This window comes from Triticum aestivum, chromosome 7A (assembly GCF_018294505.1).
Source record: "Triticum aestivum cultivar Chinese Spring chromosome 7A, IWGSC CS RefSeq v2.1, whole genome shotgun sequence".
NCBI lineage: Eukaryota > Viridiplantae > Streptophyta > Magnoliopsida > Poales > Poaceae > Triticum > Triticum aestivum.
Window position 1 is genome coordinate 138,053,756 of NC_057812.1, and position 71,373 is coordinate 138,125,128.

General features: G+C 45.5%; 4 protein-coding genes and 1 long non-coding RNA gene across 8 annotated transcripts in view; 3 read left to right on the plus strand and 2 right to left on the minus strand.

The window, feature by feature from the left end:
- Positions 1 to 13,420: 13,420 nt before the first annotated feature.
- LOC123152592 (uncharacterized) lies at positions 13,421 to 16,326 on the minus strand. 3 transcript variants are annotated; one of them, XM_044572098.1, is made up of 8 exons: positions 16,187 to 16,326; positions 15,834 to 15,999; positions 15,552 to 15,749; positions 15,284 to 15,465; positions 15,040 to 15,180; positions 14,868 to 14,941; positions 14,719 to 14,783; positions 13,421 to 13,815 (listed from the first exon to the last, which is right to left on the minus strand). In XM_044572098.1, exons 2-8 carry the CDS (start codon positions 15,879 to 15,881, stop codon positions 13,507 to 13,509), a joined length of 1,017 nt encoding a protein of 338 aa, XP_044428033.1. In that variant the 5' UTR covers positions 15,882 to 15,999; positions 16,187 to 16,326; the 3' UTR covers positions 13,421 to 13,506. The 3 variants fall into 3 exon arrangements, with proteins under 3 accessions (XP_044428033.1, XP_044428034.1, XP_044428032.1); XM_044572099.1 differs by lacking the exon at positions 16,187 to 16,326 and having other exon boundaries at positions 15,552 to 15,702; positions 15,834 to 16,105; XM_044572097.1 differs by lacking the exon at positions 16,187 to 16,326 and having other exon boundaries at positions 15,834 to 16,105.
- A 16,330-nt stretch (positions 16,327 to 32,656) lies between these two features.
- Positions 32,657 to 35,254, plus strand: LOC123150545 (uncharacterized). The gene is made up of 2 exons (XR_006475186.1): positions 32,657 to 34,484; positions 34,846 to 35,254. It is a non-coding gene; the product is annotated as an uncharacterized lncRNA (long non-coding RNA).
- Positions 35,255 to 38,482: 3,228 nt separating this feature from the next.
- LOC123152605 (B3 domain-containing protein Os06g0194400) lies at positions 38,483 to 43,180 on the plus strand. Its single transcript, XM_044572108.1, has 7 exons — positions 38,483 to 38,723; positions 38,813 to 38,923; positions 39,014 to 39,048; positions 39,133 to 39,310; positions 39,409 to 39,615; positions 40,115 to 40,200; positions 42,889 to 43,180. The coding sequence occupies exons 1-6, from the start codon at positions 38,592 to 38,594 to the stop codon at positions 40,151 to 40,153; spliced, it is 702 nt and encodes a 233-aa protein (XP_044428043.1). The 5' UTR covers positions 38,483 to 38,591; the 3' UTR covers positions 40,154 to 40,200; positions 42,889 to 43,180.
- A 5,039-nt stretch (positions 43,181 to 48,219) lies between these two features.
- Positions 48,220 to 49,668, plus strand: LOC123154763 (transcription factor MYB93). Its single transcript, XM_044573403.1, has 3 exons — positions 48,220 to 48,433; positions 48,517 to 48,646; positions 48,723 to 49,668. Exons 1-3 carry the CDS (start codon positions 48,301 to 48,303, stop codon positions 49,432 to 49,434), a joined length of 975 nt encoding a protein of 324 aa, XP_044429338.1. The 5' UTR covers positions 48,220 to 48,300; the 3' UTR covers positions 49,435 to 49,668.
- A 20,836-nt stretch (positions 49,669 to 70,504) lies between these two features.
- The window catches only part of LOC123149987 (oxidation resistance protein 1), a 4,436-nt gene continuing 3,567 nt past the window's right edge, over positions 70,505 to 71,373 (minus strand). Inside the window, exons 6-8 of one of the 2 annotated variants that reach the window (XR_006474897.1) lie at positions 71,276 to 71,353; positions 70,980 to 71,064; positions 70,505 to 70,888 (exon numbers count right to left, since the gene is read on the minus strand). Coding sequence is in view for 1 of the 2 variants with exons in the window: in XM_044569777.1 (XP_044425712.1) it covers positions 70,805 to 70,888; positions 70,980 to 71,064; positions 71,266 to 71,353 (257 nt within the window). In the remaining variant the exon portion in view is untranslated. Of the gene's footprint in view, positions 70,889 to 70,979; positions 71,065 to 71,265; positions 71,354 to 71,373 lie in introns of both variants that reach the window. The other variant, XM_044569777.1, reaches the window with a different exon arrangement.

The window sequence follows — 71,373 nt, forward strand, 5'->3', positions numbered from 1 at the left end:
GAGTACTCACGGTTGCTTTCTCCCCCCCTTTTTCCCCCTTTCCTTTCTTTCTGGTTGTCGCAACCAGATGATGGAGTCCAGGAGCCAGATGCCACCTACGACGACGACTCCTACTACGCTGGAGGTGCCTATTACTACGTGCAGCCCACTGACGACGACCAGGAGTAGTTTAGGAGGATCCCAGGCAGGAGGCCTGCGCCTCTTTCGATTTGTATTCCAGTTTGTGCTAGCCTTCTTAAGGCAAACTTGTTTAACTTATGTCTGTACTCAGATATTGTTGCTTCTGCTGACTCGTCTATGATCGAGCACTTGTATTCGATCCCTCGAGGCCCCTGGCTTGTATTATGATGCTTGTATGACTTATTTATGTTTTAGAGTTGTGTTGTGATATCTTCCCGTGAGTCCCTGATCTTGATCGTACACATTTGCGTGCATGATTAGTGTACGATTGAATCGGGGGCGTCACAAGTTGGTATCAGAGCCGACTGCCTGTAGGAATCCCCCTTTCCAACTCCTTGGCCGAAGTTGAGTCTAGTCATTGAAAAACTTTTTACTAACATGGCTGTGTGGCTTACGGGCCCACGTCGCCATTGGGTGGTATTAGGATCTTTTACTCCTCGACTTTTACTCTGGGGCTCTGAACTCTCTCCTACTCGGGTTAAACGAATTTACTAACTCTGACATTAGGATCCCGTTACCACGTTCACCCCAAAGTTGGATAAGCCATAGTTATTCTGTAGGATAGCATTTTGAATAGTGCCCATATTGTCATTTGACTCCATTGAAACATCTTTGTTTTCAGATGGAACCCACGAGGCAGGTCGTGCGCCACACTGCGGCCATTGGTGCCTCAGGATCACCTGCTGTGCTAGCTGATATGATGACCTATCTGGGTTATCGCTGGCACCCTGAGTACACCGTCTACGAGGAGTACCAGGACTTTAACCAGGAGCAGTACCGTGCCATCGTCCACCTCTACTCTCGGGAGTATGAGTCCACTACCGTGCTGCACACCGCTCATGGTGTTGGAGTGACCATCGAGATGGCAGTCCACGATGCTGCTCATGCTGCTCTAACACGTCTTCGTGGAGAGTATCAGGCATTGGACACTTCCCCTTTCAGGCACATTCCTATCGCATCTGACGTTGGTGCGGAGGGATACTACACTGCCGCCTACTCCACCGTCACCCGAGAGCCCTTCCACCATCAGCGCCTGGTTCTGCATGCTGATGGGCTGGACCGAGCTAACAGAGCTCTTCGCCACGAGTTGTACACCACTCGTCAGCACCTTTACAGGGCTCTGACGCTGTTGCACCCCTTTGTCCGGTCTGGACAGCTGCCGCGTTCTGCGATCTACCCAGCCAGGACCGTGATGCCCCACGGTGTCGGATGGCCAGAGGTGGGAGGCTACTCTCCCGCACTTGGTCCTCTTCTGCCACCTGAGCGTCGGGTTCTACACCAGAGTATCCGCGGCCCCCAGGCCACTGACGTGGAGGACTATCCGTTGCCTCACTACCAGCTGTCAGGTTACAGCTACCTTCACAGTACCTCCTGGGACTGATGTAGTCTTGCTCATTAGTATTAGATGCATTCGCGAGCCTGCGTGCCGCCTATAATGACTTAGTCTATGTACTGAACTCTGTGTACTGAACTCTATGTCCGACCCCTTTTGTAAGTTATGCCGACTATCTATGTGGTATCTGTCGTGCTCCTTTCATTATGCATGTTTCATCATGAATGACTCTTGTCTATGCAAATTTCTCAATACTGAACTACCCCTGTTATATATTAACAGGATGGTTAGACCAGCTGGTCGTGGTCGTGGCGGCAACGCCCCACCACCGCCTGAGTACATGGCTGGTATGGTCCAACAGCTCGAGATGAATCGCCAGTTCATGGAGAATGTGATGGCTCAGTTCCCTCGTCCCAATATGAACGAGCAGCCAGCCCACGTAACTCTGCAAGATTTCATGCGCCTCAACCCAACCGTGTACCGCAGCTCAACTCAGCCGCTGGATGCTGATGACTGGCTCCGAGACATCACCTATGAGATGGAGTCTGCTGAAGTAGCCCCTGCCCGCTATGTCACCTTTGCTTCCTTCTTTCTGAAGGGACCCGCAGCTCAATGGTGGGACAGCCACAGGCGTACTCTGCCAGTTGGGACAATCATCACCTGGCCAGACTTTCAAGCTGCCTTCCGTGCCCGCTTCATTCCTCAGGGGATCATGGACAGGAAGAAGCGTGAGTTCCGCAACCTCACCCAGGGCAACAAAACTGTGGAAGCTTATCAGCGGGAGTTTCTGGACTTATCCCGCTATGCTGAAGAAGACATTGCAACTGATGCTCGCAGACAGGAGAAGTTCCGTGAAGGCCTTCAAGCTGACATCAAGCTCGCACTTCTAGTGCATGACTTTGCCGATTTCGCCACCTTGGTGAACAAGGCCATCAATGTCGAGACTGGTCTGCAGGAACACCAGAGCTCTCAGAGGCGCAACCGTGACACGGGCTCATCTTCGGGCCCGCCCTCGCAGAAGCGTAAGATATGGATCCCGAACAGCATGTACCGTCCAAATGCACCTGCCCCAAGGCAGTCTTATGCTGCACCTCGTCTGCCGGCTGCTCCAACTAGGCAGCCAAGGCTTCCAGCTCCACCACCCCGAGCTCTTGCTCCCACTCCCAATAATGGTCTGTGCTTCAGGTGTGGTCAGCCAGGACACCGTGCTAGGGAATGCAACCAGAACCAGAATCAACTGGCCCTTCCAGCAGCTGGTCGTGGTAACAACCAGCCCCGCAACAACAATGCCAAGTCTTATGGCCGTGTTCATGCCAACCACGTTGATCTGAACGAAGCTCAAGACCAGCCTGCTACTGTGATGGGTACACTCCTCGTAAATTCAGTACCAGCATCTGTTTTATTTGATACAGGAGCATCGCATTCATTCATGTCAGAAGATTTTGCATTCATGCATGGCATTAAAAGTGAAGACATGAACGCTTCTCTATTAGTGCACACCCCTGCGGGCCAATGTCGGACCTCCATGATTTGCAACAACGTCCCCGTTGAAATCGAAGGACTAGAATTCCTTGTCTCCCCCATCGTATTGAAGTCCTGTAGCATTGATCTCATTCTGGGAATGAATTGGTTAAAGGCGCATACTGCTTCTATCGTTTGCGCCACCAAGACCGTCCATCTGCTACACCCTTCTGATGAAATAATAAGCTACAATGCTCGTCTGGTTCAGAATGCCGAGGCAAGGCTCTATGCATTGAATGCATTGAACGCTGCACCACTCGAGGGCATTGAAAACATTCCCGTCGTGCGTGAATTCCTAGACGTCTTTCCTGAAGAACTCCCAGGGATTCCCCCTGCTAGAGCTGTCGAATTCGTCATCGACTTGAAACCTGGCACCACTCCTATAGCCAAGCGACCCTACAAGATGCCGCCGCATGAACTCCTTGAGCTTAAGGAGGAAATCGACAAGTCTCTTCGCAGTGGTTTCATTCGCCCAAGTTGCTCTCCTTGGGGAGCACCTTCTCTCTTTGTCAAGAAGAAAGATGGGACAAACCGATTAGTCCAAGACTACCGTCCTATAAACCAAGCTACCATTCAGAATAAGTATCCTCTTCCTCGGATCAATGATCTGTATGATCAACTGGCTGGTTCGTCAGTGTTCTCCAAACTCGACTTGAGGTTGGGTTACCACCAGATCCGTGTTCGTGAAGAGGATATCCCAAAGACTGCCTTTGTGACTCGATATGGTTCATACGAGTACACCGTCATGTCTTTCGGCTTAACCAATGCTCCAGCCACCTTCTCTCGCCTGATGAACTATATATTCATGGATTACCTCGACAAGTTTGTCGTGGTTTATCTGGATGATATTCTGGTATTTTCCAAGAACGAAGAGGAACATGCTGAACATCTCCGTCTTGTGCTAGAAAAGCTACGAGAGCATCAACTTTATGCCAAGTTCTCCAAATGTGAATTCTGGCTCCCCGAAGTAACCTATCTTGGGCATGTCATCTCTAAGGATGGTATTGCCGTCAACCCTGAACGAGTCCAGGCTATTCTTGATTGGACTCCTCCGAAGAACGTTAAGCAAGTCAGAAGTTTTCTCGGTCTCGCCAGCTATTGCCGTCGATTCGTCGAGAACTTCTCCAAGATCGCCAGACCTCTGACTAACCTGCTTCATAAGGGCGTCAAGTTTCTGTGGACAGATAAGTGTCAGGAAAGCTTCCAGGCACTCAAAGACAAGTTGACTTCTGCCCCAGTACTAGCTCCACCTGATACTAAGAAGGACTTCGTCATTTACTGCGACGCTTCCCGTCAAGGATTAGGCTGTGTCCTAATGCAGGAGCGCAAAGTGATTGCCTATGCCTCTCGACAATTGCGCCCTCACGAAGAGAACTACCCAGTTCACGACCTCGAGCTTGCTGCTGTTATCCATTCACTGAAACAGTGGCGACATTACCTTCTCGGTAATCGTTGCGAGATCTTCACCGACCACCAAAGTCTGAAGTATCTATTTACTCAGCCAGACCTGAACCTCCGTCAGCAGAGATGGATGGAGATTGTTGCAGACTTTGACTTGGGTATTTCCTATATACCAGGCAAGGCTAATGTAATGGCTGATGCCTTGAGCCGCAAGTCTTACTGCAACCACCTCCAGATTCACAAAGTTCAGCCCTCACTTGTTGAAGAATTCAGAAAGCTGAACCTCCATATTGTTCCTCCGGGTGCACTCGCTCCCCCTCCTGAGGAGTCTCGCAAGATGAATCTCCGTGTTGTTTCCAAGGGTTCCCTCTATACCCTGGCTGTCGAACCCGATCTCGTGAGCTCCATCAAGACATTACAGGGATATGACTCTGAAGCCCACAAGATTAAGCGCGACCTCAAAGAAGGAAAGCCATCATTCTTCACTATTGCTGATGATGGCGCCTTGTACTTCAAAGGCCGCCTAGTGGTGCCATGTAAGAAGGAAAACCTGAATATGACTCAGGAGGTTATGAAAGAAGCTCATGATACGCCTCTATGTATCCATCCTGGTAGTACAAAGATGTACCAAGACATCCGCCAGAGATTCTGGTGGTCTAACATGAAGCAAGACATTGCTCGTTATGTTGCTGAATGTGACATTTGCCGTCGTATCAAAGCAGAACATCAAAGGCCTGCTGGAACTCTGCAACCTATCTCTATTCCTGAATGGAAATGGGACCATGTCGAGATGGACTTCGTCACTGGATTTCCCAAATCGCAGAAAGGTAATGATGCTATTCTTGTCGTCATTGACCGACTTTCTAAAGTTGCACATTTTCTGGCGGTCAAAGAAACGATCACTGCTAGTCAGCTTGCAACTCTCTATATGTCCAGAATTGTTTCACTTCACGGTATTCCACTGGTTATCAGTTCGGACCGTGGCAGCTTATTCACTTCAAGATTCTGGGCAAGTTTCCAAGAAGCTATGGGAACTCATCTGTCATTCAGTACTGCGTTTCATCCGCAGTCGCAAGGGCAAGTTGAACGTGTCAACCAAATTCTCGAAGACATGCTTCGAGCTTGTGTTATTTCCTTCGGCAAGAAATGGGAGGAATCTCTCCCGTATGCTGAGTTCTCTTATAATAATAGCTATCAAGCTAGTCTGAAGATGGCCCCCTTTGAAGTGTTATATGGACGAAAGTGCCGAACCCCTCTGAACTGGTCAGAAACTGGGGAACGTCCACTCTTCGGTCCGGATATTATCCAACATGCTGAAGAACAAGTCCGCATTATTCGCGAGCATCTCAAGACTGCTCAGTCACGTCAGAAGAGTCAGTATGACCGTCATCATAAAGACATGGTCTATCAACCTGGCGAAAAGGCCTATCTTCGAGTTACACCAATGAAGGGTGCTCACCGCTTCGGGATCAAGGGCAAGCTAGCTCCTCGCTATATTGGCCCATTCACTATTCTGGAAAGGCGTGGAAAAGTGGCATATCAACTGGAGCTTCCGTCGAACCTTTCTCAGGTTCACGATGTATTCCACGTGTCACAGCTCCGTCGCTGCTTCAAGGACCCAATCCGAGCAGTGGATCATGAAGTGCTCGAATTGCAACAGGACCTCTCCTATAAAGAGCATCCGGTCCGCATTCTCGACCAAGCTGAACGCCGCACACGCCAGAAGGCGATCAAGTTCCTCAAAGTTCAGTGGTCGCACCATTCTGAAGATGAAGCCACTTGGGAACGAGAGGATCGCCTGCGTGATGAATACCCCGCACTGTTTCCTTCTACCTCCTAAATCTCGGGACGAGATTTCTTGTAGTGGAGGAGAATTGTGACGCCCGGATAATCATGCTACAGTAATCTCACGTTAATGGTGCCACATCACCTCTGTCACTGTAGTTAATCTTGGGTTAATTCGAAACCGCTTCAAAATTCAAATTCAAATTAATGTCAACAATAAAAGTTTTCAAAAATTGAAACAAAAATGTTCGGACAATGCCAAATATGGCATAGGCAATTATGGTGTAGATGACACAAATTTATAAATTGCTTAAATGCCCAAATTAAATAAAACAGAACATAAAAAAGAAAGGAAAAGAAAGGGAAAAAGAAGAAACCCCCCTTCCCCCCTGGGCCGAAAGGCCCAGCTAGCCACCGCCCCTGCCACCTGGCCCACCCGGCCGAACCGGCCCGCCTCCCCCTGCCGCCTCCTTTCCCTGTTCCCCCGACCCGGGTCGGAACAGGGGTGCGTCCCCGCCGCACCCTCTCGCCGGCGACGACGGGGGATAAGATCGCCAGCACCCCCCCCCGCCTCCTCGATCCCGCCTCCCACTCGCCCCCACGCTCGCCCTCGGCCCCCGCGCCTCTCCCTCTCCCCTCCAGATCCATCTCCCCCTCGTTCCCCACCGCAACCGAGCGCCGCCATGGCCTCGCCGCCGTGAATCGCGCGGCCACAGTCGCCGCCTCGCCGCGCCTGCGTGTCCGTCGACGCCTCCATCGTCTTCCTCGTCCACCGGAGGCCTCAGCTGGAGCGGGGGAGCCCCGAATCGCCGGATCCCCTTCGTCCACATCTCCGGCTGCCGCGTTCTTCACCAACTCCGGCGACACCCCTCTGCTGCTACTAAGCCACCAAGGGCCACCGTGCGTGCCGCTAGGTGAGCTGCCTCCCCCCCGCTGCCCTCTAGCTCCCCTAGCTCACGCTCTAGCTAGCTCGGTGTCGCGCCCGAGAGCTCACCGCCGCCGGTCGCTTCGCCGCCGTGGCCATGGCCTCTGTCGTGCTCGCCTGAGCACGGCATCGTACTCCTGATGCTCACAGGAGCCCAACGCGCACGCGCACACTCCCTCCCGTGCCTCCTAGTGTGTTTCCCGTCGGGGGCCCGACCGCGCTGCCGCCAAAGCTCGTCGCCGGCCGTGTTTCCGGCAACCATTTGGTCCAGCGCCACCGCCAAACGACGCGGAATGCCTATGCGGTTCGAACGCAAGTTGTTGCGCGCGGTTTGGTGCTTCCTAGCGCGATCCCGATGATGTCCCGAACGACGCCGCCGCCTCTGCTCGTCGCCGGTGCCGATTCCGGCCAAGTCCGGCCATACCACCACCCCCACTCGACGCGGCATCGAGTGGCCGTTCGATTAGACCAAGCTGCGCGCCGAACGACGCCGTGTAGCGAAATCCCGACGAGGCCCGGGTGCCCCCGCCGCGTTCTGACGTCGTCAGCGGCTAAACGCCGGCCGTCGCCTACGTGGTTGGCCTGGGGCCAACCCAGCGCCACTGCCAGTGGGCCCTGCGGGTCCTAGTTGACTGGGTTGACCCAGTCAACTGCTGACGTGGCAGCTACTGCCACTGACGTGCGGGCCCCATGTCTTAAAACAAATAAAAACAATTAGATAAACTGCTAATTAATTAAATAAATTAATTAAAACCTAATCTCTCACTGACTACTAGGCCCTACCTGCTAATTAACCTATTTAGTTAGTTTTAAAAACTCTGTTAGTACCCTGTCAATGACATGTGGGTCCCACTGGACCCACCTGTCTGGTTTGACTGGTCAACCGACCAGTTGACATGCTGACATCACTATGATGTCATGCTGACGTCATCATTTACTATTCTGGATAATGTTGGATTTAAATAATTAATTAAATTCCTGAAAATGAGTTAAATCTTTAGAAAATCATATCTTTTAATCCGTAACTCGGATGAAAATACTTTCTACATGAAAGTTGCTCAGATCAACGAGACGAATCCGGATACGCAGTCCGTTCATCCGCCACACACCCCTAACCTATCGAACCCGCAACTTTCCCCCTCCGGCTCCTTTGCCCGAAAACACGAAACACCGGGGATATTTTCCCGGATGTTTCCCCCCTTAACCGGCATCACCTCATACCACGTTAGGGCCCACCTAGCATCGATACTTGTCATGTCATGCATCGTTATGCACTTGCTTGCTATGTATTTACTGTTTCTTCCCCCCTCTTCTCTTCGGTAGACTATGAGACCGACGCCGCTGCTGCTGCCCCGTATGACTACGGAGTTGACGACCACTCTCTCTTGCCAGAGCAACCAGGCAAGCCCCCCCCCTTGATCACCAGATATTGCCTACTCTTCTCTATACTGCTTGCATTAGAGTAGTGTAGCATGTTACTGCTTTCCGTTAATCCTATTCTGATGCATAGCCTGACATTGTTGCTACAGTCATTGATACCTTACCCGCAATCCTAAATGCTTAGTATAGGATGCTAGTTTATCATCATTGGCCCTACATTCTTGTCAGTCTGCCTCGCTATACTATTGGGCCGTGATCACTCGGGAGGTGATCACGGGTATATACTATACATACATACATACTATACAGATGGTGACTAAAGTCGGGTCAGCTCGAAGAGTACCCGCGAGTGATTCACGGATTGGGGGCTGAAAGGACCTTTGTCCCGACGGCCCTCTGTGTGGATCTTTGTGGCGGAGCGACAGGGCAGGTTGAGACCACCTAGGAGACAGGTGGGCCTGGCCCTGTTCGGCGTTCGCGGATATTTAAAACGCTTAACGAGATCTTGGTATTTGATCTGAGTTGGCTACGAGCCTATACGCACTAACCATCTACGTGGGAGTAGTTATGGGTATCCCGACGTCGTGGTATCAGCCGAAGCACTTCAGACGTCAGCGACGGAGCGGCGCGCGCCGGATTGGACTGGAACGCCTGCTAGGCTAGGTCTGCTTCCGGCCGCCCTCGCAACGTGCAGGTGTGCTATGGGCGATGGGCCCAGACCCCTGTGCGCTTAGGTTTAGACCGGCGTGCTGGCCTCTCTGTTTTGCCTAGGTGGGGCTGCGACGTGTTGATCTTCCGAGGCCGGGCATGACCCAGGAAAGTGTGTCCGGCCAAATGGGATCAAGCGTGTTGGGTAAGTTGGTGCACCCCTGCAGGGAAGTTAATCTATTCGAATAGCCGTGATCTTCGGTAACAGGACGACTTGGAGTTGTACCTTGACCTTATGACAACTAGAACCGGATACTTAATAAAACACACCCTTCCAAGTTCCACAGACAACCCGGTGATCGCTTTTCCACAGGGCGACGAGGAGAGGATCGCCGGGTAGGATTATGCTATGCGATGCTCTGGAGATGCTACTTGGAGATGCTACTTGGAGGACTTCAATCTACTCTCTCCTACATGCTGCAAGACGGAGGCTGCCAGAAGCGTAGTCTTCGACAGGATTAGCTATCCCCCTCTTATTCTGGCATTCTGCAGTTCAGTCCACTGATATGGCCTCCTTACACATATACCCATGCATATGTAGTGTAGTTCCTTGCTTGCGAGTACTTTGGATGAGTACTCACGGTTGCTTTCTCCCCCCTTTTCCCCCTTTCCTTTCTTTCTGGTTGTCGCAACCAGATGCTGGAGTCCAGGAGCCAGACGCCACCTACGACGACGACTCCTACTACGCTGGAGGTGCCTACTACTACGTGCAGCCCGCTGACGACGACCAGGAGTAGTTTAGGAGGATCCCAGGCAGGAGGCCTGCGCCTCTTTCGATTTGTATTCCAGTTTGTGCTAGCCTTCTTAAGGCAAACTTGTTTAACTTATGTCTGTACTCAGATATTGTTGCTTTCGCTGACTCGTCTATGATCGAGCACTTGTATTCGAGCCCTCGAGGCCCCTGGCTTGTATTATGATGCTTGTATGACTTATTTATGTTTTAGAGTTGTGTTGTGATATCTTCCCGTGAGTCCCTGATCTTGATCGTACACGTTTGCGTGCATGATTAGTGTACGATTGAATCGGGGGCGTCACATTTTGTTATCTAATAAATTAATTACTAATAGTAATAATTTTAAATAACATTTGCTCTTTCGGGGAGTATTTCATTAGGTGTTTTTCTTTTGGTAAATTGCATGATTGCTAGAGCTACATATGGAATAATAGTGTTGTTTATGGATTGCCTAATTGAGCAGTTCGGCTTTAGGCTTTAAAGCACTACAATTATTAGATTATACCCCGCGCATTGTTGTGGGCATTTGTTGCAATATATTTCAATGAGATTTGAGTATGTGAAATATAAATATTTATGTTAATAACATGAACCAAAATATATATGACTTATTATATTTGATTATGTATAACTATAAAATATTTATTTGAATATAAGTATACAAATAGAATGAAAACAATTTTCTCATGCATCGTTGCATGTGGTGGTGGGTCTTATTCCATGTATGATTGCATTAATCTCATCCATAATTGTATGGTGAAGTGATATGCTTGCTTATTGAGAAATAAATTAGTGAGGATCACTCTCTTAGGTATATAAAGTATATTTGACTAACAACTAAATTCAGAGCTTATAAGAGTAGTCCTAAGGCTCCCAATGCAATGACATCACATCATAAATATTGTCTAAAACATGTCAATTTGTGCAAAAAAAATGCAAACGGTGCTCGAGCTGCAGGGAGCTTGTTTTCAAAATACAAATCTCAACAACACCATTTTTTTATTTTTTAACACATATACACATGTATACTACGTATGTGCAATATTTCATAACATCATGTTTTCACACGTGGCGTACAAAAAAGGCAAATACATATTTAGGCTGACCTTCTTTGTTGTTGGCCAGATTTTTTTGTACAGCCTACAAATCACAATTTCTAACGAATTTTCACAGGTTCATGTGAAACACATATAAGTTTCCATGAAAAAATCATATTTTTTCAAACTTTTAAATGGGTTTTTTGACGTTTTGAAAACAATGGCCTCCCTGGTGCTCGAGCACCAAAAGACCGCACTCTTCAAGTACTGACCCTTCATGGGGGTGTTGCTCTTGGATCCAAAAAAGGGGAACATTTGGATCTCGCGGTTCTTGAACTCCTCATTTGACTCCTCCATCGACCTGACCATGCACCAAATACATCCAACATGTTATGTGAAATGTATGCATCTAAAAATTTAGGTTCAGAATCCCTGCCAGGTCATGTCAAATCAGTTTTTCTCATTCGTGGTTTATTGACGGTCATCAATTTTTTTTAAATGGTCCCATAGGATCTCGATTCATTAAAAAAGAAGCGAGTTGCCCTGTTAATTTGTGGAAACCAAACAAAAACCATCACAACACGCCCTCAACGACAGGGCACCCCGGTCAACCTGACTACCACACAAATACACACACACCGTCGAGGTGGCTTCTGGTGCCATCGTCATCACTCCTCCGGAGGCCCGGGACTCCGAATCCACCATCGACGAAAACCAACGTAACCCTCACCGCAAAACAGGCGCCAAGATCCATGGTGGCGTAAGACAAACGGTTTGACCACCTAGGTCGGCAACCAGTCAGCTCCGACTCTGACATCGATCATTGTAGGAGAAAATTGTTGAGCCTGTGTAGAGCAAGTACTGGAATCAATCATCCATCTCATGTTATTGTCGCCAAGAAGGTTCCTCCTCGACAACTCCTACTTCAAAGGCAAAGTGAGGTACGATGGCCCCTCGTCGGATGAAACCGACTACCAAAACCCAGCCGCAACCAAACTCCGCTCGAAGCCGCCATTGTCGAAGAACAAGAGACCACGCCACACTGATCCATGGTCCAGGGGCGGAGCCTCTTGGGGACCATACCGGGCCACGGCCCGGTCTTCCCAAGCAGAAACATAATTGTGTAGCCCACTAAAATCAATAAATGATGGCCCATGTGAGATAAATTCCTTATTGGGCCCGTCCTAGAACTTTGGGCTTAGAGCATCTCCAACAGGCGTGTGGTTGCGTGGCGTGCTAATTTTTTTCATCGTCGAAATAGCGTTTTAGCACACGTAGGAGGGTGTTTGATTTACAAGGCGCTGCAAAATTTAGTGCGCTGCTATAGCGCTTCAGCAGGCATTGCAAAATCCCGCGCGCGACCGGTCGGTGCTTGAAAAAAATGAAACAACACATACAAAAAAAAATATGAAACAACACCAAATTCATAGCATAATTCAAACCCCACACCACAAGCTAGTTCATACGATGCAAATAAAACTAGATAAAACGATGCAAATAAAACTAGATAAAACTACTCATCCTCCTCGGTGGTGTAGTCCGACGACGTAAACGCGTCGACCCACCGAGGATCTTACTCGTTCCAGATCGACGCGGGTCCCAGTTTGCACTGGGCTTCCGCCAGTTCCTTTCGTGCACGCTTGTCCGCCAGACGCGCGGCTCGCTCCGCCCCCCTCTGCGCAGAACTCGTTATCGGCAACGACATCCTGCGGGAAGCGCTCGCGCCACACCGCCGGCGTGCTCATCCGTCTCGGCAATGAGGAGGCGGCGCTCCCGCCTCCGCTGCACGCGGCAATCCTCCTTAGTGATTAGTCGCGAGGGAGGCGCGAGTTACTGCGCCTGCTCGCGCGTCTGCACGTCGGAGAAGTTCATCTACGCCTGTGACGCTGGAAGAGGCGGGGGAGAAGGCGCAGCGGTGGCGGGGCGCTGGAAGAGGCGGGGGAGAAGGCGCGGCGGCGGCGGGGCACCGAAAGAGGCTAGGAAAAAGGCGCGGTGAGAGGGGAAGGGCAGCGGTTGGCGGGCGCCCGCGCGTGGCTTTTAACCAATGCGCTGGACGACGCGCACTAAAACTACCGCGTGCGATGCCGCTTTTTCCCGCACGCGCCTTTTTTTTCGCGCGCCTGCTGAAGCACGCCAAACGGCCTCTCACGCACCAAATTGGTGGTTTATCCAGCGCGCGGCTTACTCCGCCCACCTGTTGGAGATGCTCTTAGTAGTTGGTCCCTCCTAGTTTGGCTGTCACGCTCTGCCACTTCCATGGTCGCCGCCATAGCATCCCCGCAACAAGCAGCGACAGGTCCTGCAAACCGAGACCACTCCAAGACGATGCCCCAAGGAAGGACAACCCCTTCAATAGTGCCACAGTCTTCAGAAATGTTACCACGTATAATGTTAGTTTATTTCTCTCTGCATCTTGCTGAGAATCTTCAGAAGTAAGGTTATCACGAAGACTGTACACAAGCAAACAAAACTTCAGAGCCGATACCTTCTCATTGATGTCAGCTTACAGATCATTCTCTCTTCTGCTCAAATTCAACAGATACACAACAACACAAAGGGCACAAAGAACAGTCACGAGCACCACTAATAATGCCTTCAACAGTGCTACAATTTCCTTGCCTGATTGTACTAATGCCTTCATTGATCCTTCTTCAATCACAGTAGTCTTTTCCAGCATGTGTTTTTCTTCTCCACCTGCATTTGGTCCATCAGGCCTGGTTGCCTCTGCTTCTTCATATGGAGGAGAAACCCCTTGGAGCAGCTCGTACTCGACATAACCCTCGTCCTGTTTCCAAACTCGGCAACCATCTCCCTAACCACAAGCAAATAAATAAAATCATCAAAGTATCAAGCAACTGAACAAGCACCACAAGAATGCAGAATACTAGCGTTGGCTTCCCGTCAGTATTACTATAGCAAGTCGAAAAAAATATGACGTTCTGAAGCATCTAGTAATATTTCTCAAACTTTGACCACTAAGACTTTTTAAGCTATGTGGATGTGTTAGATATAAATTGTACACGAACATTTTTCACTACATAATTTACATACATTTTTATGCAAAAAATATTTTCATAAGTTGCTGATTGAATATCGTGCAAAATCTAAAAATCAACCATTTTAAAACAAAAAAATACTACCCATTTTCATATGCAAGGCTACTTTGTTTTTCGTGTCAAACTTTGACTTATAATTCTGGTCAACAAAATATGGTTTATATGTCATCAAAAATATATTATCAAAAGTTCTTTGAAATGTGTATCCAATGGCATACTTTTTATGACATATGACTCACATTTTGTTGGTAAAATTAATGATCAAAGTCAGACATAAAAATACGAAGTGGCCTTGTATTAGTAGATAGAGGGAGTAATTAATTAGACGATCATTTGATTTTCTCTAAGTGCAAAATACAGATTGACCTGACCCACCAATTGCTAGCATCAAGCTCAACTAACAAAGGTATTCCTAATTCACGACTTCTATATTTGCTTCAAATATTACCAATGAGTAGTTAATCATACGCATACGGACAAAATCGAGCGAACGCCTCATGTTTGCCATCCAGCTATAATCGAAACAATTTGCAAGAGATACTAGTCGTATTAGAAAATAAATGAGCAGGAGTTAATTAATTCTAATGATAAGTTTGCTATGACTTGGATTTTGCACTATGCCCATTTCAAAATATTAAGAAATTTGTAATTTGACAAACCTTGTTAGCTGCATATCCACTAACAATAATTGGGTCAGATGTCTGTGAAATGGGCACTTCACTGCCTGAACCAACAAACAGTTTGTGTTAGTAGGGATTTCCGTACAAGGGACATAAGTAGTCAGTGCATTCTTCTTTCATGTTTCTACCTTGGGTATCTCCAATGCTCTTAGTGTTGCTGTTGTCCTTGTTCTCCTGATCATGTTCATCAATATTTACAACCCTACCAGTGTTTTTTTTTCAGAGCGCACAACAATAAATTACACTTCTGACCAACGATATAAATGCAACAGGAAAATGAATCAACTGTTGAGACCATACCATGATATCGGAGCAGCAGGAGCGGCAGTTGTGGTTATTGTGGGAGTATTAAGAACGGCAGCTCCATCATCGGTCATATGAATATGAAAACCCATCTCATCTGCATTTCCACTTTCCTTACCTTGCTCATATGGCATCAGACTGTTAACAACATATAGAGCGAAATTACACGTCTGGCACAACAAATATAAATGTAACAAGAAAAAACAAGATAATATTTATTATTCAGAATTTCATATCATACTTTGGAAGCATTTTTGTAACGGGAGTATAAGGATGGTCGATCGGATAAATCTTGGCAGCAATGAGAGAAAGCCTTTTCCATAAACGCGGCCTTATGTCATCACAAACGTGAAGCCTTGAAAAGCAGTCCCAGTGGTTCCCATTAAGCAACTCGCGTAGAATATTAGCCTCCTTTTGCATCCCCTTCAAACCATCATCATTATACAATTGTAGCCAATAATTCAAATTAGGTAAACCGGAACTTTTCTAGTGGAGGCATCAAGGCATACCAACATGAAAGCAGCAAGGCAGTCAGAAGAAGGCCCTTTGTAGGTGCTCAGGATATGAAATACAGCGTGTCGGATATAATTGCTAATGTTGAGATTGTCGTCTTCCAATACCTCCATAATGAAACCATCCCCCTCCACATCGTTCTTGGTTCTACATGCCCACAACTCACACATGAATTCGGCCTCCTCCGCGATACACTTTAAGTTAATAAATAAAAAATAGAAATTAGGTAATAAGAAACACCACATCTTTGATCTGATTTCTAAGATGCAGACACGTACCATAAGACCAGCAGCTGCAGCAGAAGAATCAAGATCTGACTCGATCATAAAGCGTGTGTACTCCTTGATCTCGTCGCTGTTGACAACAATAATCTAGCCGGCAATTTGACTTGTCGTGATGCGAGATGGATGAGTCGACAAGGGATGAATCGTCAACGAGCCAAGACTGGAGAAGCACAAAAGACAAGGTGTCAAGATTAGAAAAAGATTGTTAGCAATAATCTTGAGTTAGTAGTATTTTATGTCAAGTAGTAGTCTGATTAAGGTGGCCGCTTGTGTTTTGGTTAACTAGGATTAGTTGCACGTGGGTTAGTAGCATGCATGGACTTGTACGTGAGGACTTGGGTCCTTACCCGTCTGGTGTTAGGAAAGAGTAGGGGTACTGGTATGTCACGTCTAGTAGTCCGTCTAGGTTATTAGTAGGAGTCCCATTAAAATTGGGTCAGGTGTTCAGGCGTCGGTATGTATATATATACACAGACGTGTGCGTGAGTTTTGTATCGTGTGCAAGAAAACAGAAAATAAAAAGAGGAGAAACAAAGGGTACGACAAGAGCCCTTGGCTATAAAAGTTTTGCACGTGAACCCGCCCATAGAATCGATCACATCAAATCACAATGAACACGCACGCGCAAAAATTTTATAGCCAAGGGCTCTTGTCGTGCCCTTTGTTTCTCCTCTTTTTATTTTCTGTTTTCTTGCACACGATACAAAACTCACGCACACGTCTGTGTATATATACACATACCGACGCCTGAACACCTGACCCAATTCTAATGGGACTCCTACTAATAACCTAGACGGACTACTAGACGTGACATACCAGTACTCCTACTCTTTCCTAACACCACACGGGTAAGGACCCAAGTCCTCACGTACAAGTCCATGCATGCTACTAACCCACGTGCAACTAATCCTAGTTAACCAAAACACAAGCGGACATCTTAATCAGACTACTACTTGACATAAAGTACTACTAACTCAAGATTATTGCTAACAATCTCTCCCTAATCTTGACACCTTGTTTTCTGTGCTTCTCCAGTCTTGGCTCGTTGACGATTCATCCCTTGTCGACTCATCCATCTCGCACCACGACAAGTCAAATTGCCGGCTAGATTATTGTTGTCAACATTCTCTCCCCAATCTTGACTTGGCGAATTTGCGGACCACTTCAAATATGTCTTGGACTACCCAGCCTCACTAGTAACCTGTGGAATACACCATCCGGTGGACTACACCATCCACCCTAGCGAGATACATGCCGGCTCCTTGTGGATCACACCATCTCGTGCACTACACCATGCACTCCAGCCTCATGTAGAGACATGGCCTCATTGAAGAGACTCACCTTCACTGGTTTACCGTCCCTACATAGTTGAACTTGATCCTCTCGTCGAGACACATAGACGACCTGGATGCCCTTCATCTTCAACGCCTCCTCACAGAGACAAGCACTTGGACATGACGACGACGACCGACTGACCAACCGACCGTGCTAACCCGCACGACTCCTTGACTTTAACTCCCGGATGACGATCTTGACGACTTTCCAGCACCGCATCACCGCACCACCGCTCCCGTCAACGATCTCCATCCGTCGCCTTGCCGACGACAGCCTGCCGTCTCCCTCCTTGTCGCTCCATCGAACGACGGTCGCATAATCCTCCTCATTGCTGCAACACCCAGCGACAACATCGCCCGCCCCTCCTCGTCGCTGAACCACCCAGCGACTATATCGCCCGCCCCGAGGCGCTAGTAGGGGTTGCCTCCCCGGGGCAAGCGCGGCTTCGCCTTGAACCTTGCTCTGATACCAATTGTTGGAACTCGCCCACAGAATCGATCACATCAAATCACAATGAACACGCACGCGCAAAACTTTTATAGCCAAGGGCTCTTGTCGTGCCCTTTGTTTCTCCTCTTTTTATTTTCTGTTTTCTTGCACACGTTACAAAACTCACGCACACGTCTGTGTATATATACACATACCGACGCCTGAACACCTGACCCAATTCTAATGGGACTCCTACTAATAACCTAGACGGACTACTAGACGTGACATACCAGTACTCCTACTCTTTCCTAACACCACACGGGTAAGGACCCAAGTCCTCATGTACAAGTCCATGCATGCTACTAACCCACGTGCAACTAATCCTAGTTAACCAAAACACAAGCGGCCACCTTAATCAGACTACTACTTGACATAAAATACTACTAACTCAAGATTATTGCTAACAGTCGCTGAGTCTATAATGGTCAGCAATGAAACCTTCTGCGCAACTACTCAACTTCTCCTCCATTTCGAGACACTTGATACCATCATTTCGATAAGATGTAAATGTCAGTTGATCAGCAAAGCAATCAATCAGTAACTTCAGTTCAGTTTGGTGTATGTAGGAGGAAACTTACCCTAGTGGCTGAGGCGTGTAGGCTGGGAATAGCAGGAGCATTTCGTTGGAAAAACTCATTTAGGTAATCCAAATAGTCTTCCAAGAGAACATAACCAGAATCCCAGGGCAACGGCCTGTCCCAACTCCATGCGGTCTCCATAAGATCTTAATAGGAAGAACGACTCGTCAACTAAGATCAAATCCACTAATAATAGGACTTAGATGTGCTTTAGCAAAACTGTTTAAAATAACACGAAAAATAGAACATATGGGTTCCTCGTACCTCTGTAGTGGATGATATCCAATGGCGGAACATCCTTGACATGTTCGAATTCCCTCGTGGTTTCCATTTGCTCAAGAGACATCATCATGTGTTTACGGTTGGTCTTCGCCAACCAGCACCAGGACCGCTCATTGGATGAGTGCATATGTCCCCTTGTAGGGTTTTCGAGATTCAAGGGGGTGGGTTTGTGGGGATGGGATGGGGTGGGGGTGTGTGGCGCGGGAAACTACGGACGGCGAGGGGAGGAAGAGGTCGAGGACGCGAGGGAGGTACCGTCTGTATTTGTAGAGTTTTAACCAAAAACTACCACAATTGACAGAAACGTGACGAAAAACTACCACTCTATGATTTTGTGCCAAAAACTACCAAATTTGTCCTAAACCGTGACCAAAAACTACCAAGTCGCGAAATCGCTCGCTTCGGCCGCGCTAACCCCGAATCTGACCGGTTGGGCCCGCGATTCAGTAGCCACGCTGGCCAACGGACATCCGCCGTGCGGTGACGGCCGTTAACGCCCCGTCCGCTGTCCGAACGGCGGCTGTCGGTGGGCCAATAAGTGAGAGCGAGCTCAGCCACTCGCTCATTCTCTTCCTCGTCGCTCGCTCTCACTCGTCCTCATCCTCTCCCTCTCCCTGGTGCTCTGAGCTAGGTCAGCCTATCACCGTCGTCGCCGCAGCCATTGCTGCCGGTAGAAGTTGAGGATGCCACCCTAGAATGACGAGGAGAGCTCGGACGAGGACATCAACATGGTTTCAATGGATCCTCAGCTCTTTGTAAGTGCATAATGGTGGAACGGAGTTAGGGTTAGGGTTAGTTCATCCAAATTGGAGATTCCAAGTTGGTTTTGGTTTGATTTGAACTTTCTTTTGTAGGAAACCCCTGACAGTGTGGTGGAACCATCTTTCTGTGGTTCTTACACTGAATCTGAGCCGACGTGCATGATGCATCATCAGAGGCCGAAGAAGATGGTGGCTTTTGAAGGTGCTTTGACTGGAAGGCGATTCCTGGGTTGTCCTGTGCAGCAGGTATTAAATCTTGCACGCTAACTTGTTTTGCTGGTGGAGATGTGTGATGTGTTTTGCCGCTGGAGATGTGTGGTGCAGCATGTGGTGCAGAGATGTGTGATGTGCAGATATGTGTGCTGTAGTTTAGAACTGAAACTTGAAAGTGCCATACATATGGAAAGCTATATGTGAAAGTAGATCTTTAGTTAACTGAATTCAATACATGACTGAACTTGAGAACACCTACATGCAGAGATCTTTAGTGTATTGTGAACTGAATGTATTTGTTAGGTGTTAACTGAATATAACTGTTAACTGAAAAAGAACAGAGTTAAATGAATTTATATCTATTGCTAAATATAGCTGTTAACTGAATATAGTCAGGTGTTGTGTGCTTACTATGAAAGAATTATGTTTGCATAATTCAGAGAGCATATTGATTTAAACAACAGTTAAATGAAATGACTTTATGACTTTAGTTATCTGTAGTAAGTTTGTTACTAAGTGCTTTGTGCTTAATTATAAATAATTGCTTCTGTATGATGTAGGTGTGAACTGTGGGATTGTGGAGTGGGTGGATGGTCCTTGGCCAGAGATTCTACAAAGGTGCCTAACAAGGATTTGGGACATGTACCATGAGCAGAACTTGGGGAGGGTGAAGGACAAACAAGCCCATGAGAAAGAGGTGGCCAAGCTATAGAAGGAAATTGATTTCCTGTCAAACAACTATAGCCAGTTGGTGGAAGATGTATCCAAGATTTTTGACTATCAAGATGGCAAGATGTCTCATGACATGGACTATACCAGTCAGGCAATCAATGATCTAAATGCAAAGAAGAAACAACTTGAGGATCAAGCAAATATTGAGATAAGTATGGAAAATATGAAGCTTGCCAAGGAGCAAAGGTGCATTCTTCAAAGCCAAGCAGATATCATTCAGAACATGAGGAAGGCCATGAAGGAAGTGGAGGGGGATAGGGACCTACTTAAGCAAGAGAAGAAGAAGTTGGAGTATCTGATTGCTGATCTGGTCAATGCTGGGCATGCCAGCAAAGATAAGCTGGAGAGGATCAAGGCAATTATGAATGAGTGAAGTGCTTGGTGTGTGGGTTAAGTAATTAGTAGGCCTATATATATAGCTGGCCTTGGAATGTCATGCATGTTAGGTGTATATTTTGGGAAAGTTTCATGTGCTTTCAGAATGGTATGAGGGAGGGAGGTACTCTTATGGTTTAAGAACTAGTTGGTTTTATCTATGATGTAATGACTTTTATGTTAAGACCTACTATGCTAAGTGAGTACTCATGCTAAGTTAATTAAGTAAGAATGTTTTATCTATGATGAGTCTGTTTTACTCTGCATATATCATGTGTGGATAACTGATAGTAGTAACATAGTTGGAAGTAGAAAGCAGCAAGTAACATATATAGCAAGTAGCTTAGATAGTCTGACAAATAACTTAACATATGTAGCAAGTAGAAAGTAGCAACTAACATATATAGATAGTCTGACATAGATAGATAGTACTGTCATTCATAGTCTGACATAGATAGCAACTAGTAGTAGATAGTGCCTGACATAGATAGCAAGTAGATAGTGCTGACGAAACTGAACCTAGGAACTTACTGAACTTACGAAAGTTCAAGACTGACGAAACTGAATTTTTTTGCACTGAACTAACTGAAGGCAGCACTTCACTCCTCCTTCTTCAGCATCTTCAGGCACTGGGAGCGGCGCACCGCTGTCACGGCCGCCCTCTTCTTCTTGCCCGGCGCCGGCTCCACCACATCTTCCTCCCCGCCATCTTGTTCTTGCTTCACGATGATGCCGTCTGGGAGATCGACGACCTTCGGCAGCGCATCCACTTGGATTGGGAGGTTCCTGTCCCCCTCCACGGCGTCAAGGACTGGAGCCAGCAGCTGCACTTCAGGCTCGTCGTCGGAGAGGACGACGACCTCATCCACCTCGTCGTCAGAGTCGTCAGAGGACTGGTCCTCATCATCGTCACTGGACTCGTCGTCAGAAGCGTCAGAGTCATCATAGGGCCCAAGGACCCATGGATTGCGCCTCTCCTAGTAGGTGTTGTTGATTGGGGCTAGGAGAGCGAGGACGGCGTCGGTGACGTGGTCTGCGGTGGCCGGCGGCGTGGTGGATGAGCAGTACATCCACCATCGGGCGCGCTGCCTGGGGTCGGAGGAGCGTTGCACCTCGCGCATCGCCCACAACAAAGGGACGGCGGCGGGATGGTGCGGCCGGTAGGGAAGGTGCGCTGCTTTTCAGCAGTTGTCATCACCTTCACGAGGCCGCGGGCGTGATTCCTCATCATCGCCATAATGGGGAACCAGTGTGCAATCTCCTTGTACTGCGCGTGCATCTCCTGGTTGTTCCTGGCGAGAGCTTCGATGGCCAGCTGCCAGTCCATGGCGACGGCGGTGGCGGTGGTTGTCGGTGGCGATTTCGACAGGAAAGAGGGGGAAGTGGAGTGGGCGGTGCGAGCAGCGAGTGGGCGAGTGAGCAGAGAGCGTGGTGGGTGGACACGTATTAAAGGCGTAGAATCTGAAACGGCTGGTTTTACTCAACGCACGCTCACCACGCGGCCGGCCGCAACGCACGCTAAACAGAGGACGTGGCTAACAACATATAATAAGTTCGGCCGATGCTAGTCAAACAAATCACCAGCACTAGCCCATTGGTATTGAACGCATGGTTACAACCAACTGGTCCTGGGTTCGAGCCCCAGGCCAGACTTTTTTGTGTGCAGATTTCTTTTTCTAAAATGAATTTGGCAGTAACTTCTGAACTGTAGAAATGGCAATGTACAACAAATAAAACAAATTAACATGTCCATAAGTTCACATGTCTGAATTTAAGCAGGCTAGTACCACAACACACATTTAGTAGCAGAACACAAACTTAGTACCATACACTCAAACTAAGTAGCAGAACACAAACTTACTACCATACACACATTTAGTAGCAGAACACAAACTTAGTACCATACACACAAATTTAGATACAGAGTTTCAATAGTTTCCACTAGCATTGAAATAGGATGCAAACTTGCTAGGAGGTTTCCTCCTCCTCTTGCCTGCCAATATCCCTGGTTCTCCAGTGGATGTTCTTGGTGCATTGAATGTTCTTGTTGATGTTGATCCTCTTGGAGCTCTTGTTGATGCTGATCCTGTTGCAGGTGCTGGTGAAGACCTGGCTGCTCCTGCTGAAACTGTTGATGTTGAACCTCTCTTACTTGCTGCCGTTTTTCTGTTCCTCATTGCTTTAGGAGGTGGAGCAGATGATGCTGGCATCTATAAAGTTTGGTGTTGAGGTGGTGGTTGTGGAGGTGGATGTGTAGCACTAGAGGAACCCCTAAAAATTTCTCTATTCTCCTGCATGACAAAATTAACTCAGTTAGTAAATAGACTAGACCTAAAATAATTAAACAAAGAATGCAACATATTTGAATGACCTGGTATAAGTTCTTTCTCATCTCAAGACTAGGTTTTAGAGCTTTCCCACAGTTTGTATATCTGTGGCCTTATAGACCACAATTGCTGCATGTAATTGTTCCCATCCTGCTTGTGTCCTTTGATGCAGGCACCTCAAATTGGCCCTTTCTCCTAACTGTCTGTTTCTTGCCTACTTTTTCTTTGAACACTAAGGCTCAATATCCTGAGTATGGGTGTCAGGCCAGAATTCAGGACTAGGGACATGGTACACTATGTCTTTGTATGCTTCAATATATAGTGCTTTTTTGAAAAATTCATGCACATAGTCCTCTGGATGCATGTGAATCTTGCTCATTGCTGCTGCATGACTGCATGTCACACCTGTCATGTCCCACCTCCTGCAGTCACATGATTTACTAGCTAGGTTCACACAGTACTGATTTTCCTTACTAGACACTTGCCAAATGTCAGGAGCTGCCTTATATGCATCACAAAATTTGGCATACTTCTTATTCTCCTCTAGTTTCTCTGAATAGTTGGGTGTGATCATCCACCTGTTGTTCTCTGTTTTTCCCTAATCTTCTGCCCTTTGATCATCTGCTTAGTCCTAATTCCTTCAAACATAGTCCTAATTGGTTTAGCCCTAACATCAAGGATCATTTTGTTGAAAACCTCACTAAGGTTGTTCACAACAAGATCAGTTTTGCAATTGTAATCCATTGCAGACCTACACCAAGTCTCCTTTGGAATTTTTTTAAGCCACTTCCAGGCATTCTCACACTCTGCTTTAAGCTCCGCCATTGCTAATTCATGGCCATGTTTGGTGAATGAGTAGCTAGCCTGATCTACTAGCTTCTTTAGTTCTGATCCTCTAAAACCAGCTGACTGAAAATTTGCATATATGTGCCTGAGGCAGTATCTCTGAGGGGAATCAGGGAACACCTCATTTATAGTCTTAAGAAGACCCTGATTGTAAATTAATAACCATGGTCATGAACAAAAAGAAATAAAGCTACTAACAACAATATATATCTGAACTACTGGCTAAGTTTGGGTGCATACCTTTTGCGTGTCAAAAATAATGGTGTAGGTTCCAATTTTGCTACCCCTTCCAATGCAACATCTTAGCTGGGTTAGGAACCATGTCCAACTCTCTGAATCTTTCTTATCAACCACACCAAAGGCTATGGGGTAGATGTTGTTGTTTCCATCTCTTCCTGTGGCTGCAAGAATTTGTTGTTGGGTGGTTAGCTTGATGAAGCAACCATCAAGCCCTGCATCCATACCCAAATTAGCTACCATAAATTTACAACAAGATATTTTTGAACAAAATGTAGTTATAGATTTACCTATAAAGGGCCTGCAACCATTAAGAAATCCTTGCTTTGATGCATGCAAGCAGTAGAACATGTACTTAAATCTAGGAGCTGGGCAGGGTTTTCTGGGTCCTCAAATGTTATAACTACACACCTGCTACCAAGGTTTGTGTCAAGAACTGCTTGTAGGTAGTCCCTCAGTCTATAGTACTGCTCCTTCTGGTCACCTTGTACAACCTTAATAGCCTTTCTCCTTGCCCTATAGGCCACATTCTTTGATACATCAACTGAAAACTTGACTTTGCTGTTTTTAATAAGTGAATCCACAGGTGCGCTAGGATCTGCTCTAAGAGAAGGCTCAACTGCTTTGGAAAGCCACTTAGTAGTAACCTTTGTGTTCTCTGCTGATGCTGGACAAGTGTGCTCCATGTTACACTTCTTAATGCAAAATGTTATTTCATGAGCAATCCTGATGGCACACATGTAAAATTCACATCCATGCTCTCTCTGTGAACACCAAACAATAATTTTTGTTGGAGTGTTCGTGTGGTAGTGAAAAGACCTCAATGTCCTTATATGAAAATCTCTTAATGCTTCCCTGAACTGGTAAACACTATCAAAACACAAGCTCTTGCACAAGAGTAAATGTGAATTGGGAATTGAGGGGTCAAAATATAGCCTTTCCTTCATTTTTTTCTTACTACTCTTTGTCTTTGGCTTCTTCACGAGGTATGGTAGTTCAACTTCATCTTCTTCTTCCTCATCACTTATGCCTGCATCACCAGCAAAACAAAACTCATCTGCTTCAGGAAACCAATCTTCAAAACGTTTTTTCTCTACCTCATTGTGACATCTGCTAGTTGGACCAGGATTCTTCACATGTTTCACAATAGCAGTAGTTTGCAATGTTGTAACCTCTTCAGAGGCACACTCTATTTCCATTAGTTGAACAGCTTCAGCACTCCCATCTGAATGAACTGAATCCTCAGAACAAAATTCAGACACTTCAGTGTCTCCTTCAAAGTGGTTCAAATCTGCCTCTCTTTGAATCCTGCTCCTCTCAAGCTGAGCCTTTTCTATCATCTATCTGATTTTGAAGCTCAGATTGCTCCACAACATTTTTCACACAGCAGCTCTCTTGAGTGCTCATGTAATTCTCATTATCCTGTGTACTAATTCCAGTTTGAACATTTCTCACAACCTTTATGTTCACTTGCTTCACATGATGAAAAAACTCCAACATTTCATGAACACTAGCTTCATTACCTAAATACTTTACTCTTTCAGATCCAATTTCCTCCTCCTTCACATAGTACATGTAATCACTGTCCCCATACCCTTCACTAGCAATGAGTGATTGTAGAGTAAGCAAAGAAATATCTGACTCAAATATACCCCTTTTCACAGGGTTTCTTCCTTCTAAATGAAACCATATCTCCCACTTCTGGTCAGCCAAACTGCACAAATAAGTGCTCATGAATTGAATTGAAATTGACTGAGCTACAAGTGCAATATAGTTTACTGACTCCAAGTTACTACACATGTCCAACTAATAGAAACAAACATCTTACTAATTTGCCAGATTGAAGCAGCTAACCACAGGCCCAACAGATGATACTTGCATACCTGCAACCCATTGGCGATGACTGGGAGAGCGGTGCCTCCTACTACGGCTGCGAGCCGGCCTGCGTCGAGAAACTGGTGCTCCCCAACCAATTATCGACTGAGCCGCTGGCCATCGGTGGAGGTGCGGGCGAGGCAGCAGCGTCCAAACTTGTGTCACCGCCGCCAACGTCGCCGCCGCCAGCGCCGCCACCCTCTGGAATCAACGAGGACATGGCGGCCGCCACCTAGTTCAGAGAGAGGGAGAGGAGGGAGAGAGTGAAACGAGAGGGGAACGGATCAGATCTTGACCCGCAGCCCACCGACAGCCGCCGTTCGGACAGCGAACGGGGCGTTAACGTCCGTCACCGTGCGGCGGACGTCCGTTGGCCAGTGTGGCTACTGAATCGCGGGCCCAACCGGTCAGATTCGGGGTTAGCGCGGCCGAAGCGAGCAATTTCGTGACTTGGTAGTTTTTGGTCACGGTTTAGGACAAATTTGGTAGTTTTGGCACAAAATCGTAGAGTGGTAGGTTTTCGTCACGTTTTCATTAATTGTGATAGTTTTTGGTTAAATACTCGTATTTGTATGGTGACACAACTGGGCCGGCCGAGTAACCTGCGCTGGAACTAGCACACAGCGCGGAAACCATGGGAGCGACCGCTAAAAAAACAGGAGAGCGAGGGGCTTTGGCATTGCATTAGCTCCAATGCCAAATATCCCAGCACATTACATTGAGCTCCAATGCCTAACGTTTTGTTTGGTTGTACATGTATTGGGAAGTTGGAATCTATGGAGAGCCGTCACCAGGTCTCCTCTGGCGGCAACACATACTCCCCGCCTCCCCCCACCTCCTTTTACATCACGCCCTCCTCCTCCTCCTCATCACGGCAGGCTCCTCCTGATAGAGTTCAGGGCCTCGTCCTCAAGGGCATCCAAATCAACGACGGTCGCGGCAGCAGATTCGATAGAGTCGGATGCGGCGAGGGACGTGAGCTGGAGGTGCGGGCGGGCGGCACGAAGGCGGAGGCGACGTGAGAGGGCTGAGAAGGGGAGCCCGAGGAACGGGTTGGGAAAGACGGCGACGGAGGCGGCGAGGGGCAGAGGGAGGCTGGGACGAGTTGGAGTGACGACGAGTGTGCTTTTGAGTGCGGGACGAAGCAAACATCGATTCGGCCGAAATCAGATGGGTGGATCTCTGTATTCGGGAGGGGGGCGATCTAGTGTTGCACAGTCCTACTCAATATCGAGATAAGATTCCACGGGTTGAACTCGAAGACCATCCAAACAACCACATTCGGGTAAGGTGAATGTCACTTCCTCAAAAAAAAGGGGTAAGGTGAATGTCAATACCAAATTCTAGCGTCAAATTTCAACATCCAAACAGGCCATAGAAAAAACAAGTTGGAGGGTGCCCCGCACGGGGGCACGTCTCCTAGCGCGGGAGTTCGCCAGCATGCCATGTGGCATGCTCTGGCGCTAGTACGTGTCATCCGCTAGGCACTTTTCTCACCAGTGTTTTTTCTTCATGTTTTCCCGTTCTTCTCATATATTTCTTTTGGAGGGTGGGGTTCACTTTTTTGCTTTTTAGGTGTTTCGGTTTGTGTTTGTCAGGAGAGTGTGCTTCCGTGAAAAGCATGGATGTGCTTTCTCTGTGCGAAAAAATATAGTTTTGTTCTTTTGCTTCCACGTATAGCAAAATAGTGCTTCACCTTCGGGGAATATAGTTGTGCTTCGTCAGGAAGCATGATTTAATTTGAATTGGGAGCATAGTTTTAGTTCACACTAGAAGCACAAGTTACTATTAGGTAGAAGCATAGATTTGTCAAAAAAAGTTTGTCGAATCATATCAACAAGAGATCTTGTTTCCAGGATCTCAACGTGAGAAACGCAATGATGAAAGTGGTTCATGATTTGGATGCACAGTTTAAGAGATAAATCATTTTTACAAAAAAAACACAGACAGACAACCTCCCACCCTCACACGCGAGGTGAGAAAACTCCATAAAAACTTTCTTTTTGCGATAAGTGGCGCATGTGTGGTACTTCACCTGTCACCACCAGAGAAGATGGATAACTTTTGCAAGCGGTACCTAGTGATTTCATAAAACTATGGAGCTCGCGGTAGGGCTATGTCTCGCCTATTGCCAGACAATACCATCTTGTCTCTAGCGCTTTCCCTAGCGAGTCGGCCCACTATGCATTCATGCATCTTATCAAAGCGTTTTTGGGAAACTTTCTTTGGATCACTTCGGACCGATTTTAGAAATTTTCATAAAATTTTATTCATTTTCATTTTTGTCTTTTTGATATTGGTTTTTATTGTGCTTTTTATTATTTTCTCCAAATTGGCTTAGCTAGCAGCTAGTTCGCAAAGTGGATTGCGTGGGGCTTCTCGACGGGTGGTGGTCTGAAGTGGTGTCAGTTTTGTATGGCCCTTTCGGGGTGCATCCGGGCTTGTACCATTAGTGGAGCTCTCTGCGCAATGCAACATGTGGAAGGTGTTGCCCTAGGCTGATGGTGGTGTGCTATGGTCGTTGGCCCAACATAGGTGTTCGGTTATTCAGGCCAAAGTTCTGCTCCACTTCGGTCGGGCTGGTGGCGAACCATGCTTTTGGGTATGGTTTTCCTTGTTGGAGGCGTCACAGAGGGGATCTGATATCTCTCCCAACGTCAAGGATTGCTCCCGGTGAAAACCGTGATTCTTTTGATCGATCGGTGATGGTGGCGCTTGTGGTGCCATTACTTCGTTGGAAGCATTACTTTGAAGTCAAGTCTTGTGTTGGGAGCACTGAACCAGTGGTGGTGTGGTTGATCAGGAGCGGCGCAATGTTTTGGTGAGCGTGGAGCTATGGTGGTCCATCCATTTGAGACTGGTCGCTTGGTCGATGGTGGTGAGCAGCAGAAGCACCCTCCAACATTTTTATACAAATACATGTTGAATATTTGTTAATTGCACATCGAACATCCTTTATATACATGTTTAACATTTTCTCGAATACATGTTGAACATTTTGTGAAATGCATGTTGAACATTTTAGAATATACAATGAAAAACAATTAGCACACATTCAACGCTTGAACATTTTTTTCAAACATCTAAACTTTTTTGATGAGTGACAAACAATTTTTAAACCAGATGATAACATGAGAATAAAAATTTAAAATACATATGGCTTAGTATAATATTTGATTATAAATAGCTATAACAAATTTACTGCATATAAGTAGAATAATTGAATGGGAAAAAATTCTCATGGATGGTTGAATGTTGTGGTGGGTCTTTCCATGCATGATTGCATGCTCAGGTGGGTCTTATCTCATTCATAGTTATATGGCAAGGTGAATACTTACATATTGAGATAAATAAGTTAGTGGACATGACTCTCTTAGGAATATAGAACATGGCATACTATTTTGGAATGGACGGAACATTTTTCCAAAGTTATGCGAACAATTTTTGTACAGCGTACCAACATTTTTCTAAAATGTCAGAAACATAATTTTTGAAGCACATGAGATTTTTTTAAATGTAATGAAGACTTTCTTAATGCCATTAACATTTTTTACAAATTGCACAAACAATTTTTTTACATTACATGAACATGCATGGTGAACTTTTCTTAATTAGTAAATTTATTTTAGAAAAATATATATGTAGAATATTTTGAAATCTAAACAAAGATACAAAAGAAAAATGAAAATTCGAACAAGAAAGAAATGAACAAACATAACATTTGACTGAGCCGACCTAGCCCAAATCCTATTTAGCGCACTTAGCACCACTGTAGTCGTTTCTGCAAACCAACGCATATCCTCCTCCACCTTGGGCTCAACCCATTAGTTGTTTTTTCCATTACTTCCCGACAACAATTTTTGGCTCATTCCGAAACCCACCATCGCAAGTGAATGGCGGGTTAATAAAGTTTCGCGAGATTGTCTCAAAAAAAAAGTGAATGGCTCAATCAATGTAACAGTCATTTTTTCCCTAAAAGTTCCCGACCGTTTTGTGAAGCTTCTAGAAGCTTCCGGCCACTTTTGGTAAGCTTCTACATGCTTCCAACTGGATTTTTTGGTTTTCCATCTGTTTTTTTCTTTTCCCTTTTTTATTGAGTTTTCTTAGTTTGCTTTTTCATTTTTTTTGTTTCATGAACTTTTGTTTAAAATGTGCGAACTTTTTTAAAATTCACAAACTTTTTAAAATCCGCAAATATTTTTTGAATGTGTGAATTTTTATTAAATCCCGTGAACATTAGTAAACTCATGAACTTTTTCGAGTTCACGGAGTTTTTCAAATCCACGAATATTTTTTGAATGCATGAACTTATAAAAAATCTACAAAAAAGTACACACTGAACTTTTTCGACTTTGTGAAATTTTATCAAATCCGCGAACTTTTATTGAAATTGTGAACTTTTTTAAAATTCGTGAACCTTTTCAAAATTGTGAACATATTTTTAAATGTTCAACCGGTCATCGGTGGACCGGCCAACCGCGACCGGTCAACTCGGAACCATGCGACCAAGAACTAGGAGAAACTGACGCATTGCGAGCAAGTTGCCCGTCTCATTGTCGGGCTGACCCATGGCGCGGGGGCATGTCATGAACATATTTGAATGATCATTTTTTTAAATGATTAGAGGTCACAATTTTTTTAATAATTGTGGATTTGAAAATATGTTCATGAATTTAAAAAAAACATCTTCATCAATTTGAAAAACATCAAATTAAAAAAAACAAGTTTTTTTATTTTTTATGAATTTTCAAAAATGGAAACAAAAAAAACAAAAAACAAACGAAAACTAGTAAACCAGTTGAGAAAATATAGAAAAGAAAAATAATAAGAAAAAAACAGTTGGAAGCTTCCCAAAACTATTTCTACATAACACGTTTTCTGCATTTCTACATGGGTTGGCCGGTTTGTAGAACACTCGCTCTAATGGTTGTGCACTTTGTAGGGAATGCGTACTATTTGGCGTCTTGAGCGTCAAATGGGAATCTCTGAGCTCTGGACCAGAGTGGAAGGAAATGTAGGCTTGTTTGGATTCTGCCCACCATTGCCGCGCTGAAGCAGGGGCTAGCCAAAAAATTGATGGTGCTTTCAGCTGCCCATATCTCGCAGCGCATTGGCGAAAATGTGAACTAGAAAGTTGAAACCAACCCAAACACGCCAAATGGGTTGCGATCCAACAAATGCCCATGCACGCCCATGCACCTGGTCAATGTCAATTATTAGGCCTTATAGCATCTCCAACAGCCACCGAACGCGCCGCAAGCTAAAAACTACTTTGCCGTGTGCATCGACTGACTTGGTGCGGCGGACAACGCTGGCTTCAATAGCCGCGCTAAAATGCAGCGCACGCAGCTCCAGCAGCGCGCAAAAATGCAGCGCACGACTCTCGTACAAACAATATATGCATTTCAAAACAGAAACAAAAAGATCAAACATAAATAAAAAATAGTTCAATTTCGTTATTACAACTCAAACAAACAATTTATCGTTCAATACAACAAATAGTTCAACAATACAATATCGAACGCACAAACATGATGCTTTTTGTCGTCCATTCCATGCCCACCACTTCTCAATGAGATTCTTCTGAAGATTATCATGCACTGCGGGACGTCGAATGACATGATAGGAGGCAACAAAACGGGCCACCTTTTCAGCCCTCCGTCACACTCGCACGGGATGTCCAAAGAGCTCATACTGAGAGTAGTCTACATCTCGGCCACGCTCATTCTGGATGATCATGTTATGCATGATCACACAAGCGTGCATGATGTACCAAAGCATTTTTTGATCCCAAAATCTAGCCGGTCCTCTCACAAGCAAATTGGGCTTGCAAAATCCCAAAAGCTCTCTCCACATCTTTTCTAGCCGCCGCATGAGCATTGTGAAAATCAAGATTTTTCTTACCTTCTGGCTTTTTCAATGGTTTCATAAAGGTTTGACATTTTGGATAGATGCCATTCGCTAAATAATAGCCATAGTTGTATGTATGGTCATTTGCTACAAATTGCACCGGTGGCAAATCATCATTTGCAATCTTATTCATCAGTGGTGACCGGTTGACAATATTGATGTCATTCAAAAATCTAGGCATTCTAAAGAATGCATGCCAAATCCAAGTCTCTTGATCGCCACCGCTTCAAGGATTATAGTGGAACTCTTTTTTTGGCCGTGGAATTGCCCATGTCATGCCTTTGGACAATTCGTCCAACTCCAATGCATGCAATCTATTGAGCCAAGCATACCAGGAAAGCCGCGAGCTTTGTTCATCTCCAATAGCCTTGCGGCGTCTTCATCATTGGGAGATCTCAAATACTCCTGGCCAAACACTTGCACAATTCCGACTGCGAAGCGCTTGACACACATGATGGCTTGGCTCTCACCCATTGCCAAGTGATCATCAACTAAATCAGCCGGGATACTGTATGCCAACATACGCAAAGCGGATGTCACCTTCTTAAAGGTGCTATGCCCGAGCTCTCCGGCGGCATTCCTTCTTTCACTACTAGGGAAAACCTTATACACAGAAGTTTATCAGTAGCGCGGTCTAAAAACGAGCGCTACTGCTAATTAGTGCAGTGTGGGGTATAAAAACCGCGCTACTAATAAGCTGATAGTAGTAGCGAGGGGTATAAACCCGCACTACTACTAAATGATCTTCATCATACCCCTGAAACAGGTCATAGTAGTAGCGAGGGATATAAAACCTACGCTACTACTAAGTAGGTAGCTATAGCACAGGTAAAAACCCCACGCTATTACTAACCGTGTCCACTGCTGCACCATCCACCCCGGCTCGATCCACTCCCACCCCACCACTCTCTCTATCTCAGGAACTCCGCACGATCTCCTCGGTCCACCCCACCCGGCTCCTCTCCCCACGATCTCCTCACCGCCGCCCCCACCCACGCCGGCCGGTTCCGGCGAGCGCCGGCCGCGCGCAACACCCCACCTCCTCCTCCTCCCCCTCCCTTCCCCTTCCTCCTCTGCTCGCCCCTTCTCTCTCCTTCCTCCCGGCGGCCGGCGATGGGCGCGGACGAGGAGGAGCACCAGTCCCCTGCGCGGAAGCGCGAGCGCGAGGAGGGGGAGGAGCCCCCGGCCGCCGACGAGAAGCGCCCGCGCACGACGGACAAGTCGGAGGGCGTTAACCAGGAGAGGCCGCCCCGAAGCCTCTCGCCGCCGGAAACCCTCGCCGCCCATCTCCACCGGAGCACCGGCGAGAAACCGTCCTCCTCCCGACAAGGAAGCCCTTATCTTTCCTCGGATTTTCCTTCGTTTCCTCGCTTACATACGACCTCCCGCGTGAAGAACCGAGCCAGATCGAGTCCGGTCCGGCCGGCCAGCCCGGATCTCCCCCGTCCGAGGCCGGTCTCGCCCCCCGCCGGTAGCGCGCGTAGGCACTAGGTAGGCAGGGCCGTCACCATGGCGCTCCATCGGGCGCCCATGTATTCCGCCACGGAACTCTAAGGATTTGGGGGTCGATTCGGGGACCAAATCGGGGGATCACTGGAGGCTCAGGGGCGATGCAGATCGATGATGTGTTAGTGCCTCAGGTCTAAGCTGCATGATTGGGCTGCAGGTGCTGTTCCTGATCGCTCCATCATGCTACATACATACATTGTGCAATTCGTTGCCGGATCGGTGATAACCAACGGCTTCGTTTTCGGCTCTACTCTGGCCAATGTTTCGGTCTCCGTCCGGCTATCTGCCAGCTTGGAGTTGTCATCAGTTTATTTGTGCACTTCATCAATTTATACACAAACATGCTGTACCGAGATAGCTTAAATTTGCTACCTATGTTCAGATGCGTGCTTGCCTGTTTCTGTAGACCTATGTGCTAGACTCTTAACACATGAATGACGAGTATTGAATGCGAAGCTTCGTTCAGTCTCACAGTGTCATAGGTTTTCGACAATCCGGCAACTTCTTTGTGCTAGTGCGTCATGCTTACATGACAAAGGACTTGATGTTTAATTTTTATAGATCTGGCTACTACTATATGCAAATAGGGAAAATGTGAATTAAAGTTTCTTTATTTATCCCAGTATTACTCTACGTAATTAGTTATGCTTATATATTATGGGATTATAAGTCAAGACATCTGAAGAAAATGAATATCATTTTTGCTCCTTAGCTGCAGGGAAAAGAAACATGTGCAGATGTTGAGGTAGTCATATCCAGTGAACCCAGGTAATAAGTGAAGATGAATATTACATGTGTATATTACTTTTTCCACTGTCGTTAGATTATGTTCAGAATATTTCTGATATTTTTTTGGAATGCTAGGACCATCACATATAAAAAAGAACTTTAAATCACCAAAATGTTGATTTCTTTTATTGAAGATCTCGAGGGTGAGACAATTTTCAGCAGATTCAGAGGAATAGCTTAAGTACCATACAGGGGATGACACAAATGGTAATGAACACATCATGGATCTTGCATTAATTTTCTTATTCTAGCAGTATAATTTGTGCAGGGAAGACATTCATTTGTCATGCCATGGAAGTATTGTTTGAAGTTTCCTTGCTGTCAAGACTTTTTTTTCAACATCTATGAGGTGGCAAGCAAAGTTATGGTAACTGCAGCTCATATCAGGTATAATGTGAAATGTAGGTCCATCATCTCATCATCCTTTATGCCCTTTCTTTCCCTAATATTTTACAGCAAACCAACGGATCAGCTAACCACAAGCTTAGTATGTGGTATACTGCATAAATATCTAGCTTGGTAGAAAGCATGGCCAGTAGAGCGTTTTCTAACCATGCACTAGCAGTGCCCACTCCATGCTACTGTTATGTACACAGACGAGAAGTTTGTTTGAGAAAGAGTATGCTTGCTGCCTTTCATCTAATATCATATGTTTCTGTTTCCTATGTGAAACTGATGGTTCACGTCTCTAACTTCAACTGCTTTATAGTTTTGCACAATAAGTTTTCACTTTCTCGACTGGGTGCAGGGTGACCGACGAGGACTACTGCGGCCCGATGGGAGTCGTGCTCTTCAACTACTCGGAGGCAGACTTCACCGTGAAGCCTCGCGACCGCGTCATACAGATTATTGTCCAGGTGATTGCGACGCAGGAGGTGTCCCAGGGTGGAGGACCTCGACGCCACCGTCCGAAGGTCACCGAGGTGGAGGACGACGCCACCGTCTGGAGTTCCTCAAGGTGGAGGACCTTGACTCTTTGTACATACATCTAGAGAAGTGGTCTAGTTAGGTTGGTGGTGAAACGCTAGGGAAGGTACCAACCTTTTGATGATGGTTGTGTGCGTCCTCGTGATCTCTTCGTGTTTGAGATGTTCAATGTTGCATCCATGAACACTGCAAGTGTTAAGATGGTTTTGTGAAATTTATTTTGCATTGGATGTGTCTCTGATCTCCATTCATGAATACTGCATCTATTTTTATTTTTTTTCAATTCCTAATTTGTTGCTAGTAGCGTTGGGACAAAAGTGCCCTACTAGTATTTCGGATACTAGTAGCGCTGGTATTAGCGCGGGTTTCACCCATGCTACTACTAACTATTAGCTGTAGCGCCTTATTAGTAGCGCGGGTACCCGCGCTATTGATACACCTAAAACCCGCGCTGTTGCTAGCCTTTTCCCTAGCAGTGTTTGCTGAAAAAACCGGTCATGGCTCGCTAGTTTCTCTGCAATGCGCCTGAACAACTCGGTGCTCATCCTAAACCGGCGATGAAAGTACGACTCCGGGTATGTGGGATTCTCCATGAAATAGTGCCTCGTCAATCTGTTATGGGCATCAATCATATCCCTCCAAATTTTCTGCCGACCCATAACCGAACCATCGTGCTTTGGTTTTTTATTGATGTGCATAGCTAGGATCATTGCAAGATCCTCCTCTTCCATATCAAATTCTTCTTCGAAAGAATCATACGACGAACTCATCTACAATGTTCAATACTATGCTATAAAAACTACAATCAATATGCACCAAATTCATGAAGTTTGAGCAATACATACCTTGCAGGCATTTTGTCGAACACCTTGCGGGCGCCGAGCGACAGCGAGCGCCCGGGAGCTGTTCGTCGGAGGACGGACGCGCGCGAGGGGCTGCGGTGACTAGAGGGGGGCGGAGGAAGCCGCCGCGGCGCGGGGATAGACCGGGGAAGCGCCGGAACGGTCGTCGGATGGCGCGGGCGGCGGCGGCGCCGCGGTTGGAGAGGGGGGGGTGAGTTGCGAGCGAGCGCGCGAGAGTACAGCGCGCGGGAGTGGGCGCAGAAAATAAGCGGCGCGCGAGGCAGTTTCGGCCCGCGCGCTTAACTAGATATGCCGCACGCGGGGTTTTTGCGCGCCCGCTGGAGCCACTATACCGATTGCACGCGTGCTAAAATGGGCAATTTTGCGGCGCGGCGCTAGTTTGGCGCAACTGTTGGAGATGCTCTTAGGCCTGACATTTTGGGGCTATTATCACAAAAGTATTCCCAAACTATTTCAGTAGCACCAATAGTAGCTGTTAGATTATAGTAGGTTTTGATCCATATAAGACAATAATCCCTGATTAATCTCTAAGGCTTATTTAGGTGCATGGCAAATGGTGGGAAATTTAGTACCTTACCGCTTTAGTAGTAAGGGTGAGATCCCTTTATAAGGAGATGCGCGCGAGGGGGGGCCGGTCAAGAATGATTAATTAATTGTGGATTAATTAACAAGACGCCAACGGAAACATCACTGTCTGAGACGTTGGACCGTGGGCTATTCGCGGACTTGGTCGTGGGCCTAAGCCTAGGCCCATCTACCCGACAACCTATATAAGGAGGCGATGGCATGTGGAGTGAACCCTAACTCACTCACTCCCTCCTACACAACCATAGTCGTCATCTATTGTTCCTCTCTCTGTGCTGCTTCCGGCGATCCCATCCCGACGACCGCGTGCACGGTTGGTCGGGAGAGCAGGTGCCTCCAGAACTCTGTCATTCGACATCCTGCCTGGGAAAACAACAATAAGGTTTTTTGGGAGCGTCTTGACACGACTACTCCCGATCTGTCCTTGTCTCCGTCCTCATCTGCTTCCACTACTTCCCCTGCATAGAACCCATGGCCGACGACGCTGCCGCCAAGAATAAGGCCACAGACACCGCCGAGGCTGCTATTGTCGCTGCCGCGTTGGCCTGGCCAAACGAAGGGTATGACCTGTTCATCCCCATTTGCTCGCTCATGTGCTAGCCATAGATGCTATGTTCATAAATGCTTTCATTCTATGTATTGTACATGCTCACATGTTTAGATATCAATATAAGTTGCATATTGCCATTGCCATGTTTAGTGTCTACTCGTGGATTAGTCTAAATGAAAATGTGCTAATATTTTCAAGAGGAGCACCATTCCAAAACTATTTCAGTAGCACCCGGTAAATTTGCCTTTTTGTGATACCAATTAAAGTAATTCAGAAAGTACTACCAACACTTTTTTTTTTGCAGGGACTACCAACACTAGTTTGACTGTCCAAATTCATAATTTGACCTACAAACCCTCCATTCCATAATGTAGCGCGTCCGCGCTTCTCGAGATCTAAGTTTGACCATAAATTTAACCAGCGAGACCGACTGAGGCGGGGGGCAAAAATTATACCACCGAATTCGTATTTCAATATTACAAGAATAGTGAACGGAGGGAGTATTTTACATTAGACCATAATAGACACTATTCACTCATATTCAGAAGCACTCTCAATATACAATGATTTTGTAACCATTGGCTAAATATTAGACAGAAAAATCACGATGAAAATTCAAATGTAGACAATCAAGCTATACCATATAATTTTTCCCAACATTTTCTAAAGGAGAACATATGTTTCCCGTAAGAAAAAAAGGAGAACATATGTTCATTTTTTTTGATAAAATATGTTAGCAATACATGTTCTTTCAGAGCATCTCCAACGGCCGCACAAAAATTTGGCGCCCAATAAAAGTTATAGCGCGCCACTTTAGCACTTTTAGTGCGCTGGGACCAACATCGTTTTTGCAGACGCCCAAAAACGCGCGCACAAAAAGCACACAATGCAAATTGTGAAGCGCGCGCAATCCGGAGCCCAAAATATGCTGCGCGCGATAGCGTTTTTCAGCACGCGCCCAAAAACTTTTAGCGCTACAGCATATGCTGGAGCTGTGCGGCGCCAAAAAAACAAAATTTTAGTGTACGGAGCTCTTTTTGAGCGTCTGTTAGATATGCTCTCATGGACATGCTTCTTCCTACGCGATTTCTTTGTCGAATTACCCCACCAATATCAAAGTTAACAAAAGAAAATCCCACCAAAATAAATCGTGATCACACCAGTAAAAGCGCACAAGACTTACCACCCACCATGCGCGTCACACTGACCTGTGGCCCCCGCAGAAAATCACGGGGCGAGCTGCCTGCCCCCCAAGCCCTCGCGAGAGAGATTTCGAACGTTTGAACTTTCGAATCTCGCGGCTCTTGGCCTGGCACCCCCGCCATCCCAGGACCCAGCCCATGCGCCCGTCCACACCCAGCGAACACACCAGAGACCGGACCCCTCGTCAAACGGTCCATAGACCGGTCCTTGCTAGAACCCTCCGCTGGCGCCCACAAGTCTAATTTATAGGCCGCCGCAGCTTTCCCCTCTCGCCTCCTCCCAATCCCGTCCATTCTGCCGCCTTCGCCTCCCCCACCAGTTCAAACCGCGAGAGAGAGGCAGAGGAAATCGAGGAGGAGGGAGGAGATGGCCGGAGCGATCGCGTACGAGGAGCAGCGCCGGAGGCAGGTGGAGGAGAACCAGCGGAAGCTGGAGGAGCTCAAGCTGCGCCACCTCTCCGCCGCCGTCAGGGAGGCCGCCACCCCCAAGCCCTCGCCGGTCAGATCCGCCGCCCTCGCCTCCCCCCTCCGCTTCGACTCGCCTTCTCGTTGTTTGAATCGCCTGGTGGTTCTTGGTCGGTGTCGCAGGCCAAGTCCCTGAAGCGGAAGCGGGTGCCGCGGGAGGCCGGCGAGGACGCCCCGATCCGGCGGTCCGGCCGCGTCGCCAGCCTCCCTGAGCAGCCCAACTACCGATTCGAGGTGAGGCTGCTGAGTTTCCTTTTTCCTCTTTTTTCTTTGCCTTGATTCGATTGCTAACCGAAAAATGCATCTTTTATGTGATGTGTGTAGGATGTCTTTCATGTCCTCGAGAAGAAGATCAGGAGGTGATGTCTCGCCCGATTCTTCCTCTCCAGTGACAAATTCGTTGCATATTTAGTAATCTCCATTTCTTGGTTGCCTTCGAGCAGGGGGCGCAGGACGACGACCAGCACAAGGAGCGACTTGATTAATCGAGTGTACGCTACAGACAAGGCCAGAGAGTATGCCACCACCATGGCCGAAGAGCTGCAGGCCAAGCTAGGGTCACGCTACCCCAGTTTTGTCAAGCCCATGACGCAGTCACATGTCACCGGAGGGTTCTGGCTGGTAAGCAAAATGCCCCCACCGTTGTATTCAGTTCACTTGCTGATCGAAACCGATGATCTGTTGATGATTCTGGGGTTGTTCATTTGGATTACTGGCAGGGCCTCCCGTTGCCCTTCTGCCGGAAGCATCTCCCGAAGCGTGACGAGAAGCTCACTTTGAAGGATGAGCAGGGCGTCGAGTCCGAATCGCTCTACCTTGCGCTTAAGAACGGCCTCAGTGCTGGATGGAGAGGGTTCGCCATCCAGCACAACCTGGTTGATGGGGATTGTCTGGTGTTCGAGCTGATCAACCGGACGATGTTCAAGGTGAGATTCTAAATATCTATCTATGGAATGCTGTATCTGGTGAGAATGGATGTGCATTTCATACAATTTCTGCAGAATCGCGTTCCAGTTGCATCTTACAATTCTAGAAAATCTTGAAGCTTTCATGTTTGGTGCTGCTGCCATTATCATGAATGTTCCACAATATTTGTACACCCAAGTAATAATATTAAGTTGGTCAAGTTAATTCATGAGAAATTCTCGTCATGATCATGTAATAACTTTAGACATTATGCATTGGGCTTCTGTGGTTCCGTATGTTGTAGAATTAAACCGTCGAGTTGAGCTGCAGGATGACAAATTGGACCTGTTTATTGCTGGAAACATTACTATTCAACATCCCTGCAGCATTCCTTCATTTTAAAAGCAGATCCTAGAATGCTTACTGCCTCTATTGGAAATAATTTTTGGAAAGATTGTCAGCTGAGAAATCATGTGTGTCACTGCTAACAATGCTGGCTTTGTTATGTAAATGATGCAGGTCTACGTTATCAGACAAAGTTCCTACTATGAACGATGACTTATGAGGGTGCGAGATACTGAAATTCAAAAATGCACTTAGAGCAGGTAAATTGTTCATATTATTGTGCCAGCATTGGTTGAATATTTGAACTGAGTATTTTAAAAGTTCATTTCTAGGCATCTTGTTCTGTTGGTAGTTCACATGGATGAAATAATTGTGAAACTTGTTTTATTATGATTTAGTCTGTCTTAACTCTGTTTCCTGCATCGCAGTTAGTTGTGAACATGAAAAAATAACAGCTGGCCAATTTTTCGATTTCCGCTAAACTAGTTGTTTAAATGCATCTTTTTCTGTTGGTAGTTCACATGGCTGAAATAATTATGAAACTTGTTTTACTACCTCCGTTTCAGTTTACAAGTCCTACGCGTATACCTAGGTTGCAATTTTATCACCCTAATATAAACTATATAACACAAAAATTATATCGTTTGAAAATAGAACATCTGAATTTTATATTAGTATATTTTTTTGTGATATATGACTTGTATTAGGTTGGTCAAATTGACGACCTAGGGCTACGCGCACGCCCTCTAAACTGAGAGAGAGGTAGTATTATGATTTAGTCTGCCTGAACAATGTTAACTGCATCGCAGTTTGTTGTGGAGAGAATTCCTTATTTGGCCCACTCTTAAAATTTAGTTCCCTTTTTGGCCCAGAAAACCGTTTTATTCCCTATTTGACACTCAAACTTTATTTTGTGCCTTATGTGACACTTTCATGCTTTTTTCCACCCAGAGATGTTAACTGACACGTGTAAAGACAATTTTGCCCCTGTTAATAGTATGTCATTACAAAAGGGTAGAGGAGGGGCGTGAACAAACAAAAAATATGACGAAGTGCACCTGTGTCATGTCCGGTTAGATACATGTGTACATGTGTACGTTCGTGCGGCCATCAAACCAGCTAACTTTTAGTTTTATTTTTTGAGGGTATCAAACCAACACCACGCGGCAAATGTGGTAAAAGCAATTTCAAATTGACACAAAGAGGGTATCAAACCAGCTAGCTATTGCGTGCGTTTCTTGTGTGTGCAGCTAGCCGGATCGATCAAGCAACGATCGATTAGTCTGCTGTTTTATACATGCGTGAGATGCTTCTGTCTACGGCCGGTGTACGTACGTGTGTGGCGTACGTAGCTAGCTTTGCTAGTCTCGGTCGGAAGTTTGTTGCTTCGTCCGTCATCGTCATCCTCGCGCGCTGCCGTCGCCGAAGTACTCGCATAGTCTGTATGGGGCCAACACAACCTGCCACATATTGCAGCTCAGAGCCGATCGATCTGTATCGCAATGGCCTGTGCGTGTGCAGCACTTGTGGCATGAACACATCTATGCGACATGACCCATTAACTTGTCATACGCTAGATTAATGTGTACAAATTTATATGCTACAGTAGAGGCTAAATGGGTTCGCCACTGTTCCATTTTTTGTATTAATATTATTATTATTATTATTATTATTATTAGTCATATAAATAATTTTGTTTTCTTTACTTATTCAAATAGGACAAAATATTTCACATTACCTTTGTGTTGCATTTAAATAATATGTTCACATACTACATTAGGGGTAAAACAGTCTTTTTAGGTCAGACTTAACACCGCTAATAGCCAAAATTGACAGAAGTGTCACGTAGGGATTAAAATGAAGTTTGGGTGTCAAAAAGGGTAGAAAACAAAATGCTGGGCCAAAAAGGGAACCAAACTTTAAAAATGGGTCAAATAAGGAATTCTCTCTTTGTTGTGAACATAAAAAACAGCTGGCCAAAACTTTGATTTCTGCCAAACTAGTTGCTTACATGCAAGGCATTTATGGTATATGTATTGAACTTTTTATGATTGTGTGGTAGTTGACATGGCTGAAATAATTGCGGAACTTGTTTTATTATGATTTAGTTTGCCTTGACTCTGTTTGTTGTAAACAGGAACAAAAACAGCTGCCCAAAATTTTGATTTTACTAGTTGATTACATGCTAGGCATTTATGAATTGCTCTTGGATTGTTTGGGTGGTGGAAGTAGCATGCCGTAGGTGCTCTATGCAAAATTATGCTTGTCTTGCCCTCCCCAATAAATAGGCATTTGTATTGCATACTCCATTTTTGCATGAGTATCTGTAGTTCTGTGGAGCAAAATTGATTTTCACAGTTCTTAGAGAAAGGCACACTCTTGGATGGTCTCAGAAACAGTACTCACCTTGCTGTATTAACAGTTTAAAAGAATGCCAAAACCACATATGTTCAACTAAATCATTTCTACATTCCGAATCTTGATATCATGAATGTGTCATATCTGAGGGAAGACATTACCTATGTAGTCGACCTGGTGAATCTAGCTTTCAAGGATATAAAGCAGTGCAAGGTCACACTCGGCATGCATGGCCAGGGCTTTCGGCGTGCATGTCGTGCGCCTTTTGTTTTCATTTGGGGTTTTGGTGTGTTACCCTTAAAGACCCGCTGACTTCTACATACTTTGTTCTCTCTTCTCTCTTCTATCTTAATGAAAATGACTCCTACATACTTTGTTCTCTCTTCTCTCTTATATCTTAATGAAAACGCAGCGCTCCCGCTGGTTGCCCGAAGAAAAACTTTATATACATGTATAGTGCCCTTGCTTGCCATTTGTCAATGACCACCAGAACTCCTATTTCATCATCTACTTCCCCACACAATTTTCTATCATACATTTCTTTTACTATTGTCTAACCAACCTTGTTTCCTTTTTACCAAAAATTTCAGGTCTTTTGGTCAATTAGGTCTACCTGACGGAGTTGGACACCGAGTTTGCAAATGGAGATCGTGAACCGTCTTCAGCCTTTCGGGTGACAGACAATGTTCAAAATATGAACTTCATGGATTCTCCCAGTAGTTATGTTTGGACTTATCTATGGGAACTGACGACGCTTGTAAATTTTGCCTGTGATGCCCCACCCTTATTCCCATCCAACTTATGATGTCCAATTTAATCTACTATGCAAGCATGTGTAATTTGATGGATTTCTTCCGTTTCTATGATCATATATGCATGTTTAGCTCGTGGCTGTGTTTGACATTAACTTTATGGTTCTCAAGTAATATGGTGTTGTGAGTTGGAGTGGGCACAATCCCTCTCTGGCTGCCAGTTTGCACCGTAGGTTCAGAATTGTGCTATAGCACCAAAGGAGATAATACTACTACATAAGAGGGAGATATTCTTCAACCTTGATCTGACGGCCGAGGAAGGTGATAGTAATTTTATAGGGCCTGGTCACACATTGATGCTTGCCAAATCTGAGGTGGCTATTTAACAAATGTTTTACCTGAACCTAACTTTCAAATGCGTCCATGAGCCAAAATCTCATCATTGATCTTGGTTAGAGAAGTAGGTGTTGATGTTCCATTATTGAGATGTCCTTCAACATCTATCATGAATGATCACTGCCCACTATTTCTGTGTCGAGCAGGTCGTGGTTCGTAACATTTGTTATAATATCATGCAAACCTAGCAAGGATTTGACCAAAGTCCTGCAAACAGAGGATGAAGAAGAAAACAAGCCTGGCAGTCTCATACTCCTGTACCCAAAAGGAACGTGTGCTGCCAATTGAACTGTTCGCCACTTTTAGTTTGACCCTGAGCCACTTGAGGTACTCAACCGAGGTTCATGGCACATGGAACCTTAGTTTTGAGAGTGACAATCAAACGTACTCCCTCCGTTCCAAATTACTCGTTGCAGAAATGGATGTATCTAGAACTAAAATACATCTAGATACATCCATACCTGCGACAAGTAATTCGGAACCTAGGGAGTGACTTGGAGAGGGCCTTATTATTGTCTTTGGACTCTCCCTTCATGTCTGTTAGTCAAACCACTAATGTGATGAAAGATTATATGACGGGCTAACTACTCTGTATCTTTGACTATGACACTGTTAAAACATGAACGCGGATGTGCTAATTTGGTTTTGCCTGTCAGGATAAGATGTACTTGCTATGAGAAGTTTCTTACAGAGGTAGTAGTAGACACATGAAGATCTTGGGATAACTGGTTCTCTTTCTTGCAGCAAAATACAGGTTCATAGTCAATACATAATCGGGAAATTGCAAAATAAAAATTGTGGATAACTTTTTCTTCTGGCGAAGTTGGGTGTAATGCAGTTAGGTTCATACTCAACCAACCTGCCTTTTCGCAAATTGTCAATAGAGATCAGGGAGTGAAGTTAGACCTGCTGGCTGCTGCTGATTCTAGTCTTCAGAGAATATTTTGGATTTAATTGGCTATATAATACTCCTCTGTCGGTAGGGCAAACCTCTGACTAACAAGTATCAATATTACATTGTATGTGATATAAAATTGACGATCACTAGGTTCATACTAAAAAGTAAGTGTATCCGTTGGTCAAAGGTTTGTCCAAACAAAATGTAATATGTCATGTATTTTGGAACGGAGGGAGTACATCAATAATCACTTCCATTTCATGCCAGAAAAACATTTGTCAATTTATTATGCATAGTAAAAAAACAAATGATACTTTGTTCACTAATATACACAATAAAGAATTTCCATATAAAAAAGGAAAAAAAACATAGGTCATTTGTAGATGTGTAATAAAGAACAATGGGCACTTGTGAATGGAGATTGTAGTGGTCATATTCGCCATAGCATAGTATTGCATACCTAAATACACAGGAGCGACGACACTACAACAGTTCACAAACACTACAAGATTTAACAAAGGCGGTTAGTTGATGGGGGCTGCTGCATCTGGAGTGTCCAGAGCGGCAAAATCCGTCATCGATGAAGGACGACGATGTTTCTCATTGGAAGCAGATACCTAAACTAATTGGATAACTCCAGCTTCCAGGATGATACTAGTGCCCACTCGCCTGCAGCCAACTTTTGTTTTCCTGCACACATGTCAAAGGCTGGTGTCATTGATGCCATCATCTTGAGTTGAACTTGAATATCAGGTACAGGTATTCTCTTCCACAACCTATACTTGCAAACCCTAGGCTTCTGACCATAGGCTATGGCTGAATTACAACACATTCATGCACTTGTAATGAACCACATGTGAATGCGTGGATGTTTGACCGTCTAATGATACAGTGGAAGACGTACCCAGAACAATTTAGTCAAATGATACCAATCATAATGGTGTTAAAATATAAACCTAGAATGTACTTACCATATATTCCTGTGTTCAATCATCTAAACCAATTATTTGTTCCTGTACAATCATTTGCAGCCATGCATGGCAAATTTGGAAATGGATAAGATCCTGGCACTGGTACGCAAACTCATCAGTAGGTCACCTGTTCCTCGGGGTGGAAGGTCCCTGTAATAGGACAACAACGCCTTACAAATCAGAATAGCCTTCTTCAGTAGAGTAGTGCAAACCATTCATCAGTGCTTTGCACTTGATTTTTTTATTCGTCAGGGAAGACATCAGCAAAGATCTTGGCAGATTATGTATTGCAAATGGAACCTACATGAAAAAAGTAGTTGGTGAGAGTTTCAACCCGTTGGAGCGCTAACTCATGGCATATACATGTAGAATATTTATCTACTATACTGCATGCTTTTAAGAAGAGTAAAACTTCCCTTCCAATGTGCATTGAGATGATAAACACAATTGCCTTTGTGGCTTTGACTATTCCACATGCTGATTCACATTGACATTTCAGAATTATAAGGAAAAAAATAACAATGTGGTCCTCTAATTTACCCCAACAATAGATGGGGATAGGGTGCAAACAGAGCTATACAAAAAAAATGGCCAACTACAAGACATCAGCAAAGATCTGGGGTGATTATGCATTACATTTACAACCCGCTGGAACCTACAAGAAAAAGCTACTTGGTGAGAGTTTCAACCCGTTGAGAGTGCTAACTCATGACATATACATGTAGAGTATTTATTTTCTATGCTACAAGCTTTTAAGAAGAGTAAAACTTCCCTTCTAATGTGCATTGAGATGATAAACACAATGGCCTTTGCGGGTTTGACTGTTCTACATGCTGATTCACAATGATATTTCTGACAAGGAAAAAATAACAATGTGGTTCTCTAATTTACCACAGTAAAAGATGGGGTGGGGATGGTGCAAACAGAACAATACAAAAAATGGCTAACTTTTTTGCAAGTGTTCATCAAGTAAATAAACAAAATAACACCATAGTCACTCCTTAACTAAAAGGATATATGTGTATATGTGCATAGTGCATTCGGTTTGACATGAGTACATGACACGGCATGAAGAAGCCTAACCAAGGAGTGCCTTAGTTAAAGAACATAGGACTGTTAGATGTAATGACTAATGAGATCATCGAGGACGATAGGCTCAACCAACTTTGACTGGGACAGTGCGATTCGCTATTTAAAAATCATTGAAACTGAAAACAGAGAATATAATGATCTAACTCTGCAAGTAAAGACAGAGACCAAATTGGAATTAGCAACCCAGACTACTTTAAATGAAGCATTCAAATTTATCTCCAATATGAACCATTTGATATGATCAGACCAGTCCTAAACCCCTAATCAAGTATATAGTTACCAGGCACAGTTTCTGTTTAATCTTTTTATAATCTGCAAAAGTTTTAGAGGGGTCCAGAATACTCTAGACAAGTAAGTGAAATAACAATCTAGTTAGACAAATTAACCAATAATGTACTAGATGATACAAGTCCAGCAGTCAAGGGACATCAGAAAACAACATAAACATATGAGCAGAAAGCATTTGTACATTTCCATTGGCCTATATATCTCAGGCCATTATGCTTCTGTCCAGTGGTGTACATACCTGATTCTGCATTTGTTTATGGACCCAAATAACAGGACAGGAGGAAGACAGACAAGGTGATGAGAGCTTCATGGCTGCTTTCTTCTCACGTTGCGTGCATGGATGGATTTCAGAAATATAAAATCTGAACCAACACCTGGTAAAGCACGTGGAATGACGGATACCGCATGAAACCAGACAAAAACAATACCTGGAGTGGGTAGTTTCGACTAATCAAGAAGAGACAAGAAAGTGAATTCTCATATTGAGCGTTTTCCCAGTGCTCTCATGTTGTTTCGTGGAGCCCATGGATCAGGAATTTAGGCTCCATTTGTTTAAATTCAAGTTGAAGAGTGATGTGATTATTTTTATCTCCGTGCAATTGTTGGAACTCAGAGCGAACAAGTGACATGATCTGGGCTTCACCATGTTTCAGAACTTGGCGTTGTCCAGCAAACATTGTTCAGCTGTTTGTCCAATCCTGTATCCTGCTGGCACTCTGATGTAGCTTCACTGAATAATCTGAATGCATTATACGCCACTACGCCAGGCTAGTAGCTAGCAGCCACGAAATTTCTTGGCTACCTGTTATATTCCGTGCCTTTGAACACAGATCCTTCACTTGCTTCATTCAGAGTTTCATTTGCCTTTCCATGTTCCCTATCCTGTGCAATTTTCAGTAAGGAAACATAGAGTATGCATAGAAGCCCAACAAATGCAATTTTTCAAGTCAAAGGATACTGAAATTAAGCTCTATCACCCGGTTACCTTCTGTTCCATAAAACCATACAGGCTTCAGATGGAAAGGAAAAAAATATGGACCATCAGTTATTCAAGGGAAACCCTTTTTCGTCATTCAATATCATGATTGTTCAAAAGCAAACAATCTCATGAAACTATTGTTAAACATCTACATCTAACAGAACCAAGCGCAAGGCTACACACATAAAACAACTAGTAGCAGAGGACAAAGGTAGGAGGAAAGAAGCAGGTGAGATTTGTGTCGCCATCACATTGTGGTCATAGTGATTGCCCAAATGGCCAGCATACTCAAGTCAACAGAACCAAGTGCCACACATATTTTATGGTATGGACACAGACAAGACCCCAGCCCAAGACCATGCACATGCAATTGCATGCAGCAACAGCAAGCTATCTACCATAAAGTGAACGCAAATGCTAAGGGCATATCAGTCTTTTCCACTTGAATGATTATGTCTAGCATGGTGTTGTTCTTCTAGGAAACATGGATCAGCAAGCCATTATATATAGGAAGGTATGTTCAGGCGACCAGCAATCCCAAAGACAGGAACACTAAGGTGTGAAGGGGAGGCATATCGTCTCGTCTCCCCCATCCTGCCGGCATTGACCTATCCTAGTATCCATCAATGGGGAGGCCACCTTCTAGTGATGAGAATGGCCTCAAGAAGGGCCCCTGGACTACTGAAGAAGACGAGAAGCTCATGAGCTACATCCAGAAGCATGGCCATGGAAGCTGGAGATCCCTACCTCAACTTGCTGGTACTCATACATGATACATCACTCTCTCTCTCTTTCTCTGCCTCATGCACATTTCCTTCACTGAGAACCATATTTTCTTGCAGGCCTGAACAGGTGTGGTAAGAGCTGCAGGCTAAGATGGACCAACTACCTGAAGCCAGACATCAAGAGAGGGAAGTTCTCCCAGGAGGAAGAGCAAACCATCCTCCAGCTGCATACCGTCCTTGGCAACAAGTACTAACTGCACCTACATTCCACTGCATAAATCTCACATGAAAAGTTTTAGCTAATATGTATGTAACCGTACCAGGTGGTCGGCTATTGCGAAGCATCTCCCTGGACGGACAGACAACGAGATCAAGAACTTCTGGAACACCCACCTCAGGAAGAAGCTCATCAAGATGGGCATCGATCCGATGACCCACCGTCCGAGAACAGACTTCTTTGCTGCTCTCCCGCAGCTCATTGCACTCGCCAACCTTCGGCAGTTCATCAATCAGCAACCATGGGATGACCACACCGCCGGGCTGCAAGCTCAGACAGCACAGGCTGCCAACCTCCAGTACGTGCAGTCACTGCTTCACTCTGCAGCCTCCATTGCTGCCAGCCCCACTACCAGCAGCAGCCTCAACAGTCTCACCATGGACCTGGAGCAGATCAACTTCTTGAGCCCTCCGCAGATGCTTTCTCCAAGTGTACTTGAGGGTAATGGTGGCATAGACTTAGCAGGGCAGGTGGCTCAGAACCAAATGCCTAGCATTACCTTTGATCACACAATTGGCAACATCAACCCGGGTTCAGATAACCATGTTGAAACCAGTGGGCAGCACCGCAGTGAGGAAGAGAATAACAGCAAGAAAAGGCAGTTTCTCTCTGAAAACTCCCTTCCACCTCTCACTGACATGGCGGCTTCCAACATTTGCAATACCATCAGCACCTCAAACTGCGACGGCGTTAGTAGTCCGTTTCCCAGTTGGTCAGAAATCCTACTTGATGAAGAGCTGCTGAGCGAGTTTGCATGATGTAACCTGAATTCCCTAGCTTGAATTGCATACTAGCCTGTGGCTTGCATTTTTGGAATTTAGGCTTATCATTTTACCACTTTTTTACATAGTTTCTTTAGATTTCTTTTTCATGCACTTGTAGACTCAGAAAGGAGTCCATAGATAAGCCTACAAGCATGAGATGTTTTTATTCTGACTACTATGGTATGTATGTGTACATATAATACACATGTAAGGTTGCTTGGGTTGTTCTTCCTTTCTCTCTCTGCCACTATATCTTAGTTCCTGGAGTACTGTTTTGTCCTAGTTGCTCGAAAATAGGTCATTTCGAACTTTGATACAAATGGTGCGATGATATAGCTTGACTGACAACACGCGTCAAAGAAAAATACCGCTCACTGCTACCACACCAGAGGTCATCTATCATATATAGCAGAACTAACATAAAGAAAAGTTGCCTGATTGCACTTTATGCAGCTTCTAAATGTTTTTCTTGAAGTACTGTTTGGTGATCTAGAATGACTGAAGCCATCTAGATGCTATTACAGATAGTGCGAAAAATAAAACTAAAAGCACGAGTATGCAGAAGAAGTTTGTTGAGTCAGGTAGCAAGAGGATTGACTAAATTCTGTCATGTCAACCAACAGTGACTGAAAACTGGTATGAATTACAGGAAACTCACAAACAGCTAGCTGAAAAACATGAGGAAATATTTAACTGTCATAAACATAAGCTTCTATGAAGGATTGTTAGCATTTTTTCTTCCTGTCAGGGTCAGCACATGTCCTTGCCTTAGAGCAGGTAAAAGTTTGCCCCCTTTTCTTCCAAGAAATTGACTCCGAAAACATGTTCTCAAGTGGTAGCAACCTAACATCAACATCAACACTAAGATGTGTGCTTATATGCTTTCCAAAAACGCGAAAAGCGCAAATGCTAAATCATGGTGCATATCTTCATTGCAACCACCAATTACTCCACTTGCAAAATACCGCTTTAAGAGTATAACAGATTCATCACTACTTTAAGAGAGCGCATACATATTTATAGAAGAGAAAAAGGTCATAGGCATTTACATCACTATATGTTGGACAGAGCAATAAGTTTCCTGTGCCACTGATAAAAATGAAAATTCAAGTCTAATCATAGGTTTCAACTGCTACACCACACCTAGACTTGCGTGTTTGGTAGAACTGGGAAAGAAAAATGGACAGGTCATGACCAATCTTATCAGATAAATAGCTTCCACTGGTAAGGACTAACTAGGCAGTCAGTCAGTCCATATGACACAGATAAATAGTTAACAGTGACTTCTTGATTATGGTCAAACTTTACATAATCACAACATATACCCTTGTAGTACTTTTGAAGTTGCAAGTATACTCTTTAAGCTGGAGTAAATAGATATTTTTTTCTAACTTCTATTTACGCGTCTGAAGTTTGATATGATACAGATAACAATAGCACCTTCATTCTTCAATTGTCAAGCATAGAGTGGACATGTCGATTCGATGCTCTCTATAACCGCCTAAGAATCGTGTTACAGACTGCGGCTCAAGTTGTGAAGTCTGGTATATTTTAAGTTTCTCCAGGACACAAAAGATAACCTAAGGAGCAGAAAATGGTGGGCACCGAGAAACATGAGAAATTCTTCTTTCAACCTAAGGAGCTAGGATGCTTGGATGATACATCAGCAATGGTGGAAAGTGGCAGGACAATCAAATCATCACAGTGCACATCGCCTTACATTTCCTCCCTACCCAACCAACCAATGCAAGCAAAATAAGCTGCGCATTTCCTCTCCACCCAATCAATGCACGGAGGCACCAGTCTACTGAATCATGGTAACCTGGAGGTAATTTTCGAGTGAACTACATCAAGAAAATACCAGTTTTGGCCATAAGCACACAGTTTATGAGCTCAATAAATAGTATGACTTGCAGAATATAGAGGAGTGATGAGGTAATTGGAGAGCGTTTCTATACTAAAATCGCCCTAAGCTCTCCTCGCACGTTGACCAAAATGGCATTGTGCCGTATCGTACCACTCAATGCATTCGGAGGGACTCGCCGGACTTGAAATCTTGGCACTGCCGTAGGTGGGGACAGCTCGAGGTCCGCCGCCACCTCCACCTGCGCAGCCTCCGTCCGTCGGGTCCGCCGCCAGCCCAGCAATCTTCGCCCTCCGGTGACCGCTGCGAGTGGAGAGGAGGCTTGAGAAAGATGGGCCAGTTAGATGGGCTCCGTGTTTTGAGCCCAGTATCAAAACTACCCTGAAAGGCTGAAAAAGATGTTTTTTTAGGGGTAAAACCAAACTTTATAATGAAATTCCACATGTAGTGGGATACATCTGACATCATGAGGAACACCAAATCAGACGTGGCGTCCTGGACCTCTAGAGAAAGAAAACTTTGCTAAACGATGTGCTTCAACATTGACAACACGACTCTCAAAAACAAAAGTACAGTGCAATGGGGGTGCTCTGAGGTTAATCTCGCTGACAATCGCTCCATACCTCCCCCTAGCGTTTTTGTTGATGTCTGATACCACCTGTTGGCAATCCGAAGCCACCACCAGGTTTTGGATTCCAAGATCCTCTGCCAGGGCCAATGCCTCCCGGCATGCCATCGCTTCAAGGGAGGCTGGGTCCGTGACCCCTTCGACAACAAGGGATGAACTCCCCATGTAATTTCCATCTTCATCTCTGCAAATTGCCACAGCTGATCCTCCACTTCTACCTGCCACACCGGCATCCACATTATCTTGAAGTGTCCAGTTGGTGGCTTCGCTGGACGTCTATTCACATGATCACGTGTGACGACTGTCGACGCCCGCCTTTGATTTTTCTCGTTGACAATGCCAAGGTCGGATATAAACCTTGTGATGAATCCATGAGTCGCGTGGGGACTTTGGAATATAGCTTCGTGGAGCGCCTTACATATTGAGTGCCAGATAGCCCAAAGAGTCACTGCAACCAATACGAACTCTTCATGAGATAGCAGCTCCATTAGTGTAAATAGCCACATCTTTGCCTTGGGCTCAGATGTTTCTATTATTTTATGTGTAATCTCCTCATCCATGAGAGCCCATACGCTTCTAGACGACGTGCATTCCAAGAGTGGATGACGCCAGGAGTCTGGGACTCCACACATGCCTCACTGTGGGGAATCGGCCATATGACGATGAGCACGCACATCATTAGTCGGGAGCGAGTGTTTTGACAATCTCCATAAAAACATTCGTACTTTGCCCGGAACTGCAGTTTTCCACAAGGTTTTCCACGCCCCCTCCTCGGCCCTGGAGCTGGATGATCCTGGGACTTCCTCAAGCCATGCCTCTCTTCGGTTCCTTGTAGCAACGAGCATGTTATATGCTGATTTCACAGAAAAAGAACCATGCTTTTCGTAGTGCCAAGACCAAAAGTCATCGACATTTCGTGTGCACAAGGGTATTCCAAGTATAACATGTGCATCCATCGGCATAAAGGTTGTTTGGACAAGCTGTTTATTCCAGGACGCGGTTACGCTCGTTATGAGCTCAGAAACCATAGTGGGAGGGTTAGGTGTGGTAGATCCATATGGCTGCATCATCTCCTCTCTAGGTACCCAGTTTTGCGTCCATATATTTGTATCTGCACCGTTGCCAATCCGCTTGATCAAACCTTGTTTCAGTACATCTCTTCCCTCTATAATGGCACACCAAACCTGGCTAGGGTGGTTTCCCAGCACTGCTTGCAAGATGTCTGAATTTGGGAAATAAGCGCTTTTCAGCACACGCGCACTTAGAGATTCCGGATGCTGCAACAGTCGCCATGCTTGCCTTGCCAACATGGAAAGATTAAAAAGCTCGAAATCTTTGAAACCAAGACCTCCCATACCTTTTGTTGTGTCATTGTTTTCCAAGAGACCCAGTGCGGTTTCCGTTTTCCATCCTTTGTCCCCCACCAGAATTTTCGAATTAGCATATTCAGATGTTCACATAAACCTCTTGGGAGTTTGAAACAAGACATGGAGAAGACCGGGACTGCCTGAGCCACAGATTTGACAAGAACTTCCTTACCAGCAGAAGACATGGTGCGCTCAATCCAACCCTGTACCTTGCTCCAAAGTCGGTCTTTGAGGTATTTAAAAGCCCCATTCTTCGAACTCCCTATGTCTGAAGGCATTCTCAAGTACTTTTCATTTAGTGTTTCGTTGGGAACATTGAGCGTCTCTTTGATCTCTTGCCTGACCGACTCCGGAACACCCTTGCTAAAATAGATAGAAGACTTGGCATAGTTAATACGCTGCCCGGTTGCCTGACAGTATGTGTCCAGGACATGGTACACCTGTTGGGTTTCGTAGTAATTTCAAAAAAATTCCTACGCACACGCAAGATCATGGTGATGCATAGCAACGAGAGGGGAGAGTGCTGTCTACGTACCCACGCAGACCGACTACGGAAGCGTTGACACAACATAGAGGAAGTAGTCGTACGTCTTCATGATCCAACCGATCAAGCACCGAAACTACGTCACCTCCGAGTTCGAGCACACGTTCAGCTCGATGACGATCCCTGGACTCCGATCCAGCAAAGTGTCAGGGAAGAGTTCCGTCAGCACGACGGTGTGGTGACGATCTTGATGTACTACAGCAGCAGGGCTTCGCCTAAACTCCACTACAGTATTATCGAGGAATATGGTGGCTGGGGGCACCGCACACGGCTAAGGAATAGATCACGTGGATCAACTTGTGTGTTCTAGGGTGCCTCTGCCTCAGTATATAAAGGACTAGAGGGGGGAGGCTGGCCGGCCAAGGTGTGGCGCGCCAGGAGAGTCCTACTCCCTCTGGGAGTAGATTCCCCCCCAATCCTAGTTGGAATAGGATTCGCGGAGGGGGAAAAGAGAGAGAGGGGGCCGGCCACCTCTCCTAGTCCTAATAGGACTAGGGGAAGGGGGAGGCGCGCAGCCCATGTAGGGCTGCCTCTTCTCTTTTCCACTAAGGCCCATCATGGCCCATTTAGCTCCCGGGGGGTTCCGGTAACCTTCCCGGTACTTCGGTAAAATCCCGATTTCACCCGGAACACTTCCGATATCCAAACATAGGCTTCCAATATATCAATCTTTACGTCTCGACCATTTCGAGACTCCTCGTCATGTCCATGATCACATCCGGGACTCCGAACAACCTTCGGTACATCAAAATGCATAAACTCATAATATAACTGTCATCGTAACCTTAAGCGCGCGGACCCTACGGGTTCGAGAACAATGTAGACATGACCGAGACACGTCTCCAGTCAATAACCAATAGCGGGACCTAGATGCTCATATTGGCTCCTACATATTCTACGAAGATCTTTATCGGTCAGACCGCATAACAACATACGTTGTTCCCTTTGTCATCGGTATGTTACTTGCCCGAGATTCGATCGTCGGTATCCAATACCTAGTTCAATCTCGTTACCGGCAAGTCTCTTTACTCGTTCTGTAATACATCATCTCGCAACTAACTCATTAGTTGCAATGCTTGCAAGGCTTATGTGATGTGCATTACCGAGAGGGCCCAGAGATACCTCTCCGACAATCAGAGTGACAAAACCTAATCTCGAAATACGCCAACCCAACATGTACCTTTGGAGACACCTGTAGTACTCCTTTATAATCACCCAGTTACGTTGTGACGTTTGGTAGTACCCAAAGTGTTCCTCCGGTAAACGGGAGTTGCATAATCTCATAGTTATAGGAACATGTATAAGTCATGAAGAAAGCAATAGCAACATACTAAACGATCGGGTGCTAAGCTAATGGAATGGGTCATGTCAATTAGATCATTCTCTTAATGATGTGATCCCGTTAATCAAATAACAACTCATTGTTCATGGTTAGGAAACATAACCATCTTTGATTAACGAGCTAGTCAAGTAGAGGCATACTAGTGACACTTTGTTTGTCTATGTATTCACACATGTATTATGTTTCCGGTTAATACAATTCTAGCATGAATAATAAACATTTATCATGATTATAAGGAAATAAATAATAACTTTATTATTGCCTCTAGGGCATATTTCCTTCAGTCTCCCACTTGCACTAGAGTCAATAATCTAGATTACACCGTAATGATTCTAACACCCATGGAGCCTTGGTGCTGATCATGTTTTGCTCGTGGAAGAGGCTTAGTCAATGGGTCTGCAACATTCAGATCCGTATGTATCTTGCAAATCTCTATGTCTCCCACCTGGACTAGATCCCGGATGGAATTGAAGCGTCTCTTGATGTGCTTGGTTCTCTTGTGAAATCTGGATTCCTTTGCCAAGGCAATTGCACCAGTATTGTCACAAAGGATTTTCATTGGACCCGATGCACTAGGTATGACACCTAGATCGGATATGAACTCCTTCATCCAGACTCCTTCGTTCGCTGCTTCCGAAGCAGCTATGTACTCCGCTTCACATGTAGATCCCGCTACGACGCTTTGTTTAGAACTGCACCAACTGACAGCTCCACCGTTTAATGTAAACATGTATCCGGTTTGCGATTTAGAATCGTCCGGATCAGTGTCAAAGCTTGCATCAACGTAACCTTTTATGATGAGCTCTTTGTCACCTCCATATACGAGAAACATATCCTTAGTCCTTTTCAGGTATTTCAGGATGTTCTTGACCGCTGTCCAGTGATCCACTCCTGGATTACTTTGGTACCTCCCTGCTAGACTTATAGCAAGGCACACATCGGGTCTGGTACACAGCATTGCATACATGATAGATCCTATGGCTGATGCATAGGGAACATCTTTCATATTCTCTCTATCTTCTGCAGTGGTCGGGCATTGAGTCTTACTCAATTTCACACCTTGTAACACAGGCAAGAATCCTTTCTTTGCTTGATCCATTTTGAACTTCTTCAAAATTTTGTCAAGGTATGTTGTTTGTGAAAGTCCAATTAAGCGTTTTGATCTATCTCTATAGATCTTTATGCCTAATATGTAAGCAGGTTCACCGAGGTCTTTCATTGAAAAAACTCTTATTCAAGTATCCCTTTATGCTATCCAGAAATTCTATATCATTTCCAATTAGTAATATGTCATCCACATATAATATTAGAAATGCTACAGAGCTCCCACTCACTTTCTTGTAAATACAGGCTTCTCCGAAAGTCTGTATAAAACCAAATGCTTTGATCACACTATCAAAGCGTTTATTCCAACTCCGAGAGGCTTGCACCAGTCCATAAATGGATCGCTGGAGCTTGCACACTTTGTTAGCTCCTTTTGGATCGACAAAACCTTCTGGTTGCATCATATACAACTCTTCTTCCAGAAATCCATTCAGGAATGCAGTTTTGACATCCATTTGCCAAATTTCATAATCATAAAATGCGGCAATTGCTAACATGATTCGGACGGACTTAAGCATCGCTACGGGTGAGAAGGTCTCATCGTAGTCAATCCCTTGAACTTGCCGAAAACCTTTCGCGACAAGTCGAGCTTTGTAGACAGTAACATTACCATCAGCGTCAGTCTTCTTCTTAAAGATCCATTTATTCTCAATTGCTTGCCGATCATCGGGCAAGTCAACCAAAGTCCATACTTTGTTCTCATACATGGATCCCATCTCAGATTTCATGGCTTCAAGCCACTTTGCGGAATCTGGGCTCACCATCGCTTCTTCATAGTTCGTAGGTTCATCATGATCTAGTAGCATGATTTCCAGAACAGGATTACCGTACCACTCTGGCGCGGATCTTACTCTGGTTGATCTACGAGGTTCAGTAGTATCTTGATCTGAAGTTTCATGACTATCATCATTAGCTTCCTCACTTATTGGTGTAGGTGTCGCAGAAACAATTTTCTGTGATGTACTACTTTCCAATAAAGGAGCAGGTACAGTTACCTCGTCAAGTTCTACTTTCCTCCCACTCACTTCTTTCGAGAGAAACTCCTTCTCTAGAAAGGATCCATTCTTAGCAACGAATGTCTTGCCTTCGGATCTGTGATAGAAGGTGTACCCAACAGTCTCCTTTGGGTATCCTATGAAGACACATTTCTCCGATTTGGGTTCGAGCTTATCAGGTTGAAGCTTTTTCACATAAGCATCGCAGCCCCAAACTTTAAGAAACGACAACTTTGGTTTCTTGCCAAACCACAGTTCATAAGGCGTCGTCTCAATGGATTTTGATGGTGCCCTATTTAACGTGCATGCGGCCGCCTCTAGAGCGTATCCCCAAAACGATAGCGGTAAATCAGTAAGAGACATCATAGATCGCTCCATATCTAGTAAAGTACGATTACGACGTTCGGACACACCATTACGCTGTGGTGTTCCGGGTGGCGTGAGTTGTAAAACTATTCCACAATTTTTCAAATGTACACCAAACTCGTAACTCAAATATTCTCCTCCACGATCAGATCGTAGAAACTTTATTTTCTTGTTACGATGATTTTCAACTTCACTCTGAAATTCTTTGAACTTTTTGAATGTTTCAGACTTGTGTTTCATTAAGTAGATATACCCATATCTGCTTAAGTCATCTGTGAAGGTGAGAAAATAACGATATCCGCCACGAGCCTCAATATTCATCGGACCACATACATCTGTATGTATGATCTCCAACAAATCTGTTGCTCTCTCCATAGTCCCGGAGAACGGTGTTTTTGTCATCTTGCCCATGAGGCACGGTTCGCAAGTACCAAGTGATTCATAATCAAGTGGTTCCAAAAGTCCATCAGTATGGAGTTTCTTCATGCGCTTTACACCGATATGACCTAAACGACAGTGCCACAAATAAGTTGCACTTTCATTATTAACTCTGCATCTTTTGGCTTCAACATTATGAATATGTGTATCACTACTATCGAGATTCATCAAAAATAGACCACTTTTCAAAGGTGCATGACCATAAAAGATATTACTCATATAAATAGAACAACCATTATTCTCTGATTTAAATGAATAACCGTCTCGCATCAAACAAGATCCAGATATAATGTTCATGCTCAACGCTGGCACCAAATAACAATTATTTAGGTCTAATATTAATCCCGAAGGTAGATGTAGAGGTAGCGTGCCGACCGCGATCACATCGACTTTGGAACCGTTTCCCACGCGCATCGTCACCTCGTCCTTTGCTAGTGCCCGCTTATTCCGTAGTCCCTGTTTCGAGTTGCAAATATTAGCAACAGAACCAGTATCAAATACCCAGGTGCTACTGCGAGCTCTAGTAAGGTACACATCAATAACATGTATATCACATATACCTTTGTTCACCTTGCCATCCTTCTTATCCGCCAAATACTTGGGGCAGTTCCGCTTCCAGTGACCAGTCTGCTTGCAGTAGAAGCACTCAGTTTCAGGCTTAGGTCCAGACTTGGGTTTCTTCTCCTGAGCAACAACTTGTTTGCTGTTCTTCTTGAAGTTCCCCTTCTTCTTCCCTTTGCCCTTTTTCTTGAAACTAGTGGTCTTGTTGACCATCAACACTTGATGCTCCTTCTTGATTTCTACCTCCGCAGCTTTCAGCATTGCGAAGAGCTCGGGAATAGTCTTGTTCATCCCTTGCATATTATAGTTCATCACAAAGCTCTTGTAGCTTGGTGGCAGTGATTGGAGAATTCTGTCAATGACGCAATCATCTGGAAGATTAACTCCCAATTGAATCAAGTGATTATTATACCCAGACATTTTGAGTATATGCTCACTGACAGAACTGTTCTCCTCCATCTTGCAGCTATAGAACTTATTGGAGACTTCATATCTCTCAATCCGGGCATTTGCTTGAAATATTAACTTCAACTTCTGAAACATCTCATATGCTCCATGACGTTCAAAACGTCGTTGAAGTCCCGATTCTAAGCCATAAAGCATGGCACACTGAACTATCGAGTAGTCATCAGCTTTGCTCTGCCAGACGTTCATAACATCTGGTGTTGCTCCAGCAGCAGGCCTGGCACCCAGCGGTGCTTCCAGGACGTAATTCTTCTGTGCAGCAATGAGGATAATCCTCAAGTTACGGACCCAGTCCGTGTAATTGCTACCATCATCTTTCAACTTTGCTTTCTCAAGGAACGCATTAAAATTCAACGGAACAACAGCACGAGCCATCTATCTACAATCAACATAAACAAGCAAGATACTATCAGGGACTAATTTCATGATAAATTTAAGTTCAATTAATCATATTACTTAAGAACTCCCACTTAGATAGACATCCCTCTAATCTTCTAAGTGATCACGTGATCCAAATCAACTAAACCTAACCGATCATCACGTGAGATGGAGTAGTTTTCAATGGTGAACATCGTTATGTTGATCATATCTACTATATGATTCACGCTCGACCTTTCGGTCTCCGTGTTCCGAGGCCATATCTGCATATGCTAGGCTCGTCAAGTTTAACCTGAGTATTCTGCGTGTGCAAAAACTGGCTTGCACCCGTTGTAGATGGACGTAGAGCTTATCACACCCGATCATCACGTGGTGTCTGGGCACGACGAACTTTGGCAACGGTGCATACTCAGGGAGAACACTTCTTGATAATTTAGTGAGAGATCATCTTATAATGCCACCGTCAATCAAAGCAAGATAAGATGCATAAAAGATAAACGTCACATGCAATCAATATAAGTGATATGATATGGACATCATCATCTTGTGCTTGTGATCTCCATCTTCGAAGCACCGTCGTGATCACCATCGTCACCGGCGCGACACCTTGATCTCCATCGTAGCATCGTTGTCGTCTCGCCAATCTTATGCTTCCACGACTATCACTACCGCTTAGTAATAAAGTAAAGCATTACATCGTGATTGCATTGCATACAATAAAACGACAACCATAAGGCTCCTGCCAGTTGCCGATAACTCGGTTACAAAACATGATCATCTCATACAATAAAATTCAGCATCATGTCTTGACCATATCACATCACAACATGCCCTGCAAAAACAAGTTAGACGTCCTCTACTTTGTTGTTGCAAGTTTTACGTGGCTGCTACGGGCTTAAGCAAGAATCAATCTAACCTACGCATCAAAACCACAACGATAGTTTGTCAAATAGACTCCGTTTTAACCTTCGCAAGGACCGGGCGTAGCCATACTTGGTTCAACTAAAGTTGGAGAGACAGTCGCCCGCAAGCCACCTTTGTGCAAAGCATGTCGGGGAAACCAGTCTCGCGTAAGCGTGCGCATAATGTTGGTCCGGGTCGTCTCGTCCAACAATGCCGCCGAACCAAAGTATGACATGCTGGTAGGAAGTATGACTTATATCGCCCACAACTCACTTGTGTTCTACTCGTGCATATAACATCAACATAAATAACCTAGGCTCTGATACCACTGTTGGGTTTCGTAGTAATTTCAAAAAATTTCCTACGCACACGCAAGATCATGGTGATGCATAGCAACGGGAGGGGAGAGTGCTGTCTACGTACCCACGAAGACCGACTGCAGAAGCGTTGACACAACATAGAGGAAGTAGTCGTACGTCTTCACGATCCAACCGATCAAGCACCGAAACTACGGCACCTCCGAGTTCGAGCACACGTTCAGCTCGATGACGATCCCCGGACTCCGATCCAGCAAAGTGTCGGGGAAGAGTTCCGTCAGCACGACGGTGTGGTGATGATCTTGATGTACTACAGCAGCAGGGCTTCGCCTAAACTCCACTACAGTATTATCGAGGAATATGGTGGCTGGGGGCACCGCACACGGCTAAGGAATAGATCACGTGGATCAACTTGTGTGTTCTTGGGTGCCTCTGCCTCAGTATATAAAGGACTAGAGGGGGGAGGCTGGCCGGCCAAGGTGTGGCGCGCCAGGAGAGTCCTACTCCCTCTGGGAGTAGGATTCCCCCCCCCCCCAATCCTAGTTGGAATAGGATTCACGGAGGGGGAAAAGAGAGAGAGGGGGCCGGCCACCTCTCCTAGTCCTAATAGGACTAGGGGAAGGGGGAGGCGCGCAGCCCATGTAGGGCTGCCTCTTCTCTTTTCCACTAAGGCCCATCATGGCCCATTTAGCTCCCGGGGGGTTCCGGTAACCTTCCCGGTACTCCGGTAAAATCTCGATTTCACCCGGAACACTTTTGATATCCAAACATAGGCTTCCAATATATCAATCTTTACGTCTCGACCATTTCGAGACTCCTCGTCATGTCCGTGATCACATCCGGGACTCCGAACAACCTTCGGTATATCAAAATGCATAAACTCATAATATAACTGTCATCGTAACCTTAAGCGTGCGGACCCTACGGGTTCGAGAACAATGTAGACATGACCGAGACACGTCTCTGGTCAATAACCAATAGCGGGACCTGGATGCCCATATTGGCTCCTACATATTCTACGAAGATCTTTATTGGTCAGACCGCATAACAACGTATGTTGTTCCCTTTGTCATCGGTATGTTACTTGCCCGAGATTCGATCGTCGGTATCCAATACCTAGTTTAATCTCGTTACCGGCAAGTCTCTTTACTCGTTCTGTAATACATCATCTCGCAACTAACTCATTAGTTGCAATGCTTGCAAGGCTTATGTGATGTGCATTACCGAGAGGGCCCAGAGATACCTCTCCGACAATCGGAGTGACAAAACCTAATCTCGAAATACGCCAACCCAACATGTACCTTTGGAGACACCTGTAGTACTCCTTTATAATCACCCAGTTACGTTGTGACGTTTGGTAGTACCCAAAGTGTTCCTCCGGTAAACGGGAGTTGCATAATCTCATAGTTATAGGAACATGCATAAGTCATGAAGAAAGCAATAGCAACATACTAAACGATCGGGTGCTAAGCTAATGGAATGGGTCATGTCAATCAGATCATTCTCTTAATGATGTGATCCCGTTAATCAAATAACAACTCATTGTTCATGGTTAGGAAACATAACCATCTTTGATTAACGAGCTAGTCAAGTAGAGGCATACTAGTGACACTTTGTTTGTCTATGTATTCACACATGTATTATGTTTCCGGTTAATACAATTCTAGCATGAATAATAAACATTTATCATGATTATAAGGAAATAAATAATAACTTTATTATTGCCTCTAGGGAATATTTCCCTCAACACCTCCGTTGCTCCCATACCATTAGCCTTGAAGAACAGCAGGCTGTCATCAGCAAAAAGAAGATGGCTTACCGGTGGCGCCGTAGGAGCTACCTGTAGTCCATGCATGTTGGATGACTCACTTTTTGATTTTATCAGGCACGAAAGGACCTTTGCTGCCAGCAAGAACAAGTATGGGGAAATAGGGTCCCCTTGTCTGATACCTCGTGATGGAGAAAACTGTTGGAGCTTCTTACCATTGAAAAGGACTGAAAATTTGACTGTTGTGACCAAGCTCATAACAATATCAACTCATCGATCAGTGAAACCAAGCTTAATCATTATTGCTTTTAAATAAGGCCACTCCACCCGGTCATAGGCCTTCATCATATCAAGTTTGAGTGCACATGATTGATTTTTCTTTGCTTTGTTTCTCTTCATGAAGTGCAAGCACTCGTATGCTGTAATGATGTTGTCTGTGATCAATCTGCCTGGGACAAATGCTGATTGCTCCTCTAAGATTATATCCAGTAAAACTAACTTCAGCCTATTAGAAATCACCTTCGAAGCAATCTTGTAAAACACGTTACACATGCTGATTGGCCGGAACTGAGTTAGTAGAGTTGGATTTTTAACCTTTGGTATAAGTACCAATATAGTGTCGTTTATGCTTTCCGCCGACTCCGTGCCCTCCACTATCCTCAGAACCGCCTTGGTCACATCATCCCCACATGTATCCCAGTGGTGCTAGAAAAAATGCGCGGGGTATCCATCTGGGCCTGGTGCTTTGATTGGAAACATCTGGAACAGAGCAGACTTTACCTCCTGATGTGTGTACGGTGCATTTAACATATCGTTCATGGTCGGGGTCACTTTGGTAGGGACGGTCTCAAGCACCTCTTCCATGTTATGTACCCCTTCTGATGTGTAGAGATTTTTATAAAAGGTGGTGGTCATATTCTCCATCTCTCTCACATTTCCTGTTACCTGTCCATCCGGTCTCTGGAGCGACTTTATTTGGTTTTTCTTCTCCTTCTGCTCGCTCTCAGATGGAAAAAGTACGTGTTCTTATCCCCATGCATCAGCCACTCCAGTCGGGCTCGTTGTCTCCGAAGGATCTCTTCCCTGTGGTAAAGTTCAGTTAGTCTTTCCACTAATTTGATTTCTGTAAAACTTGGACCGAATCTGCTAGGGTTTCCGCGTAACTCCTGTAGCTCTGCCTTCAGGTGCTGGATCTCATGCCGGATATTCCCGAAATGATTGCGGTCCCATTGGCTCAAATCATTAGACAGAGATTGTAGTTTGTCGCTTATGCTTTGGACAGAATCTCCGTCGCTCTGAGCCCATGCGTGCTGGACCACTGGTTGCAGCCCCGGGTCCCTCTCCCATGCTAATTCATATTTAAACGAGCGTGGGGCCCATCTGCATGTATAATCATGCATGTACCTCACATAGAGGGGTGCATGATCACTTGAAGCCGCCGTGCCGTGCTCCAGTCTAGCCGATGGAAAAGCTATTGTCCATGCTGGGTTGGCTACTCCCCTATCCAACCTCACTCTTGTATATGTACCACCAGCCACTTTCTTCTCAAAAGTCCAATCAATGCCAAAGTACCCGATATCACTCAAACCGCACGTGTCCAGGGCATCTCTAAAAGCATCCATCTGTGCCTGGCTTCTATTTCCCACTCCATCGTGTTCATGTGCATGTAACACCTCATTGAAGTCACCCAGGACTAGCCACGGTATATCATTGGCCCCTACGATTCCTCTGAGCATGTCCCATGTTTTGTATCTTTCATTGACCTGAGCTTCCCCATAGACAAAAGTTACCCTTGTTTTCACATCTACAAGGTTATCAATGATTGCATCAATATGATACTACGAATAACCAACAATCTCAAGCTTTATTTCTTCATTCCAAAAAACTCCTAGACCACCACTTCTCCCTGAGCTACTAACAGCGAAGATCTTATTAAAACCTAAAGAACCAACCATATTCTCTGCTCTAATTCCCTCTATTTGAGTCTCAAGTATGCAAAGTACAGAGGGGGCATATTGCTTTGTTAGTTCACGAAGCTCTCGAACCGCCGCAGGTTTGCCAGCCCCGCGGCAGTTCCAGCAGAGAAGACTCATTGCGCATGGCGCGACCCCCCTTGGAGGCCCGCCAAACGCGCATCAGTGTTTTTGGGTAGAGTTGTGTTCTTTCCAGCAGGTTTCTCGCCTGTCACCGTGTTGGTTTTGTTCCTCTTCGGTTCCTGCTTTGAAGAGGGGCTCTGGGGTACTTCGGTGGCTGTTGTTGACGTAGCATTGGAAGCAGTCGCAGGCGCTGGAAGCAGCAGTAATGCCTTTTGGTCATTCACGTCAGCCCCTCTCTTCCTGTTCCTGTCACCGTCGTCCATCGTAACATCTGTATCAGATTTGACTTCTTTCTCCTTAGTAGCGGGGTTGTCAAGATCAGAACCACGACCCCGCCCTCTTCCTGTCCTCCCACCGTGGCCTCCTCCACGGCCACCTCTTGCTCCGTTACCATCAGCTGAGCCTCGTCCTTCACCTGGGCCACTCCCCGGTCCCTTGAACCATGACGCTTTAAGGTCTTTAAAAACCAACGCCTTTGGGTCATGCACGCCATCGCCGCACTCTTTGAAGAGATGGCCAATGTATCCACAAACTGCGCACCAATCGGGGAGCCATTCATACTTGACTCTAAAGATCTCCCTGTGCATAGTGTCCTTCTTCTTCACCACCAGAGAGACGGCGTTTTTGAGTGGCTTGGTGACATCGATCTTCACACGAACACGTGCAAAGTTGCCTTCAAAACCTTGAGATCTTGGTTCGGCGAAGATGAACTCCCCCACCGTTGCAGACAGTGCTTTGATCTTAGGGAAGAAACCATCAGGGAAGTCATGGATCTGTATCCACATATCTACCTTGTTGAGTTTGATAGTAGACGGTTTTGTGTAGCCATCATACTCATCTAGAACCACCGCTTTCCCCTTGAAGCTCCAGGGTCCATCCTCCATCACTCGTTCCTAGTCGCCCAAGCATCCAAACTGCAGCGTGTATAGGTTATCTTCAAGCGGCCTGATCTTCACTTCCTTTGCAAGGTCCCAGGCGACTCTCATGTTTCTGTAAAACCAATACTGACTGTAAGGCTTCTCCGTGTGAACCCTGGCAATGGCCATCCATCTGGTCGCCTCCTTTGGCAGCTCGTCATCCTCGATCACCACGTCCTGGAGATCATCTTCCTTCAAACCTAGTTCGTCCATCATTGCTTCTAGATCGGTCATGCCGCTGCCCGATCCCGATGCAGTGTCTTCCATATCCTCTTGCCCGAGGTCTTGTTCCGCGGGTGGTACAATCCCTAGCGATCCCTTCCCCCTACCGATCGTCGCCGACGGGGGATAGGAGAGGGGAGTTGAGGTCTCTACGGTGGTGCGATCGGTCGCCGCCGCCGAGAGGAGAGAAACCCTAACAGGAGGAGAAACCCTAAAAGATGTATCCCCTAAAAAATATGATGTGTGGAAAATCATCTCTTGAACTCACCTGTCAAAATATATAGCGAGCCTATAAACATAGCATTTCCCTGAATTCTACTCCCGAGCTCATTTGAGCTCAGGATGAACAGTAAATTCTGAAGAAACATGAAAACAAATTCGACTCGGTGCCTGCAAATTTTCATCCCAAATTAACATAGGTGAAAGTCATGGCAAAAAAAAACACTCCAAAATGCTTTAAAAAATAGCATTTTTTGAGTGTCGATTTTGTTTCTTTTACCACGACTTCCATGAACGTTATTTCGGGATGAAAATTTGCAAGCACTGAAAAAATTCATCAAAGTTTGCACCCACAAAATCAGATTTTTTTTGAATTTTTACTAATATTTGATTTTTACTATTCATTAGGGAGCATATGAGCCACGTCTGCATTTCTCGTTCTATATTAAAGCATACAAGAATGAATGTCATATTATGGATTTGTACAAGATCGGAAAAGTGTAGAATTTTGAGCTTTTGAATGTTTTGTGAGAAAATAACACAGAAAACATGAAGGAACTCGGGAGAAAATGCCAGACATATTTCTCTGGACTTCTCATAAACAAAATAAGGGTTCCTTTGGTTCACAGGATTTTCATAGGAAGTTTGAAGGATTATAATTCTTAGAAAGTATTTCTATGTTGGTTGTTTGATTCATAGAACTGAATCCTATAGGATTTTCCCCTAAGGTTTCCTTTGCACTAGGGGCTTGTTTGGGACTACTCCGCTTCACCAAAATCAGTTTCACTCCACCAAATCCACTTTGGAGCAGTTTCATACAGAAGTTGTAGCACTATCAAAGAGAATGTTTGGCTTCCATGTAGCTCCAGCTTCAAGAATGGAAAATATGGTGGAAATGATCTATTTGATTGGATGAGGGGGGAGAAACGAAGGAATATCCACTTACTGGTGGCAGTGGTGGGTAATTTCCCCCCAACTCCAGCTTCTAAGTTTTTTGAAGCACTCCCTCAAGAGCTTCATAAAAAATTGGAGTTGTGCCCCACATTCTAGTTTTTTGTGGAGCGGCATATCGTGGAGCTACCCCGTTTGGCTTGTGTTTTCTGAAGTAGAGCTGAATTTTAAGGAGCAGAGCAGCCCCAAATAGGCTCTAGATTACGTATGAATTTTAGCGCCCACTCAGACCTCTTTGAAAGAACCCTTCATTTTCTCATATATGACATTCCAATCCTTTTTCCTATTCTCGTGTTTTTAAATCCTGCAAATGGAAGAGGTCCTAAACTTTTGAGCTCATGTGGAATTCATATGAAATCAGGGAACGCTTTCTTAGGAATTCAGAAACTCTAGTCTTTTGACCAATTGGTTCTACAGAAGAATTTTCTACAACTAAATAATTGCCCGTGTGTTACAGTTGGATATAAATATTCTTATACATTGATTTACCTGTGATTGTGTAAGTAAATGTTTTTATCAACCCCTGCCCGTGAGACCTACATAAGTTATTTTAGAATTTTATATAGTAAGAACGTATTGGCTTACCAAAAAAATATAATTTTATTTGGTAAGTCAATAAAAAATGGGACAATTAAAATGTTTTTAACATAAAAATCGAGGGAAAAACTACAGATAGGAGAGAGAAAAATCAAAATGAAAAGAGGAAGGGTAACGTACCTACACTTGAGCTAAGGGCATTTCCAGCCGTTGCCCCCCCCCCCAGGACGCATAAAAATCGCCCCATGGGGACGAGCCGGCGATACAATCGGCGCTGTGGACGGTTTTGCGCCCAGTCGTCGCCCCCAGGCGCCGAAATTGGCCCACTTTGCAGCCCAATTTCGGTGAATAAAGGGCCCATATGGGCGAGAATAGGCCCATATTCGGCGTGGTTTCGCCGTGTCTCGGCGTTCAATTATCAACACAATTATTTCTTATCACATATTTCATCACAGAAAAATCAAATACTTCAACAAAATAGTACAACAACAAATAGTTCAATACAAATTATATAGTTCAACAAATAAAAACTCGTATTTCATCACACGGCGTCCCCCTTGAGCCTCCATAGGTGCTCAATCAGATCTTTCTGCAGTTGATGATGCACCTGTGGGTCTCGTATCTCCTAACGCATACTGAGATAGGCAGTCCAAGTTGTCGGTAGCTGGTGATCAACTTCGGCTAGAGGACCCTGCCTGTAGTATGGTTCAGTGTCAAACATTGGGTCTTCTTGCTCGCTCTCGATGATCATGTTGTGCAAGATGACACAGCAAGTCATAATCTCCCACATTTGATCTTTGGACCAGGTCTGAGTGGGGTACCGAACAACAGCGAATCGAGATTGGAGCACACCAAATGCCGGCTCGACATCCTTCCTGCAAGCCTCCTGAACTTTCGCAAACCAGGCGTTCTTGCCTCCTGCCGCAGGGTTTGAGATCGTCTTCACAAATGTCGACCATCTCGGATAGATGCCATCTGCTAGGTAGTACCCCTTGTTGTATTGGTGCCCATTGATCTCGAAGTTCACCGGAGGAGAATGGCCCTCAACGAGCTTGGCAAAAACAGGAGAGCACTGCAGCACGTTGATGTCATTGTGAGTTCCTGGCATACCAAAGAAGGAGTGCCAAATCCAAAGGTCCTGTGTGGCTACCGCCTCAAGCACCACACTGCAACCGCCTTTGGCGCCTTTGTACATCCCCTGCCAACCAAATGGGCAATTCTTCCATTTCCAATGCATGCAGTCGATGCTTCCAAGCATCCCAGGAAATCCTCTTGCTGCATTCTGGGCTAGGATCCGAGCAGTGTCTTCCGCATTGGGTGTTCTCAAGTATTGTGGCCCAAACACTGCCACCACTGCCCGACAGAACTTGTAGAAACACTCTATGCTGGTGGACTCGGCCATGCGCCCATAGTCGTCGAGTGAATCACTGGGAGCTCCATATGCAAGCATCCTCATCGCTGTCGTGCACTTCTGGATGGAGGTGAATCCAAGAGCGCTAGTGCAATCCATCTTGCACTTAAAGTAGTTGTCGAACTCCCAGGTGGAATTCACAATCCTGAGGAAGAGCTTTCGGCTCATCTGGTAACGGCGCCGAAATGTTCTCTCGCCATGAAGTGGAGCATCGGCGAAGTAGTCGGAGTAGAGCATGTAGTAGCCTTGGAGACGATGCCGGTTCTTTGCTTTCATCCGCCCCGGTGCCGAGCCACCTCGCCGCGGCTTTTCATTGCTCGCCAGCAGCTGGCCGAGGGCGGCGAGCACCATGAGATGCTCTTCTTCCTGAACGTCGGCCGCGGCTTCCTCCTCCAGCAGCGCGGTGAGCTCTTCCTCCTCATCCGAGTCCATCGCCGAGGCAGGCAAAACGCCGAACACCTTGCGCTCGGTGGGCGTGTACCCGTCGTTAAACCGCGCCTCCGCGGCCGAAAACGGCGGCTGGAAACGCCCAACTGTTGTGGGAGGGGCTGCCGCGGCGAAGCGCTGCTATTTTCCGGCGGGGAATGGCTATCTAGCGGAGTAGGGCGGCGGCCGTCGCCGGGATATAGCTAGTGGTGGCCGAGGGCGCGGGGGGTGCGAGGCGAGTCGGGGGAAGAAAACCTTGACTTTTCCCCTGTCGGTGTGGGCCGGGCGTGCTTTTCCCTAGCGCCGGAGCCCCCAACTGCTCCCCAGCGCGCCGGGTTCGGCCTGTGACCGCCGGGCGGAGAAAAGGTCCGAACCGGCGATTTTCGGCGTCCTGGGGACGCGACTGAGCCGTTTTTTCGGCGCCGGCGCTGAAAAAGTGGCCTGGGGGGGCTGTTGGGGGCGTGGCTGGAGATGCCCTAAGCGCTCTGCCCGGCGGAAGAGAAACACTACTTTTTTCTACTCTACACTTGAGCTAAGCGCTCTGCCCTACACTTGAGCTAAGCGCTCTGCCCGGCAAAAGAGAAACACTACTTTTTTCTACTCGCTTCGATCCATATTAATTGTTGCTGATTTAATATGTACTGAATTGGTGACAATTAATATGAATCGGACAAAGTAGTAGAGATTGAATCACCCAAAGTTCTATAAAAATTACCAAGCAACTCTATTCTACTGATGGTCCTTTTCAACAATTCTTCCGATGGTCACTAAAAATAGTTTTTTCCTTCTAAAAAACACACAAAACAAGGATGCGAGACACAGTTTTGAAAACGACCAGTATCAGCTTGCCGTGTGCTCTCATAGAGGTCACTTGAACACCAGAGATGATAAAAATTACAATCAGGTTGATGGACCACCTAGCGATGAATACAAGCACTGAAGCAAGGCGAGGTCCTCTGCACCTCCCGCCGGCAGGGGCGGACTCGGCCCCTCCGCACCTTCACGGCCCAAAGGCAATCTTAGGCGGCGGCGCCAACGGGAGGAGGAAAACTTTGAAGTTTCGCAATGCCATCTCCCTCCTTCCTGTTGGGCCACATCAATTGTCGATTTTCTAGATGTCATCTTCCTCCTCCTTCCTTTCCTCAAGCAAACAGGTGGAGGTGTTCAGAACAAAGTAAATCAAATGATATACTATATTTCCCATTATTGTTCTCAGAAGGATTGCACTAGGTGTGCATTCTCATATGATATTGGCACGGCAATTCAAATGCATTATTGGTAAGATAAGCGGAACATGGGGAATGTATACTGGTACATATCTAAATGCTTAGAATTCAAGTACACTACTATATTTACAAGCACGATCAGGAAGTTGCGCTCTTGTTTCACCTCCATAGATCCACAAGCGAACTAGTTTTCCTACATACCTTTTACTTTACGACTTCCAGTCAGACTCTAACGAGGCCTATATACTTACAAAACTGTACAAGCCATCAGAATAACACCTGGCATCAAGTCTCAACGGTTCCGAAAAGTTGTGAACAGTCACAAATTCCAAATTCCAGGTTTCTCCGTGCGGCAGACGGTGAGCATCTCATCATACTTGGAAGCATTGACGAAGCCCCACAGCTGCGCCGGAAAACATTGTTACTCTCAAGTTTCATCATGAGGAAACAGGGATGCTGAGAATCAATCGATATGCATAGTATTGATCATGTACCTCAACATGTTTGACTTCAAAGTCCTGGGAAAGTGACAGGCATGGGTTGTTAAACGTTTCTGAGGTGGAACTTGAACCATTCAGGCTGCACAGATCAAACAGCAAAAGTGAACATGTGACTCACTTGATCAACAAGATGTTAAGCTGATGACACTTGCAAAGAAGGGTGTAAAAAGTAAAAACACATGCTTGTGGCTAAAGTTGGCACACGGACACATTAACATGAGAACGAAATAAAATTTATGTGTGACAAGGTGGAAAGATAGGTCAGAGATTAGTAGATTACAGGTCTTCACCAAGATAAAGTGCAAAGTGACCACCACCTCCCATTGCCAAATACTCAGGGGAGCAAAACGTGAAATAGTTATTAGCACCTGCAATTGGAAAATTTTAA

Bases quoted from the DNA above. Each gene is read 5' to 3' on its own strand.
- LOC123152592 (XM_044572098.1), bottom strand. From the start codon at position 15,881: ATGATCGAGTCAGATCTTGATTCTTCTGCTGCAGCTGCTGGTCTTATG. The intron at 14,942-15,039 runs GTATGGTCTCAA...AAACACTGGTAG, and splicing joins CCTGCTGCTCCGATATCATG to GGTTGTAAATATTGATGAAC. The intron at 13,816-14,718 runs GTTTGTCAAATT...GCTTGTGGTTAG, and splicing joins GTGGATATGCAGCTAACAAG to GGAGATGGTTGCCGAGTTTG.
- LOC123152605 (XM_044572108.1), top strand. From the start codon at position 38,592: ATGGCCGGAGCGATCGCGTACGAGGAGCAGCGCCGGAGGCAGGTGGAG. The intron at 39,049-39,132 runs GTGATGTCTCGC...GCCTTCGAGCAG, and splicing joins CTCGAGAAGAAGATCAGGAG to GGGGCGCAGGACGACGACCA. The intron at 39,616-40,114 runs GTGAGATTCTAA...TAAATGATGCAG, and splicing joins TCAACCGGACGATGTTCAAG to GTCTACGTTATCAGACAAAG.
- LOC123154763 (XM_044573403.1), top strand. From the start codon at position 48,301: ATGGGGAGGCCACCTTCTAGTGATGAGAATGGCCTCAAGAAGGGCCCC. The intron at 48,434-48,516 runs GTACTCATACAT...ATTTTCTTGCAG, and splicing joins ATCCCTACCTCAACTTGCTG to GCCTGAACAGGTGTGGTAAG. The intron at 48,647-48,722 runs GTACTAACTGCA...TAACCGTACCAG, and splicing joins CATACCGTCCTTGGCAACAA to GTGGTCGGCTATTGCGAAGC.